This window comes from Aegilops tauschii, chromosome 2 (assembly GCF_002575655.3).
Source record: "Aegilops tauschii subsp. strangulata cultivar AL8/78 chromosome 2, Aet v6.0, whole genome shotgun sequence".
Lineage (NCBI taxonomy): Eukaryota > Viridiplantae > Streptophyta > Magnoliopsida > Poales > Poaceae > Aegilops > Aegilops tauschii.
In genome coordinates, this window is record NC_053036.3 from 383,883,948 (window position 1) to 383,954,459 (window position 70,512).

Here is a 70,512-nt window from a genome sequence, read left to right on the forward strand (position 1 = left end):
TCAACAATTTTTAATCACGTAAAGCCTAAAAAGGGAGTATTGGCGGGTCAAAATCGTGATGATAAGCTGCCCAAGGATTAAAGAAGGCAGGTTTATTATGCAGAATTGATTGCTACAAAAGAAGAAAATTAATAGCATGCACGATTAAGCTGGCTAGCACTTGTAGGGTTACAAGGTATCCTTTGAGCCGCCCATACAACAGTGGTCAAGTAGGCAATTACAGATCTGGAATTGAATGAAATTTCACTAAGTGCTAGGCAAACAAGTTTCACAGATTCTGCCTATAATTTAAGATCTACAGCAGTTCAAAAAACAGGTGGAAATTATTAAACCTAAAACACTGAGGACGAACTACTATGTTGGGGAGTGAATCTCAACAGAAGGGAATAAATCTGTGGTTGATAGCAGATACGAAAGTAATCAAAGTGTGACTTCAGCATCGCATCTGGGCTCGACTAAGTAACATGATAGATGAACTACGAATGAGCTTGATGAACTTCGATGAACACCGAAGAACTAGGTGAACCCTAATGCAGATTGGAATTAAAGGGAGATGGGTACCTAGTGATGCTAATAGTCGAGATCAGGTTGATGCAGCGGCCAGGTTGATGCAGTCGGCGGGGGCGGCGGAGCTCCGGTGGGGTCGGTCGTCGCGAGGAGGAAGAAGAGGCAGAGGCAAGGGTAAAAATGAAAAGGAAGGCCCCTGTCCCTATTTATAAGGAGATGATAAGATGGCATGTGCGGAAATCGAGGAGGTAAAATGATTATGTTAACCGTGCGGGCGCCTCGACTTTCGGGAAGTCCATTAAGATAGAGATCCGTTGAGATACCCTGGGTCTTGTGCAGAATTAACGCACATGAGGTCATGGCGGGTTACAATGGTTCTGTTTATGTGACGTCATGGTGGGTTATAGCGGTCTGCTAAAGATTCGGCACTGATGCATATTTTTTAGACAGTGAAGATTGATATGAACAAGTTCAAATCAACCTGGGGCCTAATGTTGGGGATATATCTCCGAGGTGTGACCCGCCCAGGAGGGGCCGGGTTACACCGTTGGAGGTTTAACATGAAGAAGGTTCAAAGAGGCCCAAGGAGAAGCACGAAGACGGTGGCTCTTGGAGGCAGGCCTAGTGAAGGCCCAAGACCTGGGTCTGTGAAGTGCCGTATGAAGACTTGCTCTGTAAGACTTAATTAATTAGAAACTGAGCCGGTCACGTTGTGTGAGTCGGCCGGGACTCTGTAAGCCTCCGGGTCTCGGCCTATGTATATAAAGGTGACCCGGCGGTGGGTTAACTCAAGAAACAAGTAATCGAGAACTAGGTCAAGCGTATTCGCTCCCTGGTAATCGAGACTCAAGCAATACTACTAAAAGCAGGAGTAGGCTTTTACCTCAGTGAGAGGGGCCGAACCTGGGTAAACCCTTTGTGTCTCTCGTTCCCATTCAACCCCTTCAAGCTAACTACGTTGCAATGGCTCCACACCTAAGTCTTTTTGCTAGGACATCTGTCGTGACAAATCCACGACAGTAAGGTTCAGTAGGGTAACATGGATCATATCATTGGGAATAATAAGGTGTAGTCATTAAACGTCCAAAGCTCTTGTCTGATTTCATTACTTAATTATCGAGACAACCCCGCGCGATAGGTAGGGCTTGCGGTAGGACAACTTATTCTTGATGCAGGACTCGTGCTGGTCAAGATGTTATTTGGACACATTCCCCACTTCGATCCGTAACAAGCACATCTCGATGGGTGACTTCCAGCGCATAAATTAATATCCTATTTGATCCGCGTGCAAATACGAGGTTGTAAACATTAAGACCTCATACCCGTACCTTTTTTATTATAAGTGTTTGACTCACTATTTGCTTGCTCCGGCCAAAAGCTGAATTTGACACTTTGGCAAAAGCTTGCTAGAGACCATCGCTTCAAGGTAATCTTCCTCTCGTGTGTTCGATAACTCAGGGTCACCTCTTGGGAAATAGGTGCGGGATACACTTTTCTGTTCCATTACCAGATCAATAAAAGGAGGTATCAGCGAGCCACCTCACACCTGCGCACCCTATGCCGGAGCCGCCAAATGAGATGTGGGACATGGAAACCACGACCGTTTGCACGACTCGGCTTGGTAATCTTCCTTCCTATACCTCAGACAATGAACCACGTTCGTGCAGAAGGCCGACATGTGATCCGACAATAAACAGTTGTAGCACAAACCTTGCAATTCGTGGAGGAGTCTGGGTTTGGGACGGGGTGTCGAGAGAGGATGGAATGGTCGGCGTTGCCTCCATGACTCCTGCGATTGAGGGGTCCTCTTGCTCAAGGATCCGGTGGGGGCACGATGATGGATTGTAGGGCCGACGATAGGGGAGGCACCACCAGCGACAACGGTGAGGAGCTCATGTCTGAACCTGAGATCTGGACGCAGTCCCTGAAGAAACTATCGTTCAATAGGGACACCGGAGAGGGGGGTGGACGCTGTCATCGAAGTGGTGGGCAGCAAACACTAGCTCTCTGCAAGGCGTTATGCCCTCTCTACCAGAAACAAGTTTTTTCTAGTTCTCACTATCTATATTCGAAAATGCTAGACTTACATAAGAATTAATTTCTACGTATTGAAGTTACGTGCTGGCTTGTCCTGTTTTTACTTGTCTAATTAACCGGGCCTCCTAATTAACCACTCATTCCCCCAAATTCAACAAGGTGTCCCGGTGGTCATACATAATATTTTCATAGCTTGCCCGTAGGTGTAGCATTGCTCATCTATATTTTATGCACTTCAATGTCTAGATGATTGTAGTACGTGTTTTAGCTACGAAGTGTGTAAATTGTAGCTATGTATTTGAACTCTGTGTGTAGCTTTGTGCTTGAATTTCCAAATTGTTGACGAAATTAATGATTAATGATAAAACTGTTTGAAGTAGCTATGTGAAGAATAAAATTTATAAAAATAATCCATCGGAAAGTTTTTTTTTATAAAAAACACCATGTATTAATTAACTTAAAATGTTCGTACAATCATTCATAACAAACTTTGCCACGCAGGGCGGAACGGAATGAAAAAGAAAACCATCAGATCTATTATCAAAACTAAACTTTGCAATCTGATGAGCCACTATATTAGCCCTCCTGTTGGTCTTAGAAATCTGTAAACTCACCAACAACTTTGAGAAATCTACAGCTTCCTTCTTTAGATGAACAAGGGATGATCTGTCCGTATAATCTTTTCCAAAAACGGAGGCCACAAAGGAACAGCCAGTTTCCAAATGACGGGCATGTCTAGTGTCATACCAATATATAGGCCGGACAGGGACGCTCTAAGTTCCGCTTCCGTGACGCTATAGCAAGCACCAATATAATCCCAGGAGGATAGGATCACTTGTCCACAGTGATTTCTAACAACCACCCCCACGCTCGCAGCTTCAATGGCCTCTACAAAACTTGCGTCGACATTAATCTTGCAGACGTCTGGGGTAGGTGGCCTCCAAAGAGTAACCTTCCTCTCAATGTTATTGGTTGGCTGAAGATCCAGCTCCACTTGCTTCCCTTTACTGCATATCTCCACCTGCATTTTAGCATGACAAGACGAGAAAGATGCCCAATAATTTTCGACAAAACTCATCGAGGCTGGGATGGATTCCATTCCCTTACCAAAGATTAAATCATTCCTCAAGTGCCAAGCTCTCCAGAACTCATCGGAAAGTTCTTTGAAATGCGCATCCAATAACATATTTTTTGTGACCTATAACTTACATTTTGTTGATAAAATTAGTGATATGAAGTGACCGTATTATATGAAAAATAGAGGGAGTAAAATAGACAAATACCAGACAAACGGATACACTCCTTAGGTGCCATCCTCAATCGCCCATTTAGCCGAGGACCTCGAAGATGCCCTAGTCCAAGTTCCACTCATTTTCACAACCGTAGTCAAATGTGCTTTTTTTCGGGTAAACACTTGTATTACTCAATCACCGGTCATATTACAATCAACTTTGCAAAGGTCTACTGCCTCTGGCGGTCCTGAGCCCAACTAAACCACAATTCTTTTCTCGGTTCTAGCAAAGTTTGTCAAAGAATCACTAACAACATTTTGGCTGCACTTAACATGAGCTATACAAGTTTTGCAGAGGGAAAGCAAGTGTTTGATCTCTGCTACTGAAAAAGCAAAGCACTAATCTATCCACATCTTCATTCTTGAAAATGTTCACCACAGAGACAGAGTCTACCTCTAGCAAAATAGAAAGAATTGATCGTTGAATCGCTAAGGATAAACCCTCCATACATGCACAGAACTCATCCTCCATTGCATCTCTGCAAGAAAAAAGTTCCTTGCACGATGAATAACTTGTGTTGCATGTGTTGTCACGAAGAACCATTCCAGCTCCAACACCATCATCCGGCGACCAAGATCCATCAGAGGAGGAGGAGCCCAGTTGTGAGTCTGATCAAATGTGTTTCTCGGCCACGTCCACTTGCTAATCATGCTCAATCCGGCCGTCTTCCACTAACCTTCTATTTTGTTGGTACAACTTTAAGTAGACTTGGTTATCATATTATTATTTTTTGTAGCCTCGGTTATCATATTGGTTACATTATTGGGGTTGGGACACAATTACTTTTTTTTCTTTGTTTTCTGTTATATTTTCCCCTTTGACCTTTGTTCAGGGTTTTTACCATATTCATGTGGCCATCTTGGCCACTTAGTAATGCCATTTCATTCCCTTGAGCCTTCTTATGGGGTTTTACCCTATTCTTGTGGCTAAGTTAAATTCATCGAAAACAAAAAACACACAAACAATCATATAATATTCCAACCTGAGCTCCCCGATGTTTCGCATCCCAGACACTGTTCTGACATGAACACCTCGTTCGTTGGCCGTGCCTCTCCTGCTTCTATATGCCGGTCGAGCTCCGCCAAGAGAGGAACAAGCCGTAAAATTGTCATCGATTCCATGACGTCGAGATTCATTGCATGACATGTTTTTTGGAAAACAAATAGCAGACCATCGGAGAAAAGTTTCATTATACTCCCTCTGTAACTAAATATAGGGCATTTTTTATGCCCTATACAAAATAAAAAAGCGGCTGACATTTTGATACAAAGGTACTTTCTCTATCCCACAATTTAAGATGTTTTTTGACTCCAGTGTAGTGTGAAAAAACGTCTTACATTATGAGATGAAGGATGTAGTAATTTTTTTAAAGTTAACACCGTATAAACGAAAATGTTTACATACACATACCTACATAATCACACGCACATACGCTATGAAAAAAAGGAGCGTTCCGCGAACAGCCCAAAAGGGCAGCACAAGTTGCCAACTGCCATTTTCACCGATGAAGTCAATCCTCAAAAAAAGACTCGTGAGCATCCGTCCAACCCGAGCAGAGCGGATGTCTGTCCCGCGTCCCATTGACAATTCAATCCCCACGCACCGTCCTCACCTCAACAGCTCTCGCCTCGCCATGCCTCTCCCCGTCCTGCTCGCCCTGCTCTGCGCCCTACACGCTCCCGCGAGCTCCGCGTCCACGGAGACGTACTCCCTCTCGCCAGGCCAGTTGCTCGCCGGCGGCGACAAGCTCGTCTCCAGCGGCGGCAAGTTCGCGCTCGGCTTCATCCAGATCCCAGGCAGCGACAGCAAACCCTCCGGCTCCGGCGGCAACAGCACTCAGTTACGCATATGGTTCAACCGTGTTCCCAAGCTGACCTCGGTGTGGGTAGCCAACAGGGGAGGCAGCCCGGTGACAGGCGCCGCCTCCCCGGAGCTCACGATCTCCGGCGACGGCAACCTCGTCATCGTGGACCACGGCAAAGTCGCCTGGTCCACCCAAGCCGCCGCCACAGCCAGCAACAACAGGACGGTCCTCCTTCTCCTGGACACCGGGAACCTCGTCCTGCGCAGCGCCTCCGACGTGCTGTGGCAGAGCTTCGACCACCCCACGGACACTCTGCTCCCCGGCGCCACCATCGGGCTGGACAAGGTCACCGGCCGGAGCCGCCGCCTCGTCTCCAGCAAGAACCGGATCGACCAGGCTCTGGGCCTCTACTCCATGGAGCTGGGCCGCAGCGGCGTCGTCCAGATGCTGTGGGACTCGTCCGTGCCGTACTGGTCCAGCGGGGAGTGGAACGGCGGGTACTTCAGCTCGGTGCCGGGGATGACCGCCCGCCACCTGTTTGGCTTCACGTTCGTCAACGACGACCGGGAGGTGTCCTTCGCCTACCACCTGCTCGACGAAACGATCACCATGTACAGCTTCCTGGACGTGTCCGGGCAGAGGAAGGTGTTGGCCTGGCACGAGGCTACGCAGAACTGGGCGACGGTCTACACCCACCCCACCGCGCAGTGCGAGGTACACGCCGCCTGCGGGCCATTTACGGTCTGCGACGACAACGCGCCGACGCGGTGCAGCTGCATGAAGGGATTCTCCGTGGGTTCGCCTGAGGATTGGGACCTTGATGATCGGAGCACGAGCGGATGCAGGAGGAACACTCAGCTGAATTGTGCTAGCATTAGCAGCGGCACCATGGTTGGCATGGCTGACATGTTCTACGCCATGCCGTCCGTCAGATTGCCCTATAATCCCCACAGCGCCGTTGGACATGTCGCCAGCGCAGTCGAATGCGAGCAGGTCTGTCTGAGCAACTGCTCTTGCAGTGCATATACCTTTGGAAGTGGTGGCTGTTCTATGTGGCATGGTGGATTGCTGAATGTAAAACAACACCACCAGATTGATGGTGCTTCCAGCGGTGATGGCGAAATTCTTCACATCCGCCTCGCGGCAAAAGAGTTCCGGACTCGGAAAAACAACAATGTAGTTATCATTTTAGGTGCCATTGGTGCAGGCCTCAACGCTCTGGGTATCTTGGTACTCATCGTAGTGCTACGCAGGACCAGGAGGAACAAAAGGTACAGTGAAACATTAGACAAAATCCATGGTGGTAGTGGGCTTGTTTCATTCAGATACAGCGATTTGCGGCGTGCAACTAGAGATTTCTCGGAGAAGATTGGGGCAGGTGGTTTTGGTTCTGTGTTCAAGGGGTCACTAAATGATTCGACCACTATAGCCGTGAAAAGGCTTCACGGTTGTTATCAACAAGAGAAGCAATTCAGGGCTGAGGTGAGTTCAATTGGAATCCTCCACCATACAAATTTAGTCAAAATAGTTGGTTTTTGTTGTGAGGGCGACAAGAAGCTTCTTGTCTATGAACACATGCCAAATAGTTCCCTTGATGCCCATCTGTTCAGGAGCAGTGCCAAAACTCTGAATTGGAGAACCAGATACCAAATAGCTCTTGGAGTTGCGAGGGGGCTGGCATACTTGCACGAGAGCTGCCTGGACTACATCATACACTGTGATATAAAGCCGCAAAACATACTTCTGGACGCATTGTTTGTTCCTAAGATTGCTGACTTTGGGATGGCAAAGCTTCTGACAAGGGATTTTAGCCGGGTCATGACCACAACCAGGGGCACAATTGGGTACCTTGCCCCTGAATGGATCAGTGGAGTGGCTATCACACCCAAAGTCGATGTGTATGGATATGGGATGGTGCTACTGGAGATCATATCGGGGAGGATGAACGCGAACGGAGAATGCGGCAGCAGTGGTGATGGCATTGTTTATTTCCCCATCCAGGTGGCACGCAAGCTTCTCGAGGGAAATGTCACGAGCTTCGTGGATGATAGGTTAAACGGTGATGTCATCATCGACGAGGTTGAAAGGGCTTGCAAGGTTGCCTGTTGGTGCATTCAGGACAGGGAGTTTGAACGGCCAACGATGGGCAAGGTAGTCCAGATTCTTGAGGGTCTTGTTGAAGTCGACACCCCTCCGATGCCTAAGCTACTTGAAGCTATCGCCGGAAGATCAAATTCAGCATGCACCTGACCTGGTAACCATTTTCTTCTTCTTTAAACTGAACTCGCCTAACCCATTTATTTACTCTAGCACCTAACCTGCTATAGACATGGTTTGAAATGATACAGCAGGCAAGTATATTGATTTGAGAACCTTTTGTTATAAGGGAATTTGAGAATTTTCATAGCAATTAGCAATGAATGCTTGCGATGCTATTCTCACAACTATCTCACACATGGCAGAGTGGAACTTGTCTGTTGAGCTTGCACTTCTGTTGCTACTACAGTCTAATGGAGCATTTCTCAAGCACCCGCTGGTTCGATCATCTAGCTCCCAGTCCTCTGGTGATCTCACGGTGAAGCCCTTCATACAATTTCAAGATGGCAGCATGTTATAATTGCAATTGTGAGCTTTCTATCCACATATATGCCCATGTATCATCACAATTGCTGCCAAAAACCACCATTTTCATAAAGGTTTGCTGAAAACACCGATTTTCAGTAACCACGTTGCAGAAAGCACTAACCGATCAATTGACCGCGTTTTAACAGTGAACCCTGATGTCCCGGCCCCACCAGTCAGGGCCACATGGCAAGTGGGAGACGGCGACCGCGAACGGCCGTTAACGGTGGCTTGCATTCACCTGGTCTAACATATATGTCCATGTACCAGTCTCGAAGAAGCCAAGCGCGTACCTGTCGTTCCGGGAGACGAGCTTGTTGCCGCTGCCAAGTGGTTGGCGAGCTGAGATGGTGTCTGTCGTAGCAGAGCTTGTCACACCGATGTGTAGGTGGAAGATTGCGGTGAAAACAAAGATGAGGAGAAGGCGAGCTTGCAGTTGCAGAGAGAGACTGCAGATGTAGCAGGAACGTAGGTGGTTCTTGCCAGAAAAGCATTGTGAAGTTAAGTAGCTATTCAAGTACAACCATCAAATTAACTAGTGGAGGGAAAAGATGTTCCATTGGCGATCTAGGATCGGGTGTTAGGCTTAACTTAGTGATGAGCTGCACGACCAATGGGCATGGCAGCGACGTCATCTCGTCTTCCTAGAATATAATACTACTGCTCATGAACCTAAAATATTTTTGTTTGCCAGTTTCCTGAACCTAAAATAAGTTGACAATGGGCAACACCAATACAGCAGAGACAGGAACACCAATACAAGTGACTAAATTTTGTACTAAAGCTAGTACAAAGTTGAGTCTTAATTTGGGATGGAGGGAGTACTTGCCTGAATTTAACAAACTGAAAATGGGCTAGTTTTGAGACTAACCAAGGGAGGCTATTGATTGTCTTTTGAGTGGACGTGTTACTGCCACTAGTGGATGAAAACCAGTGGCAAATTAACAGATGTTTTCTGATGTTCTTACTGCCCTCTCAGTGCAAATTGTTTGTTACTGTTTGGTGATGTAAATAGTCCAATTTCGAAGGGTCAAACTTTCAGGGGTGTTAGATGAGAATACGGCAACATGTCCGAGTAGGATAGAATGACAGGATCGTGATAGACTGTCGGTTTCCATGTATAGTTCAAACCGACCTAGCTAAGCTAACTTGTATTGCAAGTCTGTACGTGTATATATGTTGATCAATGAAATCAATCGAGGCGTGCAATTGCAGCCCGATACTGTTATCTTACATGGTATCAGCTTGACCCTCGATCCTTAGCCTCCCTCCTCTTCCAACCTCGTATTCTCCAAACCCTAGCCTTGAACCTCCATCACCATGACTCCCAAAGAGATCGCCGCCAAGGAAAAAGAGCTGAACGAGCGTGCCAACGCTCTTGACGCCCGCGAGACCCAGCTCAATCAACAAGCCACCGACACCGGCAAAGCAAACGCAACCTCAGCACCTAGCCCTTCCACCTACGCCACCTCCATCAAAATCCATGTTCCCATTACCCTAGACCTCGCTGCCTCCAACTACACCAACTGGCGCGAGCTGTTCCTTGTCGCCCTTGGCCGCTATGGCCTCACCTCCCATGTCGTCAGCAAGGACGGTGCTACACCCTCCGACACCTCGCCCACCTCTGATTGGGGCCGCGATGATTATACGGTCCTCTCCTGGATCTATGGCTCCATCTCCGCCGATCTTCTCGGCATCGTCATGCGCCCTGGATCTTCGGCGCGCACCATCTGGGACGCCATCGAGAACCTCTTCCGCGACAACAAGAAACATCGGGCGATCCAGCTCGAGGCGGAGTTCCGTAATACCCCGCAAGGCGACATGACGATCAGCGACTACTGCACCAAACTCAAGGCTCTCGCGGATGCGCTTGTGGACGTTGGCCAACCGATCAGCGATGAAACACTCGTCCTCACCCTCCTCCGCGGCCTCAACGACAACTTTGCACATCTCCGCTCTTTTCTTCCATTTCAGGTTCCCTTCCCCACGTTCCTGCAGACGCGCTCAGCACTAATCCTGGAGGAGAATCAGAAGAAGACCGACGCCAAAAACACCGCGTCCACGGCGCTCTGGGCAAGCGGCAACAGCGTTCTCTACGAACGCGCTCCTCCTTCCGGCTCCGGGGGCGCGACTGGCGAGCACGCTCCCTCCTCTGGCTACGGGGGGCGGACGTGGCCAGGTCTCTAGCAACACAAGCTTCACCAATTACAACAACCGCGGCGGCCGCCGCGGCGGTCGCGGTAGTGGACGCGGCGGACGTGGACGCGGTCGCAGCGACAACCCGTGGCAGTTCAACCCCTGGACCGGTGCTCCTACGCGCGCCAACCTGCTTCAGCAGCAGCACTCTGTCGTCCCATGGCAGCAGCCTCAGACGCCATGGCAGCCTCGCCCATGGCAAGCTCCTACACAAGGTCTACTTGGTTCCCGCCCACCAACACCAATGGCTCCGCAGGCGTACCCTGCTTATGGCACCAACAACCAAAACCTCTCCATGCGGCCGTCAACGTCCTCAAGCTCGGCGATCGACCCAGCTCTCCTAGCGGCCCTCAACAATATGCAGCTCCCTGGCTCACACGAGTGATACATGCGAAATCATTCAGGTGAGCTTACGCACCCGGGTACTGCTATCCTGGACGTCCATATTCATTGGGATGTGTGCTACACGGAACGAAAAATATTAGGGGCCACATTATCTGGCAGTGTTTTATAGACATAAGGGACCGCGATCGCCTACTTGGGCTAGGGGGGAACTGTACCAGATGGCCCATCCGCTCGCACAAAAGGACAGACACATGTGGGCTTCGAAAGCAAGCATCTCCAGAAAGAGAGACAGAGGAGTCATCCGCGGTCGCCGCGTGACATTTTCTCCTCCGTCTTCCTGTGGAGCTAGCTCGGCGGCGGGGGAAGAAACGAGAGAAGGAACGAGATCTGAGAGGCAGCTTCGCTTGCCGGGGAGGGAGGAGGGGGGATCATTCGCCAGTCCGGGTGTTCTAAATTTCTGTCTACTATTATCAGTGATCTGAAGTCTGAACTGGCTAGTGGCCGAGTCTGAAGTTGAGCCTCCTGAGCCAGACGGAGTGCAGGATCATGTGGAACATGTCGAGCCTCTCCGGCGGCTGCCGCAGAGAGAAGATTGATGATTTGTCATTATTTATACGCTGTCCTGAAGCATTGCAATAAATCTCCAATAGGTTTGACACTGCAACCGAACCCTCTACACTAGCCTTAAAAAGCAACATGCTGTCATCTGCAAACAAAAGGTGGTTTATGGATGGGGCTGTTGGGGCCACCTTAATACCTGCAAGTGATGACTGTGATCTGGATTTCAGGAGGCATGAAATGCCCTCTACTGCAATCAAGAATAAGTAGGGGGAGATTGGGTCTCCCTGTCGGATTCCTCTGGTAGGTCTGAAAGACTCGAGCTTCTCACCATTAAAAAGAACAGAAAAGGATACTGAAGAAACCATACCCATTACTGTGGTGATCCACTGCTGAGAAAAGCCCAATTTGCTCATAATGGCCTTCAGATATGACCACTCCAATCTATCATATGCCTTCATCATGTTCAGCTTGAGAGCACAAAAGCTATTAGTCTTGGATTTGGACTTCTTCATGAAATGTAGGCACTCGTATGCACATATGATGTTATCAGTGATTAATCTTTCCGGTACAAAAGCAGACTGATTTTCAGAAATTATGTCAGGCAGAACTACTTTTAGTCTGTTGGCTATCACTTTGGATGCAATCTTATAGATTACGTTGCATAGACTAATGGGTCGAAACTGAGAGAGTAAGGTAGGATTTAGAACCTTTGGGATCAGAACCAAAACTGTGTCATTTATACTCTCCGGGCTTTGCTCTCCTCGGACTATGCTCAGCACCACCCTCGTCACGTCGCCACCACAAATACCCCAATGGTGCTGAAAAAAAACATATGTAGAGCGATGGCCAGCCACCACCAATCGTGCAACCCCATGCGGAGCATTTGACCGGCCCAGTGCTGGAGTGGTTTGCCAGTGTGTTTTTTAGTTTCTTTTCTTCTTCCTTTTTATTTTTTATTTTTAGCGAAATAAAAAATATGAAAAATGTTCATCAATTTTAATATATTTTTACAAAAATTTAAAATATTTGGTATTTTTTCAATAATTTTTAAACTGTTTCAAGATTAAAAAAAGTTTATGAATTCAAAATTTTATCCCAAATTTTTAAAAATGCTGCAGAGTTTCAAAATCTTTTGGTGAATTACAAAATGGTAATTAATTTCAAAAAAGATTCCAAATTTCAAAAAATATTCAAATGATTGTGAGATTTAAAAATGTTACCTAATTTGAATTATTTTCACTATTTTAAAATATGTCCAAGATTGTTTATAAATAATATGAATTCAAAAAAATGTTCATGAATTTGAAAAATGTTGCCATTTTAAAAAATTCGTGATTTTTTTATCTGTTTCTAAATGTACTTGTATTTAAAAATAAAATAAAACACAAAACACAGTTAAAACAAGTAAAAAGAAAACACGGTAAAACCAGAAAAAAGATGTAGGCCCTAGTACCTTCACAAAACAGATGGTAACAAATAATACAAAAGCCCAAAATTAGGCCAGCCCGTTAACATGCAGGGTGCCCGTTTGGTTGCTATCTGGCGCGGATTAGGACCCGCCACCATGAAACAGGCATGTGCATGGGCCGAGGATCTCAAAGGAGGATAAAGAGCCCCAGCTGATGATGCTTTGATCACCTGTTTTACATCCAGGCTTGCCGAAAGATCGAGTTTAGCATGCACCTAACAAGTCTGTTCTTTATCTAAAATAATATTTTTCCCTCCATTTTCTCCCCAAAATAAATTTTAGAAAAAATAGTTTCCTTCTATTTTTCTTTTTAAAACCATGTGAATCATGCAACATGTTTGATTCGAGAACTTCGAAATTTGTCATTGCCATGACCGGCCTTGTCGTGTTTCTTATTTCTTAGGCCATGTTTGTTTCAACTTTGATTGTATTCGAATCATATGTGGATTCGCTTCACTGGCAAACCTGATTCTATGGCCTGCGGAATCAGTTTTACCACTGAAGTACACTTTGATGTGCTTTAGGCAATTGCACTGAAATGGCTCAAATCCAGATTCAGCTTCACTGGCAAAGCTAGTTCAAACTAGTTGTTTGTTTTAACTTCACTGACAAAGCAGAATCTAGTCCCTGAATCTCAAACGAAATTGTTGTTTGTTTCAGATTCCATATTCAACTTCACTAGCAAAGCAAATCTGTCCCTGAAGCTCAAACGAAATAGTGATCGCAATCGTAGCTGAGCGTGCGTCAATTGTCAGCTCATTATTTAATTGGAGATGAAAAGCTTTGTTCACCCACAATACACAACTCTTGCTAATCAAAACTCACCCAAGAGCAATTCGACGCTTGAACTAACAAATGAATATGTACCAAAAGGATAGAACCAAAATTCTTTTTTTTATTTTTTTATTTCTCTATTTACTTACATTTTTCCTTATTATTTTTCATCTTTTCCTTGTGTTACTCTACCACATGAATATTATTTGATGAGCAAAAAAGACTAGCTAGGCATTATTGGGTTGAGCAGCCTTTACCTCATCAAACAACACTTTGAGCTTTCTTCGGGATTTGGCACAAAGGCTTGTTTTGAGAAACATTAACAACTAAAAAAATGTGAACACCTTTTTAAAAATACATGAACATTTTTTACATATAATAATATAAAAAATATATTCATGAACATGTTGTCTTGGTATATGCAAACATTTTTTAAACATGAGCATCTCTTTGAGAAGTAATGAGAAAAATTGTTTCAAATACAAAAGTAATTTCTAAATTACATGAACATTTATTTTCATATGCGTGCACATTTTTTATTGCAACGAATGAACACTTCATTTCCACATACATGACCATTTTAAAGAAAAATACATTCAAAAAATAAAATCACATTAACATGTTTTATTTCCCTGGATATTGTATTTTTGCAACAAGTGAACATTTTTTCACTTACTATTTTTAAACTGGATATATAAAACTAGTGAATACATATAAAACTGTCCTTAGAGATGTGGACAGCCATCCAAGAATTGTGTATGAGGTGCGCAACCTGCAGGCTATATCAAGCGTCAAAATAAATGATGACTTCGAGGAATAGTTGGTAAGCTTTGCTCACCAGCTAGCCAGTCAAACCTAACGCAAGAGCAGTTGGACACTTGGAGTGCTCACAAATGTATCTGCACCAAAAGTATACAGCCAAAATTGCTTAATTTACGTCCATTGTGGCAATCAGCAGGCCGGCAAGTATTGTTGTTTGTTTGTCTGACAAAGACAAGAATGGATATTTTTTGGTTGTAGACATACCTCACCTCACATGCATTCTGGCATTCTACAAACATGGCTAAATTAAGACTGTTTCAGGTTGGTCAAGAGTATAGCACCCAGACCACATCGTTGCCGTGATGTGGATGTTGTGCACTTCATCGCTAAATTAGACCTGAAGAAGATCTTCAATCACAGCATACTGACATTTTTTGCTCCGCTATCAAGGAAAATAGCTGCGACATGTATCCATCCCACGCCTTAGATCTGGTGAAGAAAGACTAGACGTGAGGCAGGCGGAGTGTCAAACTTTTCGACGAAACTGCCAATCCAATAGTTGTGCAGTTCCTCACTAAATTAAGCCTGAATCTCACATCTTCACAGGGACGTTTTTCACCCCATTGGTTTGGCGGTTGTGCTTGACTACTAGTTCACCACGCTTAATTATTTCTTGCCATGGCGGCCGAGCGGAGCACCCACCCTACTACACAACAGTTGCGGTCTCTCCAACTGCAAGCTACCCCTCTCCCTCTCCCTTGGTTCACCATGCCTCTCCTCCTCTTTGTGTTCACTGTCTTCACCTTACACGCCGCCGCCCCTGCAAATTCTGCCACGACGGACACCATCTCCGCCGCCCAACCACTCGCCGGCGGCGAGAAGCTCGTCTCCGGGAATGGCAGGTACGCTCTTGGCTTCTTCGAGACCGGCAGCGACTCCAACTGGTACATGGGCATATGGTTCAACACAGTCCCCAAGCTTACTCCAGCGTGGGTCGCAAATAGGGACGACCCGATCAAGAACATCACCTCGCTGGAGCTCACGATCTCCGGGGATGGCAACCTTGTCATCCTGAACCGGTCCAGCAGCTCCATAATATGGTCTTCTCAAGCAAGAGCCACAGCCACCGACACCATTGCTGTCCTCCTGAACACTGGGAATCTCGTCCTGCAGAACAGCTCTTCAAACCCATCAGATGTTTTCTGGCAGAGCTTTGACTACCCCACGGACACATTTTTGCCCGGGGCGAAGCTTGGGTATGACAAGGTCACCGGCCTCAATCGCCGCCTTGTTTCTTGGAAGAACTTGATCGACCCAGCCACTGGAGCATACCATGAGGAGTTAGACCCCAGCGGCCTCGACCAGTTCCTCCTGACACCGCTCAACTCTTCCACACCGTATTGGTACAGCGGTGTCTGGAACGGCCAATACTTCGCCTTGATGCCAGAGATGTCAAACGGCTATTTTATGAATTTTACATTTGTCGACAACGATCAAGAGAAGTACTTCATGTATACCTTGCATGATGAAACCACGGTCATCCGTAATTATGTGGATGTCTCAGGTCAGGCAAAGACCAATATGTGGCAAGAAAGCTCACAGAATTGGGTGCCGATGTTTGCCCAGCCCAAAGCTCAGTGTGATGTCTATGCAGTCTGTGGACCTTCCACCATTTGCGATGACAACACGCTGCCATCTTGTAACTGTATGAAGGGCTTCGCCGTGAGATCGCCCAAGGATTGGAAACTATATGATCTAACCAGTGGGTGCTTGAGAAATACTCCATTAGACTGCAGCAACAGAAGCACAATTTCGACAGATAGGTTCTACCCCATGCCATGTGTTAGATTGCCCCAAAATGATGATCATAGCAAGCCAGCTGCTGCTAGTTCTGGTGAGTGTGCACAGATCTGCCTGGGTGACTGTTCTTGCACTGCATACTCCTTTGTGAAGGGCGAATGCTCTGCTTGGCACGGCGAATTACTTGACTGGAGACAGCATCAGTGCAGTGACAGTTCAAGCACAAATGGAGAAACTCTTTACCTTCGCCTTGCTGCCAAAGAATTTCCCAGTCAGCAGGCTAGCAGAAGAGGAAAAACCAATGTTATACTCGTCATCAGTGCAACTGTTGCTTCGTTAGGCTTGTTAGCAGCACTGGTGCTACTAATCATTATTTGGAGGAACAGAACAAAGTTATCTGGTGGCACACTGAAAATTGCTAAAGGTGTCAATGGTATCATCGCGTTCCGGTATGCTGATTTGCAACGCGCAACTAAAAGTTTCTCTGAGAAGCTCGGAGGAGGCAGCTTTGGTAGTGTGTTCAAGGGGTCTCTGGGTGACTCGACAACCATAGCGGTGAAAAGGCTTGACCATGCTAACCAAGGAGAGAAGCAATTCAGGGCGGAGGTGAGCTCCATCGGGATCATTCACCATATCAATTTAGTCAGGTTAATTGGCTTTTGCTGCGAGGGTGGTAGGAGATTGCTTGTCTATGAGCACATGCCAAATCGTTCTCTCGATCTCCATTTATTCCAGAGCAATGCCACAATGCCATGGCATGCCAGGTACCAAATCGCCCTCGGAGTTGCTAGAGGATTGGCCTACTTGCACGACAGCTGCCAAGACTGCATCATACACTGTGACATCAAACCAGAAAACATCCTCCTTGACGCTTCGTTCGCTCCGAAGATCGCCGACTTTGGGATGGCCAAGCTTCTGGGAAGGGATTTCAGCCGGGTGCTGACCACGGTGAGAGGGACTGCGGGGTACCTCGCGCCTGAATGGATCAGCGGCGTTGCGGTCACAACAAAAATCGATGTTTACAGCTATGGGATGGTGCTGCTGGAGATCATATCTGGGAGGAGAAATTCTTGGGCACCATGTTCTTGCGGCGGTGACCATGGTGTTTATTTCCCTGTTAACGTTGCCCAGAAGCTTCTCGAAGGCAGTGACATCGGGAGCTTGGTGGATCACATGTTACATGGCGATGTCAATCTGGATGAGGCTGCAACGGCTTGCAAGGTCGCGTGCTGGTGCATCCAAGATGATGAGTTTGATCGGCCGACGATGGGAGAAGTAGTTCAGATTCTCGAGGGGCTGTCTGAGATCAGTGTGCCCCCGATGCCCAGGGTGCTTCAAGCTATGAGCGGCAGGGGAAGTTCGCATTCGACATGCTCCTAATAAATATGTTAACTTTTAAGGGAGTATTTCTATTCTGGAATCCATGGAATTACTTGTAATTTACATGTGTCAGAAATGAAGTTGCTATTTGTTAAAAATATATTTATATACTTGAAAGATAGACCGTTTGTGTGAGTAGTACAAGTGTATCGATTTGATCGATAAAACAACTATATGTGGCATTGGGAGAGAATACATAGTGTTCCCGTAGCTTGGATGCTGCACGAGCTTAGGGAAACTTTAATCCATTCTCAAAAGTTAGTGTCTAAAGGCACATCTTCAAAACTTAAGTTCCAAAAGTTCCTGGGTATTGGGAAGGTGCCATCTAACCATCCCCAAAGCCCTAGTGATACCAATCTTCAGGTAAAGGGTCGGCGTTTCGGAGGGATGAAGATCCTAGATCAGATTTTGAGTACAAAGGAGATTCTCTTCAACACATCTTTGTTGATGAAAGTGCTCTAACAAACAAACAGAGACAAAGATCCCTCCAAAAACTTGTCACCCTGTACATAAGGCGTCCATTTTGTTTTTCTTCTATATATGAAAAGGCAATGCTCCTGCCGGTTTCTCGAGAGAAAAACACAGAGACAAGATCTTCAGGTTCGGGGCGAGGTGATTTGCCAACATCTTAGAGATGGTCTTCGCCACGCTATGATGCACCCAGCCACCCATGGTTTTCCCCTTGAGTATATTTTTCCCACATTCAAATTTGGTGTCTTATTATTGATCTGCTTTTGCGCCTAAGATAAATCTTGATAAATTCAAGGCCTTAATCCAAAATCGCCATCGGTCAAACCTCAAAGTCAAGCTTCTGATTAGAGAATTCTTGTACATAAACTTCCAGCAATGCACATGTGAGCGTTCACTTCAGAATATTTTCACCACATAAACAGACAACTGATAATTCCCTTAATTTCACTGCAGTGGACTTCACCTAGGCAAGAATTGTTTGACCAAACAAATCGACCCAGGCTTTAGTTTCAAGAGATAGTGGAACACTCCTTGATAAGTACTGCCTCTATTCACAAATATAAGATGTTTTGGATGTTTCAATATTAACTACATATGGACTGAAATGAGTGAAGAACACACTAAAGCATGTCTACATACATCCTATTCAAAAAAAAAAAAAATCGTATACATTTGTGAACGGAGGGAGTAGTACCTAGGAGTAATTAATAGAGTAGTGACGTCCCAGCTCCCACCGGTGAAGGGCTGAAGGCAATCTCTGCCGTCGAGCACAGGTTTGGCCCGTTCTCCACCCCAGGACTACGGCACGATGTGTGAGCTCCAGACATGATCGGACCTTCAGACAACCGCCGACGTATATATATTTCAGTCGTATTCGGGTCCTTTAAAGCCAGTCGTACTCGGGAGTCGGGTCCTTTAAAGCCGTGACGACTAGGCGGCCGGCACTCTACTGTACCCCAACGGCTGCTGTCGTGTGGCTGGCTTCCTTATCATGCTCAGTTTGCTCCCTTCGTACACCATATAGTTGTGCCGCACGCCGAGGCAGCATTTCCACGTCTCAAGAAATAGAGCAGCAACTCTAGTTTCTTCGCACCACCATGCCGAACCCGATCATCGTCGTCGCCTACGGCCTCCTCCTGCTCCTCCCCCTGCGCAATCCCACCTGTCGTGCCGCGACGGACACCATCTCAGCTGGGCAGGTACTCGCCGGCAAGGACACGCTCGTCTCCAGCAACGGCAAGTTCGCACTGGGCTTCTTCCAACCGAACAGTAAGTCCTCGCGCCATGCTTCCAACTGGTACCTGGGCGTATGGTTCAACACAGTCCCAAAGTTCACTCCGGCGTGGGTGGCCAACGGAGATAAGCCTGTCACTTTGCCGGAGCTCGCAATCTCCGGCGACGGAAACCTAGTCATCATAGACCAGAGCACCAAGTCCATCATCTGGTCTACCCAGGCCAACACCACAGCAAACAGCACTAGAGCCATGCTACTGAAAACCGGTAACCTCGTCCTGCAAAGCACCTCAAACTCTTCCCATGTCTTGTGGCAAAGCTTTGACTACCCGACGGATACTCATCTCGCCGGCGCAAAGCTTGGCCGAGACAAGGTCACCGGCCTGAACCGCCGTCTTGTCTCCAGAAAGAACATGATAGACCCTGCTCCTGGGATGTATGTTTATGAGTTGCACGAGAAGAACGGTTCTGCCTGGTTCAGTCTTGCAGCACTCAACTCGTCCATACCATACTGGTCGAGTGGAGAATGGAACGGGCACTACTTTGGTTCTATACCAGAGATGTCAGGCCGCCAGTTGATTGACTTTACGTTCGTCAACAACGAACAAGAGGTGTACTTCACTTATACCTTGCTGGATGACGCGACCATCATGCGTTTTGCGCTGAATAACTCTGGTCAAGTCAAGATACTCTTGTGGGTTGAGCGTGCACAGGATTGGGTACCAGCCCACACCAATCCCAACGACCATTGTGATGTGTATGGCATCTGTGGGCCTTTCACAATCTGCGACGAGGACAAGCTTCCTTACTGCAGCTGTATGGAGGGCTTCTCCATAAGATCGCCTGATGACTGGGAGCTAGAAGATCGAACAGGCGGCTGCATGAGAAATGCCCAATTAGATTGCAGAATCAACGACAACACAAGTATGCAAGACAGGTTCTACTCCCTGCCATGTGTCGGTTTGCCCGACAATGGCCGCAAGATAGGAGATGCTACAAATGTAGCTGGATGTGCACAAGTTTGTCTGCGCAACTGCAATTGCACTGCGTATTCCTATGGTTACAACGGATGTTTTGTTTGGGATGATGAATTAACCAATGTGAAACAGCAACGATGTGGTGATATTGGTAACAATAAGCAAGCTACTCTTTACCTCCGCCTTGCCGACAAAGAGGTGAAAAGGTTGGGAAGGAACAGGCGACGGATAATCATTGGCAGTGCCGTTGGTGCAAGTGTTGCTCTATTTGGTTTGTTGTCACTCTTCTTTCTACTGATGACTAGGAGGATGTGTGCTCACAGGATGAAAAACCTTCAAGGTGATGGTGGCATTATCATGTTCAGGTATGCTGATTTGCAACGTGCAACAAAAAACTTCTCTGAGAAGCTAGGGACAGGTGGTTTTGGTTCTGTATTCAAGGGGGTTCTAAATGACTCGTCTGCAATAGCAGTTAAAAGGCTTGATGGTGCTCGTCAAGGCGAGAAGCAATTCAGAGCTGAAGTGAGATCAATTGGGACCATTCAGCATATCAATTTAGTTAAACTAATTGGTTTCTGTACCGAGGGTGATAGGAGGCTGATTGTCTATGAACACATGCAAAATCGTTCTCTTGATGCCCATTTATTTCATAGTAATGCTACAGGCTTAAAATGGAGCATCAGGTATCAAATTGCTATCGGAGTTGCTAGAGGACTGGCCTACTTGCATGATAGTTGCAGGGATTGTATTATACATTGTGATATTAAGCCAGAGAACATACTCCTCGATGCATCATTTGCTCCAAAGATCGCAGACTTTGGGATGGCAAAGTTTCTTGGAAGGGACTTTAGTCGAGTTCTCACTACAATGAGAGGAACTATAGGATATCTTGCACCTGAATGGCTTAGTGGAACTCTTATTACAGCAAAAGTCGATGTATACAGCTATGGCATGGTTCTGTTGGAAATTGTATCAGGAAAGAGGAACTCAGGTACACAGTGTACAACCGATGACGATGATGTCTATTTCCCTGTGCAAGTCGTAAATAAACTACTGCAGGGGGGTGCGGGAAGTTTGATGGACAGCAATCTGCACGATGATGTCCATTTGGACCAGGTGGAAAGAGCTTTGAAGGTTGCGTGTTGGTGTATTCAAGATCATGAGTTTGATCGACCCACAATGGGTGAAGTAGTTCAATATCTTGAAGGTTTTCTTGAAGTCAACATACCCCCAATGCCAAGACTACTTGAAGCTATTGCAGGGAGTGCACACTCGAAATGTAAGCAATAACGTACTTGCACAAACATACCAATCCAAGCATAGCTTACTATAAATACTACTGTAGAATATAAGCAGCGAGATGTGTCATGATTACATTTGGTATAATACTGATAAAAGCCTATGGTATGTCAATATTCAGTGCTAGCATGCCTGACTTGCATCATCTTTTTTGTGTACGTGTAGCCGATTGGTACCTGGACCAAGCTTCACAAGAGGGGGGACTGAAAGATGATGGAGGCAGTGCGCCACACCATGCAGCTCACCCATGACATGAACATAGGTTGCTGCAGTCATGGAGCAGAGTTTCCCTTCAGTGATTGTCTAAACCATGGCATGAAATACCAGTGGCGCTATTAGCATTTCTGAAACTAAATGAACTGAGATAAGGTACACTGTGTTTTTCAGGATATATTGTTGTACTCTCATCAAAGGTCGATGGCACTCTTTAAGATTGGAGGTGTGCATAGAAGCACAAGTATTTTTTAAATAAATTATTGGTTGGTTGTCCACGTGATCTTGTAAAAAATGGGTGCAAGCACAGATATAGTATAATTTGGCTAGTGATCGTTGTCTATGAGTCACTCGGTAGAATAGAATTCAGCCGTCCGGGCTCATCCCCAATTCAACCAAATGTCAGGTGGAAAAAATTGGGCATGCAGGCAGGATGCGGCGAATAGTGGATAGTTGTGCCGCAGCTAGAAGGCGTATACCTCAAGCTTGGGACCAGATTTGTTGAGTCCAGCATTGGCGCCATCAGGCGTGGTGTGGCTTCCCGGCTTCACACTGGCCTGAAGGCCTCGCGGGAAACAGGAGAAGTTGCGGTGGGTGATCTCGCCGGTCCTCCTGCTCCTGTCACCGCACTCCTTCCGGGCCTTCAATCCCACCCAACGTATTTCGGATTTTCGGGGCAGGGTAGTCCTGATAACGTGGTCCTGGTAACCACCGAGGCTTTGGGGTTTCCGGGTGGCGCGACGGCGGCGGCAGAGGCGTTGCTGGGCAAGATGGCGCGGCCTGGCGATGATTAGTGAGCTCAAGAAGCCGAGCTCGTTCGCGACATCCAACAGGAAGCCAAACTTTGGGCACCTCAATAACATCATCCCTGTAAACTAAACCCATTGTATTGGGGCTGAGCAGCCTCCTCCTGCTCACTGCCAAGCTCAACTTCGCCATCTAGAGTGCGTAGCAGAGGAAGGCCTACTTTTCTCTACTCTCTTTCTATCGATGGAATGATACGCATCAATGCGTATTCGCAAAAAAAAAAAAGTTCAGCCTTCATTCTGTAAGAAAGGACGATGTCTCTCTTGAAAAGGAAAGAGTAGGAGGCTAAACTTAGCATTCCTCTGTTTCCATATGTTTCAGTCTGGCTATTCTGCCGCGCTTTTTTTTTGAAATAATATTCTGCTGCGTCTTTAAGCCGAGTGAGCGGCCTACACTTTTGACCATGGTGTTTGACAGTTTTGTGTTGGTGATAGAAAAATGCCGTTGTGTCATTCGTGCTTGTTTGTCCAACGCTGTATAGTGTTTGTAATAATCAGTTTAAATAACCAAATAAGGAGACGAAGAATGATACGAGTACTTTGTCTCATCATGTGTGTTAAAGGCCGGGTACCAAGCTGTGCTTTGCTCGGGGTGATTCCTCACGAAGTGCTCCAAGATGTCCCTATGAAATGAACATTAGACAGTTTGGAATCAACACGCTATAAAGGAAAGTGAAGGAAAATAAACAGGAGTCACCTATATATAGTGGCGGTGTGCCCGGCATGTCGTCAGCTGGGAAAGTGGCGATGGCACCGGTACAACTGCATCATTTTCATAATTGCAATAGGTTCTTTCAGATGAACTGAGCATTGCTCAAAAGCCCAAGGCCCGGAACATTGCCTTCGTTTTGCAAGTTTTCAGGCCGCAACTTTGTTTTCTTTTCCTGGAGGCAGTCCATTGCAGGCAAGCTTGCAGATACAATAGCTTTGCATGCTGTATTTTCAAAACCTCCATAGAACCCGAAAAGAAGAATGAAGAGCAGAAGAGCATATTCTGGCAAACAGATGAGCAGAACCAGTACAACGGTGCACTACGACACAGAAGAAGAAAATTCAGTTAAAGCAAAAGCAGCAGCAGACCGTGAACAACAACAGAGTATAAGAGCTCTGGATCTGGCAAAGCAGACAAAAAACATGAGCTTAGAACTATCAGTTCTCTGAAATGCATAAACAAAAGAAAGGACAAGTGAACTTTCAGCACAACCATCTTCAGAGCTCCCATGCTGCCATGAGTGACTGACACACAGTACATGAATTAAGATACAACAGCATTTGTCCCAACTACAGCCTCAACATGAGCAACACTGGTTTATCTCGTTACAATCTCCAGCATTTGTCCCAACTACAGCTACAAGTTACCTACCATCAGCCTGCATTATTACATCACATCACTGTCAAGAACAGTGCTACGAGGCCAGCACTACGAGCCCCTGGACACCGTCACCACCAGAGGCCCGCACTCCATTGGCTGGGTCGTCTTGAGGCCCTTCACCACCTCCACCATGCTTGGCCTCTTCCACGGCTCGTCGGCCGATGCCGAGCACGCGCACCATCTGCTCCCGCCACACGCCTGAGACTGGCAGGCAAGGATCAAACAGCTCGTTCCTCGCTCCGCGAGCGATCACCCATCGTACCCAGCCGACAAGGTTCCCACCACCTTCCAAGTCTTCTTGCCCTGTGGGTGGCCGCCCTGTAAGCAGCTCCAGCATGACGACGCCGAAGCTGTACACGTCGCCTTTCGTGCTGGACTTCATTGTCTGGCCATACTCTGGGGGGATGTATCCACATGTACCGGCAATGTCGGTGCTGACGTGAGTCTCACACGCGCTGATTATCCTTGCGAGGCCAAAGTCAGAGACCCTCGGCTCGAAATTCACGTCCAGCAGGATGTTGCGTGATTTCATGTCCCGGTGGATGATATGAGGCACAAATCCTTCATGAAGGAAAGCAAGCCCATGGGCAGAGCCGAGGCAGATCTTGAGACGGTCTGGCCATCCAAGCGCTTCAACTGCATCTGCTCGGTTCCTCAGCCATATCTCAAGGCTCCCATTCTCCATGTACTCGTAGATCAGGAACCGTTCATCGCCACAAACACAGTAACCAAGCAGGGGAACAAGGTTTGGATGCTTCACCTTTCCAATGGTCTCCATCTCAGCTAGGAATTCACGGTCACCCTGGAACTGATGGCCACCATGAAGCCTCTTGATCGCGACTCTCCGACCTTCAGGGAGTGCCGCCCTATAGACAGTGCCAAAGCCACCATCGCCTATGATGTGTTCCTTACTGAAATTCTCTGTGGCTTTCAGTATATCATCAATGGTGACCCGCAACAGTGAATGCTGAAAAGTTGCGAGATTGATACTCAGAGGTTCCCGTGACTTCCTTCCTAGGAGCCCATCACTTGAGGTTGGCTCAACGGTTGCCTTGGCCTTACCAGCGGGCGCAATAACCAATGAACTGTTCCTGGATAGTTTGTGTCTCAGATAAAACACGAGAAGTACTAACACAATGATGACAGCAAGTGAAAGGATACAAATGATCCCTAATCTTCAAACTCGATGAGATGGATGAGCCACCCTGCGACCAGTGCCATTAGTGGAACAAACACCTCCTGCTGCACAATCTAATGAGCTGTACATGTCGATGTGGTTACCAGAGAAGTTGGCAAATGTGAGGCCGAATATATTGCAAATACCACAAGGGATGACACCATAGAAATCATTGCTTGAGAGGTCAAGATAGTTCAAAAAGCTGAGATCAGAGAGTGCTGATGGTAAGCTTCCAGTGAGGCTATTGTTGTGGATATCAAGAGAAGACAGTTGTGTGAAGTTCGAGATAGGCTCATCTAGGGTCCCTGAGAAATGGTTACTGCTTGAATTGAAGAACAACAGTGAGCTTGAGGATTCTCCGTCCATGGGACAAAAGAATAAAATTTTCCCAGAGAGATTGTTGTTACTGACATCCAGGCGGTTCAGATATTTGTTGCACAGCAAAGACTGGGGTAGACTTCCGGTAAGTACATTACCGGACAAGTCTAGCATTGAAATTTTGGGAAGAACTTGGCCTATCTCAACAGGAATGGTGCCATTTAGGTGGTTGTTTGATAGAATAAGGCCTTGAAGTTGTACCAATGGTGCAGACCAAGGAAGCATTGGTCCAACTAATCCATTAGAAGACAGATTAATGCTTGTAAGATTTGTCAGCTCACCAAGCTCTGAGGGAATGGTGCCATTTAGCAAGTTGCCTTGCAGGTTCAACACCATCAGCATAGAACACTTCTTTATTGCTGCCGGAATCTGACCAGTCAACCGGTTGTATGACAGATCAAGAAGGCCGTTATGCTGCACAAACTCCGAGTCAGGGTGAACCTCATTTTCAAACCCCACACAGATCTCAGCAGGAATAGCACCAGAGAGCTGGTTATAAGACAAAATCAAGCTATTGAGCAATGTCAAGTTAGATATGGCCCTCGGGACGTGCCCGGTCAGATTATTAGAGCTCAGGTCCAGTGTAGCAAGGTTTCGGCAGTTGAAGAGTTCTATTGGAATGTTCCCAGATAACCCGTTGCCATGCAGAGACAGAATAGTCAGATTTTGTAGATAGCCAACAGACTGTGGTATGGGTCCTTCCAAATAGTTATTGTCAATCTGCAACCTCTGCAAGCTGGACAACCTACCAATGCTATCTGGGATCTGGCCGGTAATCTGATTATTGCTGAGAGAGATCTGCAAAAGAGTTGATGACTCCCACAACCTGTCAGGCAGCATTCCTGTGAAATTGTTTAGGGACAATTCCAGACTAACTAAAGGCAGCTCAGCCAGGTACCCTGGTATCTCTCCATGAAGATGGTTTCCTAGCAAGTTCAGCTCGGTGAGGTTTGTGCATCCTTTAAATGTTTCCTCGATACTTCCAGTCAGATTGTTATCATGCAGTATGAGTGTTTGCAGGGAGTTGTCTTGACACATCTCAAAAGGGACAGAACCTGAGAGACGGTTAGTTTCTGCAGAGAAACTGAGCAGATGCTGCAATGGCTGCAATGGCAAAGGTCCACTGAACAAGTTTTGACCCAGCGATATAGATCTTGCATTTGCCCAGTTCCTTATCCAATCTGGAATATTGCCTGATAGTTTATTCCCTTCCACAGAAAAAGAGATAACAGTTTCCAGTTCTGCAAGTTCTTCAGGGATGGAGCCAGTGAAGGCATTAAATGACAGATTTATGAGAGTAATCTTCTTGCAGTTACTTAGTTCTTTGGGTATGCTCCCCCTGAGCCCTGCATTCTTCGCAATCAGCTGTGTCAGATTGCCAAGCAGACCGATGGATGTTGGGAGTTCAGCATCGAAGTGGTTCTCAGATATGTCAAATTTCTCCAGGCTTACAAGACCGCTGATTGACCAAGGGATGGTGCCTGTGAGTTTGCATTAGGGAGCAGAAGTACTTGAAGCCGCTTCAGATTACCAATTTCTTCTGGAATGCTCCCAGTGAACGCATTTTGTCCCAAAATCAGCAGTCGAAGGTTTTCCAATTGACCAATCTCCCTGGGTATTGGCCCCACAAAATTGTTTGAGGACAGATCAAGTGACATAAGGTTCACCAATGAGCTTATTCCGGAAAATATCAATCCACTGAGGTTATTCTGGCTTAGATCAAGATGCAACAGCTGAGACAGATTACGAAAAGCTGCTGGAATCGATCCATTTAGGCTGTTCATGTGAAGGTCCAGGAACTCTAGGTTCTGCAGACTGCCCAACTCTGTAGGAATGCCACTGGAGATGGAATTCCCGGATATGGAGAGCTTGGTGAGATGCTGCAACTGAGCAATTGCAGGGCTCAGTTGTCCATGTAATAAGTTGTTGTCAAGCACCATTTCTTTCAGCATCTTCAAGGTATATAATGAGTCAGGCAGGTGCCCAGTCAGCTGGTTGTCGTTCAGTTCTAGGTACTGAAGACGCTGCAAATTCCCCAGGGTGTCTGGAAGCTCACCGGTAAACCCACACCCACTTAAGTTCAGCAGAACAAGCGACTCGAATGCCCCAATGCATGAAGGAAACCGGACGTAGAGTGGCATGGAGGACAAGTCTATGGCCACAACGCTACGCCCCGAACAGGTTATACCTAACCAGCTGCAAGGGGGAGTTTCTGAATCAAACCAGCTGCGGAGGAAACCCTTTTCTTCAGCAATTGAGTGCCTCAGAGTGAATAAACTTTTTATATCACTTGATTCAGACATGACAGAACTGGGGATGAAGATCACAAGAAGAATGAGAAGGCAGATGCTTCGAGATCCCATTGCTATTATGTTCTTTGGACTTGTGTGATGTTCAATCTGCATAAGAGATTAAACATGTCAGCGGCTTTCAAAGAACCACATAACACATGACATGTCAAAAGTTCGTCATGTTCACTATGTCAATGCTAAAAAAAATGAGATATTCTATGTGATCCAGAACAAAAAGAAATTCAACTTTTCCTTTAGCATATGAGGAACCAGCAATCAAAGTGATACTCAGGGTTTTATTTATTTGAGCCAGACTGGATGTTCAAGGCTTCAAAACAAATGGCTTGTTTATTACAGAACTTGTAGATTTTAATCACACTTTGATGTAAATGAGCAATCAAAAGTTGTGCAATGATAGAGCTCAAGCAGGGATTTACACTGACTACCTTCTCAACCATGACGCCCGAAGTACAGCAGACGAAACTCAACTCAATCGAAGTTCATACGCTCCCCTCAGAAATACACCCTGAACTCCTGAAGAAAAAGAAGAATCAGCAGTCAGTTCCATGCAAGTAATTCTCAGGTCAAGGTACAAGAATGAGTAAACAAGCAAGCCCATCCTAGTACAGTCAAAATCATACAGCACAACTGAAGAACCACGAGTGACAAACATTCCCACTTAGCACTGCCCCCTACCATCCAGCCAAGAGAATCGGGGCAATGCCGGTGTCCACAAGAAAGAGCACACTACGATAACAAACCCAGGAAACACAAAGGAGAAAAAACAGCAGCACAAGTGGAAAAAACCCTCCCGAAAGCCCAAGAAGCAGGGGAGTCGAACTGTAGGACACAGGATGCCCATGATCCATGCAGCAACATTGAAGGTCTCAATGAAGGACTTGCTGAAGTTGTATCTAGCCTGGGCAATCATGCCTTCCATTGGTAGGAGTTGAGGGGTGAATCAATAGTCACACAGCACCTGTGCTGAAGTCGCATTTCCAGAACAGGTGGTAGCAGGATTCAACATCTCCTACGTTACATAAAATGTAACTAGAATTTCCATTGATCTGGATGTGTCATTGGCTCATCGCTCGAGCAAGTCCTTAGGATTGAGCCTATCATTCAAAAGGAGCCAAGCAAACGCCTTGAGCTTGGATGAGCAATTTGACTTCCATATCTAGGAAGAGTAAGGGGCTCGAACATACTGGAGGGAGATGTCATAAATCTCTGATGCGGAGAAACACTCGCCCCAAGGGAAGCTCCAGGTGTCACAAGGAAACCCCACATACTTGACCCAGCTAAACATGAAAGTGGCCTCTGGTGAACAGGTCAGCGGCAATTCAATGGCGTCACCTCTCACCCGTGGTTACGCCATAACTTGGTATTTCTAACTGAGGTCATCCAAGACATAGTTGTGGTATTATTCATTATTTACCTCCATTGTTTCTGCAGCTGATTGAACCACTTAAACATGCATGTGGTGCATTTAAACATGCAGTGATGCCACTAAGTCACTGTTCTATACTCTTCGTTCATCTTTCTGCTTTTATAGTAGCAAACATGAGAGGTGAGGGTCAGTCCCTTCCTACCTGGTTCCCATATCAAATCACAAGTGCAAGAGTTTGAGAGGATGAGAACACAATGTTGGATGAGGTGAACAAAATATAAAAAGGTGCACTGGTTAGCCATCTTGTCACAATCATGCATTTTTTTAATCTAGTGTGCAACACATGGTCACCTAACACTTTTCACAAATTCTTTTTTCTGCTAGTGTTGGATTTTGCAAAGATGGCATGCCACTTGATTAGTAAATTAGGGATATCGATCACGGCCATAGAGGCGAGTGCTTGACTTTACCATGACGTTTGGTGTTGCCCAGTGTTTTAAGTACCCAATTCTAACCAAACTTCTTGATGTTTGGCTAGCTCTACAGGCCATTCAGCATGCATCTCTTCCTCATCCCTTTCGGGTTTTTCTTGTCCCTACACTTCCCTGGATGTTCTGCTGCCATGGACACCATTACATCTAGGCAAGCACTTGTCGGCAACGACAGGATCATCTCCAACAACGGCAAGTTTGCTCTCGGCTTCTTCCAGACAGGCAGTAAGTCCTCCCACAACACCCTGAACTGGTACCTAGGCATATGGTACAACAATGTCCCCAAGCTAACTCCAGTATGGATAGCAAATGATCATAACCCAGTTACAGACACCACCACGTCGGAGCTGATAATATCCAGTGATGGCAACCTCGTCATCTTAAACCAAGTCACCATGTCCATCATCTGGTCTACCCACACGAATACCATAAGCAACAATACCATTGCTATGCTATTGAACAGCGGAAACCTCATCCTACAGAACTCCTCGAACTCATCAAATGTGTTGTGGCAGAGCTTTGATTACCCCACAAATACCTTCCTCCCTGGTATAAAACTAGGTTGGAACAAGATCACGGGTCTGAATCGCCGTCTGGTTTCTAGGAAGAACTTGATTGACCTAGCCCCTGGCAGATATGGTGCAGAGTTAGATCCAAGTGGTGCCAATCAGTACATCTTTACACAGCTGAACTCGTCCATACCATATTGATCGAGTGGGGTATGGAACGGCCAATACTTTCCGTCAATACCAGAGATGGCAGGCCCTTTTGTTGTAAATTTTACATTTGTCGACAATGACCAAGAGAAGTACTTCACATATAACTTACTAGACGAGACAATCATTTTCCATCATCTGTTGGATGTCTCAGGTCAAACAAAATCTTTCCTTTGGCTTGAGAGCTCACAAGACTGGGTGATGACCTATGCCCAACCCAGAGTTCAATGTGATGTATTTGCTGTTTGTGGACCATTCACAATTTGTAATGATAATACGCTTCCATTCTGCAACTGTATGAAAGGATTCTCCATAAGATCGACTAGTGACTGGGAGCTAGATGATCAAACAGGCGGCTGTGTGAGAAATACTCCATTAGATTGCAGTATCAACAAAAACACAAGTGAGGAAGACAGGTTCCACCCTATCACATGTGTTGTATTGCCCAATAACGGTCACAGCACAGAAGATGCTACAAGTGCAGATAAATGTGCCGAAGTTTGCCTTGGCAACTGCACTTGTGCTGCATATTCTTATGGTGTCAATGGATGCTTTGTTTGGAATGGTGAGATTATTAATGTGAAACGGCAACAATGTGATGGTACTACAGATACTAACAAAGCCACTCTTTACATTCGCCTAGCCAACAGAGAGGTGCAAAGGTTGGAAAGCAACAGAAGACGGATAATCATCGGCATATCAATTGGTGCGAGTGTTGCTTTCTGCGGTTTATTGTCACTCTTCTTGCTACTGGTGATTAAGAGGAACAAGAGGTTGTCTGCTCATAGAATGGAAAACCTTCAAGGTGGTGAGGGCATTATTGCGTTTAGATACGTTGATTTGCAACGTGCAACAAAAAACTTCTCTGAGAAGCTAGGGGCAGGTGGTTTTGGTTCTGTATTCAAGGGGCTTCTAAATGACTCCACTGCCATAGCAGATAAAAGACTTGATGGTGCTTGCCAAGGAGAGAAGCAGTTCAGAGCTGAAGTGAGGTCAATCGGATTCATTCAGCATATCAATCTAGTTAATCTAATTGGCTTTTGTACTGAGGGCGATAGTAGGTTGCTTGTCTACGAACAGATGCAAAACCGTTCTCTTGATGCTCATTTATTTCACAACAATGCTACAGTTTTGAAATGGAGCGTTAGGCATCAAATAGCTCTTGGAGTTGCTAGAGGACTGGTCTACTTGCATGATAGTTGCCGGGATTGCATCATACATTGTGACATTAAGCCAGAGAACATACTTCTTGATGTGTCATTTGTTCCGAAAATAGCAGATTTCGGGATGGCAAAGTTTCTCGGAAGGGATTTTAGTCGAGTTCTCACTACAATGAGAGGAACAATTGGATATCTAGCACCTGAATGGATTAGCGGAACTGTTATTACAGCAAAAGTCGATGTCTACAGCTATGGCATGGTTTTGTTGAAAATTGTATCAGGAAAGAGGAACTCGGGTAGACAATGTACAACCAGTGATGATTATGTGTATTTCCCTGTGCAAGTTGCAAGCAAACTACTCGAAGGGGATGTGGGGAGTTTGGTGGACAGCAATCTACATGGAGATGTCCATTTGGAACAGGTGGAAAGAGCTTTGAAGGTTGCATGCTGGTGTATTCAAGATGATGAGTTTGATCGACCCACAATGGGTGAAGTAGTTCAATATCTTGAAGGTTTTCTTGAAGTCGACATACCCCCAATGCCAAGACTACTTGAAGCAATTGCAGGGAATCCACACTCGAAATGTAAGCACGACTTCATTTATGCAAACATCTTAATTCAAGCACAATTATTTGTCATGCTGGAAGCCTGGAATCCAAGAAAATAAAAAGAGACATGCTAAGCACTTCAGGTTTTGTCATGAGTACATTTTTTATATTACTGATAAATCCTATGGAACATCAACATTCATTGCTAGCATTTCTGATCGCAGTATCTTTTATATGTTCATTTAGTTGATGGGTACCTGGACCAAGATTCACAAGAGGCAGGCAAACTGCAACATACCTCAGAGCTTCATGAAGACAGGTTGCTGCAATGATGGAGCAGAGCTTCCCTTCAGCGATTGTCTCAACCCTGAAATACCAGTGGCAAGTTAGCATTCCTGAAAATACTTGTTTTTCAGGATATACTGTTGTATTTATGCATAGCAATCATTTGGACTCTCATCAAAGGTCGCTGACACTCTTTAAGATTGAAGGTGTGCATAGAAGCACAAGTATTTTTGACATAAATTATTGGTTGGTTGTCTACGTGATCTTCTAAAAAATGGATGCAAGTACGGATCTAGTACAACTTGACTAGTGATCGTTGTCTGTGTTGTATCCAAATATTATGTTTTTCTTCTTCCATTAGTGGCGGAAGTTCTGCCGTTTAGATGAAGAAAGAGAATTAATTAGTGAGCATGAACCCTGTAAAGACTGCAGAAGGTATGAAATGGTCAAAGGAAAACTGATACTCCCTCCGTCCCAAAATAAGTGTCTCAACCTTATTTTGGACTATTTCGGGACGGAGGGAGTAAAACCAGATTGGCCTATGACAGAACAATAGCAGCAGCTAAATAGGCTAGCGCACAACCTGTGGTAGCAAATTGCTAGCCTTAACTGCAATCAGTTGTTGAGGCATGTTGAATCAACATGGTTATGGGATTCTTAGCAACAAAAGATGAAGATAATTGGCACTTCCTCATTCCAAAGGTGGACTTGTATACTACTGCTTCCGAGTCCCTCGGTGGAATTCAGCCGTCCGGGCTCATCCCCAATTCAACAAAATGTCAGGTGGAAAAAATTGGGGATGCAGGCAGGATGCGGCGAAGAGTGGATAGTTGTGCCGCAGCTAGAAGGCATATACCTCAAGCTTGGGACCAGATTTGTTGAGCCGGGCGATGAAGGTGGGCACTGCCGAGTCCGGCATTGGCGTGGTGTGGCTTCCCGGCTTCACACTGGCCTGAAGGCCTCGCGGGAAACAGGAGAAGTTGCGATGAGTGATCTCGCCGGTCTTCCTGCTCCTGTCAGCGCACTCCTTCCGGGCCTTCAATCCCACCACGACCGTGACCCCTGAGCGGTAGAAATTGTACCTCTAGACCGAGGGGTTTCGGGACGCCACCGCAATGGTGGCGACACTGGCACCCGACGTATTTCGAGGCGGGGTAGTGGTGGTGGCCTCTGATAACGTGGCCGTGGTGACCCCCGAGGCTTTGGGGTTTCAGGGTGGCGCGACGGCGGCGGCAGATGTGTTGCTGGACGGACAAGATGACGCGGCGATGATTGGTGGGTGGAGACGGGAGGCCTGACTGCTTGGGGGTGGGGGGTGGGGAGGAGGTTCAGGAGCGGGAGTGGAGAGTTGGTCGGAGTCTGGGCGAGGGGGAGGAGAGTTCCGACGAGCAGCTCATCGCCGGCGTAGCGAGAGGAGAGAGAGGGGCCGCTTTGTGCTGCTTCTATTTTTTCGGAGAAACTTCATCCGTCGGACCAAAATCAAATCGGACGGTTGGGACGACGCCCTACGTGCGCCCGTACGAAGCGAGTGGTCGCCATGTGATTGATATATTTTTTTAGGGTTACGCCCGTATGATGTGATTGATTATAATTTATTTATTTTGTGCGAAATGGATTGAATTTCTATTTTTTAACACAATGCAATCGCCAAAGGCGTCTTCTGATCGACTGAAACGTCTTCTACCACTGAACGAACATCGTCGAAAAGGCTCGGTTTTTTCAATAAAACATGGATGGGGCCCTTTCTTTTTAGTCAAAAGGAAATTCATCCATCGGATTAAATCAAACCGGACGGCTAGGATGACGCCTGCCCGAACGAAGCGAGCGGTCGCCGAGTGTTTCTTCTTCTTCTTCTTCTTCTTCTTCTTCTTTTTGTTGCAAAGTCATGTGCATCGATTTCGATTCAAAACTTCACACATGATCGATGTAGGGTTTGGCGCGTCACAACGTCAAACCTAGGGTTTGATCCCCCTATCCTCCTATAACCATCCAATAAGTTGTACATTTCGTTTTCACTTCTGCCCTTATGATTTGGCTTTTATTCCATGATATCCTACGAAATCGATTCTAACCTCTCTTTTTTTACGCAACCACGTTCCCAGATCCCACCTCGTTCGTTTCCTCTTCCCGAACAAATTCTCACGCCCGTTCATCTATCCTGCATATGACACACCTCGCCACCGAGCTCACCATGGAGGACGAAGAGGTGGATGGCGACATAGCCCTTGGAGCAGGAACACTCAAATCTTGAGGGGCTGAAGGTTGTTCTAGCTGGCCATGGCATGCTCCTCTAGCAGTCTTCTGAGCTTGTCGTTGCTAACTGGACCCAAACAAAGCTGCAGATTGACCAATTACGCCAATGTACCACCGTAATTATCTCATAACAACCTCGTAGTCGTTACCGTTGTGTTTACCAAGCACGTCAATACATAAATCAACTACACGGACACGTTCAACTGAAATAAGCAAGGAGTGAGTGTATGTGCGTCTGTGTTCAAAAAAAAAGAAGCAAGGGGAACATTTTTTTGGCCAACGAAAGAAAGGTTGTAGGCCAGAAAAGTAGAAATCAAGACATATTTTTTTAGGTTGAGGAAAGAAAGGTTATAGGCAAGAAAGTAAGAAATCAAAAGGTGGACAAGTACGCACTATCATAGAACTTTTACAGCTCCGTCAGATGTAAAACAAACAAGTCGCTCAGCTCTGTGTCAGATATAAAATAAACTACAACAAAATCATCTGTGTACAGGAAAGAATGTGCCTCGAGACTTAACAGCATGTCCATAAAAGGTGTATACATCTAATGTCAATTAAAAGAAAAAAGAAAACTCATGTCCCTGATAAGATGACGCGATAAAAAGGATTCATGTCGATGGGGGAAAACATATATTCATCAGGCTAAACAATTACAACACCAGCAGCCCCTTCCAAAACTTTGCATGGCATGGTCAACACTATGGGAGTTCAAGCAGTCTGCTCGAAATCAGCCCAACAAGTGATATGACTGGAATTCAAGCATCAGATCAGACGATACTCGGCACATCTCCAGACCAGCTGCAAGCTGCCCGTGGCCATCGAGTTCTAATGCAGTCCACTAGTGGCGCATGCTGACAAGCAGTCTGAACTGGTGGAGCAAGAGAAAGAACACTGTCATTCTTGCTGCCGCTGGCCGATGAGCTTACAACATCAGCTAGATATTCATCCTGCGTCCACCTAGGTGGGACGCTCACATTTAACTTGCATATCCTAGGTCTTTGTATTGGAGTTGAGCCTCCTGTGTTTCCACTCCCATTAAGCACTGACTTGGCAATTCCATTGAAGTGGTAGATAGTGAATTGCTTCTTGCCCATAAGGCCAGTTGGATCTTTCATGCCTCCAGCCCTTTTATCCAACTGAAGCAGTGCCTGCCAGAACTCACTCCATACTATAACGCCCGCATTACAGAGATCGTCGAGCTTGTCAGAAGGAAATGTTATGTCGGTGTCCCTCAGAACTTGCTGGAATCCCTCCACCGCAATAAAGCCTCCACCTCCACTCTGGTCTTGCGCATCAAATGCCCTCCTAATTTTGGATTCACGCTCTTCCAGCTCATTCTCCTCTTGGACGTTGGGATTTAGGGCAAAAAGGACAGTGTAGTGACTTTCACTTCCCACCACCCATATAGGCCATTTCGGGCACTTTAGGTACTGACCAACCTTGCACAAATTTAGTGATTCCAGAAGGGTAAGGAACCCAACTTCAACATCACTTGGAATGCCTTTCAGGGACATGCCGCCACCAAGGTCCATCTTCCCATCAAATACATTTGGGACAGCCTCTCCACAAAGCAATAAATTTACAATTTCCTGCAAAAGACCACACTAGGTTGTAATGTAATGTATAGATATTACTGATAATAATGGGCAGTCCTAGTACATAAAACGTTGTTCAATATTTATAGCTTTCAAGTGAGTCCAGCACTGTATTCCAACAGTAAGCACTGAATTGCTATGTCAAGTGTGATATGCTGCGATCCAAAGAAGCCAACAGCCCTGTTCATCATGGAGTGGGCATGCATCCGTAAATACCCTACTTATAAGTTTATATGTTTGTCCTCACTTCACATAAAAGGGTTAAACCTGAAGTGACACTGCTTGCACAAACAAGACTTATGTGCAAGTGTAACTCGAGTTAAACTGACAGTGTGGTACTAAATGGCAGGGTGTCGCAGTAAGCAAGTCGTGCTAAAATACTGGAGTTGATAATGCTATCAGTACCTGAGAAGCATGCCCAAATGGAGCTGTGACCAATGGTTGGCTTGGATCATCCCTATCTGCTTGGATACAATCCTGGTTCAAAATTGATTGAAGTTCAAATACACCACTGAGTTTGCAATTTATTCAACTGTGCAAGCAAAAAAAAAATGCACACCACAAAACATAGACATAGACATACCAGTCCCCGTGAAAGTAAAGAAGAGATAAGAAATAACATGGCACCCAGTCGACTTCGAAACAGAGGAATGTTTGCCAGAAGCATGTTGAATGCATCCTTCCTTGAGGTAAATGTAATTATTCTAAGAACTTTCTGGAAATCAATTGCCGATTCAACAGAAATGCCTTCCAAAGCAGCATCAACTTTCTGCTGCAAGTTCCAAAAGAGAATTGTCGTCATGCTGTATATGGAAGTATAATCAACTTTGAAGCATCTCAAAGCTTACAAGCACCTGATTGTTATCAAGTCCACTTACCTCACGAATGACACCTCCAATGAATGCCACAACAGCTCTTTTCCCAGTTCCACATAAAAATAGAATTTCCACCATAGCATGAACCAATGCTCTAGTAAAAAAAAATCAATAAACAGCCGTTTGAGTATCAAGAATAATAAGAAAGTACAATGCTGCAAACTGTATAATGTTTCATGATACATTTAGAATATCAATTCTAAAATATTAACGTGGGGAAATAATAGGTATGGAAGCATTTAGGTTCTCCACGGAATAAACATTAGAGCATGGCTGTTGTTTCAATAAAGTAATAAAATGGCAAGGATTTTTAATAGTTCACTGAAACACAGCTTTTGGTTTGGTAAATCAAGGGATCTGTCACAAACACATGAATAGAGAACTAACTAAGAAATGCCGTGGGCTTAAATTAAAAAAAAATCTCCCACGTCAGTCTGCTATGTTTTTATTTTCATAATGAAGAACGGTGGTTCAGAAGAATTACTGAATACGTAGATAATTAGCTAAAAGACAACACTGGCATCAGTATGGTTTTTAAGGAGCAAAAGAAACCACCTCGTCTTTCCATCCTCGGTAAGAGAAGAAAAATCATCCCTTGCAGCAAAAGAACTCTGATAAAATCGTCTTTGTCCAAGAGCAAATGATGGATCACTGACCTCTGGGTTACCCAAATTATCAGAGAAAAACAGAAGATATTTAAGGACATATGCCTGCAAAAAGAGAACATGAGAAGTTGCCATCAGAAATGTTGAGCTTGGTGATAGCAGAAACAATTGCACAACAGATAGCTAAATAAATAGTTAGATCTCGTCTGTAAACACATTACTGTGACAAATTAGAAAAAAAAATCATAGGCTTATATACAAGAAAAAGGTATAAGTCAGATAAGCTGCTCAGCTTTGAACAACTTCTCTGCTGATTTAATGTAACAGCAGGATGCCCCAGCGGTCCTACCAGACCTTACTAAGAAAAGTACAGATTTGTGACCACCAACGATAGGGTTTGTTCATCAGGATAAATTAGAGATAAAAAAATCAGGAAACAGGATTTTAAATTGGACCAAGGCGAGCTCATATAAGAAGAAAAAAGGTCGACCGGTAGAGCTACTCAGCTTTAAACGCTTTTTGGCATAACTAGCTCAGTGCCTGTGCATTATTACAAAACCAAAAAATCTGAGTTAGCCACCCAGCATAGAAGATTAATGGGAAGGCGTATGTGTGATTTGATCGCTGCACGAGATCCAGCTAGAAAAAAGAGCGAAATGACAGGGAAGAGTTGCAGGCAGTGATGCCCTGAAGCAACTGAAACAACCATGGGAGGGTTGCAAGGTTGGGAAAGGATAAGCATAGGGAAGAGAAGCGACACATGGGAGGTGATTGAGGAAGAAAGATAGCAGCGGAATGGCATCTTTCATCCCGTTTGAATAAGTAAAATCGTTTGCTCTATATGCTATAGCATGTGAAGAGTTGGTTGGTTGAGTGGTGGAAGGTAAAACCCATAGCAATGTTTTGAGTTTGAGGTTCGTCCTGTATGTGTTACTTTGTGCCTTTTACAAAAATGCTGGTCCCACGTGAGTAAAAGCGTGCTTGTTTACTTATACGAGTAAGTGTGCAATTATTTACTTGTGCCTTCTCCCAGGGCGATTCTCCCACTTGCGAGTATGGAGTTCATTTATTACTTGTGACTTTTGCAAGATTGTTAGTCCCAGGTGTGAGTAGAATGGAGAGTGAGGAGTGAACTCAACCACCAACTCAAATCTTTGTAAGTAGGAAAGAAATTTAAGTAACGGCAGACTGCCCCAACCTATCTCTTACACGTCTGTTCAATTCATCAGGAGTTTGAGATTTGTCATGTATGTGTTAATTTGTGTCTTTTACAAGAACGCTGGTCCCACGTGAGTAAGAGCGTACTTGTTTACTTATACGAGTAAGTGTGCAATTATTTATTTGTGCCATTTCCCAGGGTAATGCTCCCACGTGCGAGTATCGAGTGCATTTATTACTTGTGACTTTTGCAAGATTGTTAGTCCCAGGTGAGAGTAGAATGGAGAATGAGTGAACTCACCACCAACTCAAATCTTTGTAAGTAGGAAAGAAATTTAAGTAACGGCAGAATTCTCCAACCTATCTCTTACACGTCTGTTCAATTTACCAGGGTCACTACACAGGATGCTTAGGCGCGGGGGCAGAGCTTGGTTGGGACCAACCTGGGCCTTGGCCCCTCCTGCGATTTTAGCACTACATGGAACTTTTTGGCTAACTGTGAATTGAAATCATTACTTAATCATACACCAATCAGTGTTGACCCCTCCTCAGTTTAGCTCTGTGTTGAGTTGGCGGTTCATAGTATTGACCAAAGTTCAGGCAGTCCAACTGAAGTGACACCCAGTTAAGGCAAGGAAACATGTAGAATTCTAGACAGCAAAAATGCCCACAATAACACTCAATCAAACACAATTAGCTAAAGCAACAATGATGTACCTGCACTGTAGCTAAGACACCACAAGGGCCACCTTCATGTTGTACCAGTCCCATAGCTGTTTCTGGGTCAGAGCTGAACCTGCATACATTTTAACAATAATTAGAAAAATAGCATTCAATTGTATGACTGCAATGAAAGGTGTGATAGGATCAATGCTATGATATTTCCAAGAAACTGTATGCGTTAATTTCTAATGGTGCAGGCATGCAAATTCCTGTTAACTGTCAAATCTGGAAATTTTCCTACTTCATCGCCAGAATTTGCCAGCAATCAGAGTCATAATTCAAAATAATCACACTTTTAACTTGGACTCGGAGCACCAATATACCAAAGGCATACTTAAAACTTCACGTGTTAAGTCAATTGCGCAAAAACTTATTCAAACTAAAAGGTCCCTTTGATGTGTGAGAGTGAAGACATGCGATCCAAGCTGGATTCAGAGAAACAAAATAAAATTGATCAAGTCAATCCTAGAAAGCTTAGAAGAAGAAAAATGTTCAGAACTGGAGCTCCTGAAGGACCGCGTTTCACCCAAAATGCTTGATGCTCTGTGCTGCATGGTTCTCCCATACTGTTCCCATGCAAAAAATAGCAGTGGCTTAAAATTGTTGCACGTAGGCCCTTTGATCGCTACATAATTATTTTTCTCAACCACCAATGCATAATTATGAAGATATTTGCAACTCCAGCAGCAGTTATTTTCACAAACACCCCTAACGAAGTTACCTTTGATGACAAGACATCAAACATGGTATTAGCTAGCCATGGCAAATGCCCATTATTTGTAATGGCCAACATGCCATAAGTTCTTATCCAGGGTGGGTTCCATTTCCTGGCAGTACCGGCCAGTTACTGCCAGGAATGGGACAGTGCCAAGGTAATATAAATCGGATGGTTTATTTTGAATTTAAATTCCTTTATTAAAAGTATGCAGTATCTTCTAGCTGATATGATCACATCCAGAATGGATACGGCAAGAAGCTACAATTGGTACAACAAAGAAGCGTGAATTAACATAACTACTTAAAAATTGAGGTTGATGAAACCTTTTGTTTTGTTTATTTCAAATTCTGAAATCCAAAACCATCAGAATTTGACGAAACCCCACTGGTAACCGGTCAAAACTGGATGCCAGAACCTGGCAGGAAGCAGGAAGCAGGAAGAGCACAGGAAAGTGAACCATTTTTCGAGAAAACGCGATGTCTGGTTGTATTTAAAAGGTAGGACAGACCCAGTGTATAGAAGCTCCCACACAAGGTGGGGTCTGGGGAGGGATTATAGGAACCTAGTCTTACCCCTGCGAAGTGCAATGCAGAAAGGCTGGTTCGAACCCAGGGACCTCTTGTATTTAAAAGGTAGGAAGAAAGCAAATCACACTCAGGCGGGCAGAGGCAAGGAAAAAGGCAGAAAAACAAGGTCCTCGGGGAATCAGTGAAACATCCCAACCCTCTGGCCAGCAAGCAGCAAGCGCTGCGGTGCCGGCTCTAACCCAATATTTCTCGCGTCCAACTTCAATATGCTTCCATCAGATCTGTACTCCTCTCAAAGAGAAAATTTACTAGTACTGGAAGCTCATGTATCATGTATGGCATGAATATTAAATTATAGAGCACGACCAATGTCATCTTTAATTGCTAGTTTCTGCGATTGAAACTGCCATGATATATAGAACGTTTCTCATAATTGGGTTGGAAAATGGAGAGGTACTACCAATGTTTAACTTAACAACAAGAAACAAAAAGGAAATGCAAGTCAGAGAACACATCTCCATGCACATCTATTCTGCCACGAGAAAAGAAAAAAATTATGGAACTTACATTTTGCCATGCATGGAGTATTTATTAACTACCAAATTTGTGTTCTCCATATATGCTATGGCAATGTTTCATATGTATACTACTACCTCGTCCGGGTTTAAAGGGCCGGAGGGCCACAACACACAGTCCAGATTTATAGGCCGGGTATTTATTGCCCTGTGTTAATTCACGGATTAACAAGCATTTGTTCTGGGATACGTGGGGACGGATTCAAGAGCTGGCATGAGAGCGCGCTGGTTGGCTGGCCGTGCGGCTGCACGCGAGACTTGTGGCGTGCAGGCTTGCTGATTGGCGAATTTGGAGAAAGGCTAACGATTAACGCATTAATTGGAGCAAAGTATGGCCCGTTGCTTTGTGTACCGCTGCGCTGCCTTGGTCCTGGAGAATTGGTCGGCCGGCCCTTTAAACCCGGACGGAGGTAGTATAAATGAGTACAGTTAAGGATGCCCAGATGCCAATCTAAGTAACCTCAAGGACAACCTCTTGTTCTCTTAGTCTCCTACCATGATTCGATCCTCAAAGATACACATAACCATGTATGATCACTTTGAATCATGACTATCATTCGCTGGCAGAAACAACTAAAATACACAATATATGTCCACATCAGTCTGTCTTCACAGAACACTGAACCATTGATTGACACCCAATCCTCGAGTATTCAGGGACAGTGGGACACTAAACCCTAATCTCATAAACACATGTCTAACACTAATTTCTAGGTGCTCATCACCATGCCCATCAGAACAGAAACTTAACATAACCTACTTAGACAATGAAAGCAACGAAGTCACCAAAGGCCATTATCTTACAGATATGGGAGGTGAAATCAGAGCGGATATGGACATATGTCGCTCATTTCGTACCCTAAACCACATTTTTTTCGTGGGACTCAGAGTTGGACATGTGTCGTGCCCGATATGAGTACAAATGCAAATATTACCGGGTACTAATGTTAATCAAATAAGAACTGTATAAAACATAAACCATTTATATGGCAATATAAAGATCAATCAACCATACAATTTCCAAAATGCAACTACATGAATAATTCAACAAGGCAAATTAACTCGTAAATATATGGTTTCCACTTGTTGTACGATGACATTGGATGACATGTACCGTGCAAGACAATGTGAAATTAACCTACCAAAGGCACCTTTCCAAGAAAAATATGTACAAGTACAGCATCAGGAAGGTCGATAGCCACACAAGCAATGGGTCAGGCCTTCAAAAGGGCCGGATATGAGCGGTGGGCTAAGATCTATAGGCTGAGCAAGTTAGCTTGTCCCGTATATCATAGATTATATTATCCGAATAGTTCCGTTACAAAACCGGATATCACTCATCCTATATCACATCCCATATCCTATTCTGGAATCAATGCCGGATTTCTATTTCGGTGAATGGGTAAGTGCTCCAGAAATCAAAGTATCCCTCTATTTTTCACCCATATACACATATTAATGAGACTGAAGTACCAAACAAAAGCTCACCTGATACCCTGATTGCTCCACTGCGCCAGCACTGCCTTTGAAACCCCACTCCCAAACACCATGAGCCAGAGCTTCTCAGCGAGCTCCGGATGCAACTCCTCCCCTTTCTCCTCCTCTCCCACATCAACCTCCAACTCCACTTCCGCCTCCTTCACATCCTCCATAGGTACCACGGTTGATTCCGACTCCACCTTCACGTCCTCCGGGGCGGAAGGTTGCTCCGCCACCACGGCCGTCGGCTGGGACGGCGGCGGCACCACGACGGCGGCGGGCGGGGCGACGGCGGCGGGCGGGGCGACGGTGACGGGCGGGGCGACGGTGACGGGCGGGGCGACGGCGGCAGGCGGGGCGACGGAGCGGAGGCGCTTCTCGGCGGCGGCGGCCATGAGCTCGCGCTGCTTGCGGCGTGCCTCCGCCTCAGGCGACTCCCCGGCGGGCGATGGGGGCTTGCTGCGCTTGGGCTCGGGCTGCGCCGGCGGCGAGCCGTGGAGGCTCATGCGGAGCGCCATCTGGAGCTCCTCCTCCTCGTCCCGATCCCCCATTGAAAGCCGCTCCGCCGAACCCTGGCCGGATCGATCCGGCTCGAAACCCAAACCCTAGGGCAGGGTTTGGCCCCTCGCCCCCGGTCGTAGGCTTCGAGCTAGGGACGAAGTGGAGCGGGCGGTAGTTGTTGGAATTCGGGCCTGGGGCATCGGGATCCGGGATGGCGGCGGGTCAGGAGGCCGACATGGTCGGTGTATTTGTAGGAGCGCCGTCGCGACGGCGATGCGACGGGGGGTGGTGGGGTGTGTCAGAAACGGAAGTGTTCTCCCGGTGGCTGTTCGGTGCGCTGCACACTTGCGGCTCGGGCGCGTGGTTTGGCTGAACAACCGATGACTTGTGGGGCCAAGATAGATCGTGGCCCAGCTGTCATGGACTGGCGGCAGATGATTCCTGGTGACTGGTTGGACGGTACGGTAGCTTTGGCTTCCCCTGCTTTGGAGTTTGGACAGTGCGGCATGAGATCCGCCTTCATCATTGGTCTACCCTCAAGTCGAATGCGTTTTCGGCCCTTCGATGGAAGAATTTTCGTGATAATCTCACGGAATTCTATGTATACCATAACATTTAATTGTTGTTCTTTTTATTTTGGAATAGACACATTCTTGCTTCTTACGACCATAAAACTATGTTTCCGAGTTCCATTTCAGGTTTTCATTCTTGCATCGCCGGAAATACTGAAATAAATTCAGAAATAAATGTGAGCACCAGAACTTAACCCTGGTGGGCTCGGGATACCACTGTCCCTCTAACCATTCAATCACAAGTTGGTTCACCGATGTTCATATTTTTAGAATCAATATATTTTCAACAAATTATTAGTGGGTCGCTTGTAGTAATACGATTTGTACTATAATAGTTCTAGCACTTCATAGTGTAAAGTACGAGTTGAGATGCAAAAATGTGCTAAGACGAGAGAAATTTTGTTGAAGCAAACTTGAGGCTGCAGCCCCGCACCCACTCCATCCCAATCTTGACAAATTTAGTGAAGAAAATTCTTTTATATGAGTTTTACATTAAAAGTTAGAGCTTTTGCACACCCCCCCCCCCCCCCCCCCACACCACAGAGAGAACCAATCTTTGTCTAGCTCTCCTAGTATTATTATGTGACGTTGGCTCAAACTTATAGAGATTAGTATACGTGACCGGTATCACAAAAATGTTGATATTCTAAGTAACATGCTTGCATGAATAGTACTCAATTTGTTTCATGTTATTCCTATTATCTTTTTCCCTTGCCATGTGTCTCTCTACCTTATTGTTCTTTGCTTTGGGCATTCTCGATCGACTCAAAAAACACATGCTCATGGTCACTGGAGAATTCTCACCCACATGACACAAGGAGACACCGATCCACACCTTTAAGGCTCCGGGGGTGCCTCGAGCCAACTTTCTTCGATGTAGTTTGTAGTACAGTGAGTTGTCATGTCTCGCCGCCACACGCTTCTGTCGGAAAAATAAAGCGTTTTGAGCTATACTTCTAATGGACGAGTTGGTGAATAGTCTCCGTGGTTTATTTTCGTTGGTTTTTTTTGTGTCTCCTCCCACCACCCCCTCCCACCCTGGTGAATAGTCTCCGCGGTTTATTTTCGCTGGTTTTTTCGTCTCTCCTCCCACCACCCCCTCCCACCCTGGTCCATCGGTTTATTTTTCTCTCCACTTACAACCAGAACTTTCCTAACGTATAACAAATCACGGATCTAACTCTTTTAAATTATGCAAATCAATCGATTCCTTTTATTGGTTCAATTTGTCTTAGGAAACAAATAACAGATTTTCAGGAAACAAATAATACATTTTAATCTAATTTTTCTAACTTATCTAAATCAATCGATTTCTCTTATTAGTGAAATGTGTTTTAGGAAACAAATAACAGACACGTCACAACTTTCCTCCCAATAAATAGTTTCTTAACATTTGCAAACTTTCCTAATCAGACACGTCACAAACGGGCAGGTACTGATATCACGTTACCAAACAATAAAACCTCATTTGCATAGAAATTAGTTCAAAAATCCTAACTTTCCTAATTTTTTCCTTTCCTTGATAACAACCAATATTTCCTATGTTTTCCACCTATTGAAGGAAATCACCCCTCCATCGATATTAGCATTTTTTGGAATGAGATCTCCGGGCTATGATTTTTTTTTTGCGATTCTTTCCAATGGTGACCTCTCCTTCCACTCCGGCTCCTTCTCGCATAAACACCTCCACCACAGCCAAGTGACACCGCCCCAGACCTCCTGCCTCTCCACACCTTCTCCGCCACCTCCTTCTCGTACTCCATTAACAATCCCTCCGCCACATTTGTCCACGGTGGTGTCGAGGGCATGGCACAGCAGCGTACCAGCGGTAGAGCAGCGCATAGCAGCAGGAAGCAGCACGCAGCAGGCGAGGCAAGCAGCCGACGGTGGAGGGCAGAGATGCGGCCGGCGTGGCTGAGGGGGCGGCCGGCAGAAGATGGCCACGACTGGAGGCGGCGCGAGGCAGGGGCGCGACAGCGGGGCGAGCGAAGGGATAGACGGCAGCAGACGGGGCGAGCGCAGCCAGCGAGAGTGTGGCACGCGGCCAGGGTGTGTGTCGCGCGGGGGCACAGTGGTGCGGTGGCGGCGGCGAGCGCGACGGCAGCGGCGGGCGCGACCGACGCGGTGTAGCACGGGCGTGGGCATGGAGAGGGAGTGGCCCCGCGGGCACGGAAGAAGAGCGGCAGGCTCGGGCATGGGCGTGCATAGGAGCGGGCATGTGCCACGGGGTCAATCCGAGGAGCTCGGTGGCTACCCCTACAATGGCCATGGCGGACGGCGGTTCTCGGCCACGGCAAAATACCTAACGAGAGCAAACGAGAGGGGAAACAGGGGAAAGGCAAGAGGAGATCATGGCGGTGTCAATGGCGCCCTAGGGGAAGACATGGGAGCTCGGGGCGGCGCGGATCGAACGACAATGTCGCGGTGGCCCAAGGTTGAGGAAGACGGCAGCGACGTCGATGCCGGGGTGCTGGACTTGATCTCGTTGGCGCAGACGAAGTAGCGAAGGCGTTCGGAGCTCCTCGACAAGCTCCTAGCCCGCAGGGAGGGCGGTGGCCGTGTGGACGGGGTCGGTCATGGTGGTCGTTGTAACGCCCGGATAATTACGGTACAGTAACCGTCTACTAGCGAGGGCACGTCACCGCTGTTACTGTTGCTAAACTCACTCTATTTCAAAATGATTCAAATTTGAATTAAAAATCAAGTGAAACAAATAAAATTTTCAAGCAGTAAAACTAAAATGTTCGAATAATTCTATAATTTCCCTTGATCATTGCCGTGTTGAAACCAACTTCATTGGACTCAAAAATAAATTCCTAGTAAAATAATAAGTGTTCCTACAACAATTATTTTGGCTTTATCAAAATAAACAATTATTTATTTTACTCCAACTGCCTCCAAACTTCGTGTGTTAGCTCCTAAATATACAAAGTTTTTATGTGCCAAGTGTTAGATTGAACAAAATTTAATTGCTATTTATATAAAATGCAAAGTAGAGTAGAAAACTAAAACAAAAATAAGAAAAATAAAAGGACCTAAGCTACTGTGCAAGTGGGCTCTAGTTCCTACAGTATGGCCTGGCCCAATTCGGCCAGCCTCTCGACCTCCTCCTGGAACAGGAGAAGGCCGAAGAGCCATGGCCGCCGAGTGCTTGACTACGCGCACTGCTGCGCCGCGGAGGGGTTAAGAGCAGCCCCTGCCCCCTTTTCCTCTCCCCCGAAACCCTAGCATCCCCCCAGATCCCCTTCCTCTCGCTCTTCCTCTACGCCCGAGACATCGTCGCCGCGCCATCGTCGATCTCGCGGCCACCGACTGCTTCATCATCTCCATCACCGGATCGAGCCCGGGGAGCCACACCAACGACGCCCCCGTCTTCTTCTTCGCCCACGGCCACCGCGGCCATCGCCGTCGATCTCCACCGCCGATGCCTCCCAACCCTCCTCGAGCTCGCCCCACGCTCAATGTGAGCCCCCTCCGTCGACCCCTCTGTTTTTCCCTTTTTAGTCGTCGTAGTCCGCCGACCCCGCTCCCGCGTGAGCTCACCACGACCCCCCTGCACACCCCGCGCCCGCCCGTCCGCCCAACCCCATGGCCGCCGTCGCCTGGGCGCTCCCCTGCACCCCCGCGCGAGGCCTCCCTGCCTGCCTTTGCCTCGCCCGCGCCCACCTCCGCTCGCGTCCGCCATGGCCGCCGCTCCCTGCTACACGCCATCCCCGCTCGCCCCTGTCCGTCGCAGGCGCAGCCCGCCTGCCGACGCTGCTGTCGGCCGCTGCTGCTTCGTATTGCTGTCGCTAGTGCCTCCTGTTGCTTGCTTTTACTATGTTGATGCTTTGCTTGCTGCCGCCGCCGCTCGTTGTCGTTGCTACCTGCTGCTACTGCCTCAATGCCCCTGCCGCTGCTGATGCTCGTTGACTGCTGCTGCTCTTGCTTCCTACTGCTGATTATTGCTGCTGTACCCGCTAGTTGCCGCCGCTGCTGCTCCATGCTTATGCCGCTGCTCGGTTGTTGGTCCTACTACAGCCTGCTATCTCCGACTGCGGCTGCTACGCCATGGCCAAGGCCATGGCCGTGGTGTGTGTGAGTGTGCTGTGTGAGTGCACGTGTGTGTGAGTGTGTGTGGTGCTGGCCCAAACTAATTTAGGTCTATTTAGCTAGATTAGTTCTAGGATTAATTCTGCTGTTTAGATAGTATCAGTTTAGTGCTAGATTAGCCTAATAGCTTATGACATGTGGCCCTTTGTTTTAAATTAGTTTAGTTAATTCTCTTTTTGGCACATGGGCAAATGGGGCCCCGCTTTGACCCTGTTTACTGGTCAACCATGATGGGTCAACTATTGACTTTGACACAGGCCCCACTGTCATACACATGGCTAGCCCCCTAGTAGGTGTAAAAGGGATTCTGCCTTTTTAGTATAAACGAATTAGATTAATAAAAGAAATGTAGACAATGCTTAAAACTTTGATAATTCATAGAAAGATAATGGTAACTCGGATGAAAATGTTTTCTACATGAAAGTTGCTCAGAACGACGAGACAAATCCGGATACACTCTCTGCTCACCTGTCACATGCCTCTAGCATAGCGGACATGCAACCTTCCCCCTCCGGTTCGTCTGTCCAAAAATGCCAGCTTCGGGGAAACATTCCCGGATGTTACCCCCTTCGCCGGTAGCGTGTAGCACCGTGTTAGAACACGTCTAGCTCTACCTGTTATCCTGTTATGCTCTTGCTTGCTATGTATTTACTGTTTCTCCCCCCTCTTCTCTTCGGTAGACCCCGTGATGGCTGCCGATGCCACTGTGATCGACTACGTCACCGATGACCCCTCCTTGCCAGAGCAACCAGGCAAGCCCCCCCTTTGATCATCTCGATATCGCCCATTCCATTCTCTCATGCTTGCATTAGATTCTGCTACTGTTATTGTTTGCTCCTATTCTGATGCATAGCCTGCTTCTGTAACCTGCTCATTGTTACCTACCTGCTTATCCTAAACTGCTTAGTATAGGTTGGTTAGTGATCCATCAGTGACCCCCACCTTGTCCTTGTTGCCCTGCTTCATCATTGAAGACACGATCAACGGGATCGAAGACCAGGCCCCGGCACCGCACATCACTTTCCCCTTAGTTGCTCGACACTACCGGGTTACTATCGAGTGCCGAGGGTGAGACCTCTAGAGCACTTCTGATGTTAACCCTGTAGTGTAGCTATTCGGTCGTGGTCATTGAGGGGTGATTCCGCCTTAACCACTTCCGATACGACTCTGTCGTGCAACCCCTCAAGTGTGAACCTCGGGGGTGGTTCCTCTTACGTTCACCTTGATGATTACATCGAGTGGAATTCACCGGGGGTGATTCCTCGGGTTTTCCCCTTGATGTTTGGACACACGGATACTTGGACTTTACAACTGTTTCTTGGAAAGGCAGGTCGACCCTGAGGGGTACTCGTGAGTGATGTGGAGTCGGGTTGACCTTGAGGGTGCCCGCGAGATAATTACGAGGCGTGGCCGGGCATTCCTAGCCCTTGCCGCAAGTCCTCGAGACGGGGCACCGAGGTCACATCTTTCGTGAGTCCCTGCTTGTTACCGCGCGTTCCTAATCCACTACGATTTGGATATTTGATCCGAGGGGCCTCTGGCCTGATAACACTCACCATCACGTGGGCATAGTATGGGCGTTATGCGTCGTATACATCAGCCGAAGCTTAATAGACGTCAGCGACTGAGCGGCGCGCGCCGGGTTGGACTGGTAAGCACCTGCCTTTTTAAGGAGGTAGCTAGGTCTGCTCACCGGCCGCGTTCGCAACGTGCAGGAGTTCCCGGGGCGATGGCCCATGACCCCTGGGGGCACAGGTTTAGTCCGGCGTGCTGACCTCTGTATTAAGCCTAGGTCGGGTTGCGGCGTATTGTTTGGCCGAGGCCGGGCATGACCCAGGAAAGTGTGTCCGGCCGGAGTTAATCGAGCATGGTGGGTAAGTTGGTGCACCCCTGCAGGGAAGAAAACATCTATCGATAGCCTGTCCTATGGTAACGGACACTTGGAGTTGTATCCCGATCGATACAACTAGAACTGGATACTTGAGATGAGACATGGATATGAGAAATGGATAGTATGGCTCTGGGATTGCTTTCTCGCAGGGAGTCGAGAAAGGATCTCTGGCCGAGGTTGATAACACTACTACTACTTTACTTTATGCTACTCTACTCCCTCCTGTTGCTGCAAGATGGTGGTTTCCAGAAGATGCTAGTCTTCGATAGGACTAGCTTCTCCCCCTCTTATTCTGGCATTTCTGCAGCCCAGTCCACATATACAACCTTCCTTTGATAATGTTGCATATGTAGTGTAGATCCTTGCTTGCGAGTACTTTGGATGAGTACTCACGGTTGCTTTGCTCCCCCCTTTCCCCCTTTCTTCTTCTTTCCGGTTGATGCAACCAGATGTCGGAGCCCAGGAGCCAGATGCCACCATCGATGCCTACTACTACGTGGAGACCATCGACAACCAGGAGTAGTTAGGAGGCTCCCAGGCAGGAGGCCTTGCCTTTTCGATCGTAGATGCTTTTGTGCTGGCCTTCTTAAGGCATACTTGTCTAACTCATGTCTGTACTCAGATATTGTTGCTTCCGCTGACTCTTGTGTATTCAAGCTTATGTATTCGAGCCCTCGAGGCCCCTGGCTTGTAATATAAAGCTTGTATTATTTTAATTTGTGTCTAGAGTTGTGTTGTGATATCTTTCCGTGAGTCCTTGATCTTGATCGTACACATTTGCGTGTATGATTAGTGTACGATTGAATCAGGGGCGTCACAAGTTGGTATCAGAGCCGACTGCCTGTAGGTAGCCCCCTTTCCAACTCCTTGGCCGAAGTTGAGTCTAGTCGTCCAAAACTGTTTTACTAACTTGGTTGTGTGGCTTCCGGGCCCACGTCGCCATTGGGTGGTATTAGGATCTTTTATTCCTTGTCTATACTCTGGGACTCTGATCTCTCTTCCATTCGGGTTAAACGAGTTTACTAACTCTGACTCTAGGATCTCGTAACCACTTCCTCCTGGAGAGCCCCTTCACTGCAGATGATTGCTTGCTTCGCCAGAAGATTCTGCAGATACTCCTCGATGTTTCCCGTGCCCCTGTGCCCACTGCTTTGCAGTTCCTGACCACCGATAATCCCCGTGAATAACATCCTTGCCGCTTGTACATTCTTCCCCAGTTGTTCCCGTTGTTACAAGATACCCTTAGTACTCTCCGTTGTTTCGAGAATCCTTTGTGCCTTCTGCTTTGCAGCTTCTTTTTGCATTGCGGGTAATTAACTTAACCGGGGTTCGTTCATCCACAGTTGTTCATATGCTTTCCAAAATACCTGAAAATGCTATCTGATCTTTCAAAATCCTCTGCAACCTATTGCTCTTGATTCTCCTTGCCTGCTTGCATTAAGATTAATTCCATATGTCTAGCAATATTCTTTAAAATTCTTTGTGATTGTCATTCTGTTCCTATGGATTCAGCGTGTGTGCGAATACTCGCAATCATCAATTAATCCTTGGAAATTTTCTTTCCGGCTCAAACATCCTTCCAGATATGAGCTGGTTCTTTCCCAATCCAGATTTGATCGGGTGCACCTCTAAGTCTATTCTACTTACTCATCTTTTGATCAGAGCCTCTGCTTATGATCCTTCGTCTTGAAACCATGACTCCTTTGTACTCAAGCATCAAATTATTCAGATGTTTCTATAATCGAATGCCTTTGCATTCTTTCCTTCTTCTGATTGAGTACTGATACTCACATCAGATCCATTGAGGACCGCTGAATCCTTTGTTGGATTATTATCAGGCAGTGTCCTTCATATTCAAAATTTTGTGCGCTCTTCCCCTGATACCTATTGCCTTTGGTAAATTGTATTCTCTGCTGTGTCAACCATGCTTTGCTTCCGAGCTTGAGTTAATTACCTCTGAAGTTTTTGCAAATGTTCCTAAGATGTCGCGACGGGTTGAACTAATGCTTTCCCTAATTTGTGTGAACCTGGACATTTCTATGGGTCATACTCTACTGGTGTTACGCCGGATAAAAAAAATTCTACACTACAACTTCGTCAAAAGCGAGAAGTAAATGAGAGGTTATGCATTGAAGAAGTGGGAGTCGACCTTGAACTTTGTGTTCATGCCCATAGACACGATGTAGATCTTATCATGGAAGCTTCTCTTATAATCAAATGTTCCCTTGGTATAAGCTCATCTTGCATCTGTAAATTGATTCTTTGCAATCGTGGTTCCGACCATATTTTCTCCTTGATTCCATTTCCCGGACAAGTTAAACTACTTGTCTTCTGCAGATCATTTCATCTGTCCAACCTCTTTTCTGATTTACCCTCGAGTGTTACCCCTTGGTATCTCGGGAATATCGCAGGAACTACATAACTTCTTATGAGTTCTTCATCGAACTACTATTGATCACCAATTCCAATATCCCCGGGTTTTGAGTGGTTGGTCGCTCGAGAACACCGGTAAGTGAATCGATTCCGCACTCCGATTCGATAACTCTAAGTAATTTTCATTGCTTACGAGTTTAATAATCCTTCCAGTTATTCCTAGCCTGATCGGCTATATCCCTGTCGTGCTAAACTTTAACTGTGCTACTTGGTCCTTCTTTTCCGAGCACAATTTCCGACGATGAGCTAAGCTTACATCGATCTTCCTCATCAGATCTTTTCGCCTTGAACAACAAGCTTGATTTCGAGTTTGTGTTGTACCCATGGTTCCAAAACCTTTTCGCTTCATCATTCCTTTGCCTTGATGTCATCGCCGATCGATTACATCTTCATGAAATCTCTAGACAAATTTGTCGTGATCATCACCAACATTCTGAGCTATTCCAGGATATCAATCTAATTCATGATGAGAAATACCATCCTTGCCCCCTCGATGAATTGTTCCTGAGCTCGCCGGCCACAAAATCATATTTTTCTTGCTGGAATTGTATGACTTATTTTATAAGTTGTTCCGATGGATCCTTTGTGTATCCAAAGTCTAACCTTTCCTTGATGACCATGTCAACACTATCCTGAAGCATGTGTGTGGTACTCTGATCATCAACAAGAACATTGGGAGCGCAATGCTAACTGTTCTTGATCAATTATCCAAACACTGTTGTACGGGTAAACCTCATATATTCCTCCCCCTTTGTCTAAATGGTTTAATACTTGGAGCCCTATCATGTTCTGCCTTTCTTTGGGAAAGTTATACTCTAATGCTTGGGTATAAACACCTTTCCTTTCCATTGGTCTGATTATCATAATAATCACATTTTCCTTTCCATTGTTTTGTTTCACCTTTCTTGTAATCTAACTTGTCTAAGCGGAAATAAATCCCTGCTTAAGTAAGCACCTCGGTGCCCAACTCGGTCAGTAAGACCCTGTTAATATTGTTGATGACATTCCGGTAACCACCGATGGACGAGAACTTTGCCTTTTGGTCCGCCTCGTTTCAACGAGCAGGAAAATGATTCTCTTCGTCCCTCGTCCTTGGTACCAACGTTGTTGCCAACATAACTGACAGGCTATCCTCTGACATGCCTTGCTATCAGCGCCGTTCCTACTTTTAACCCACATGGTGGGCCCATAACCCACAGTACCACAGGATCGAAACCTGACTCTCCTGTACACCCCTGTTTCTAAAGTTATTCCTCACGCTTGGCTTCGTATGTAGATCACGAGCCACCTTCCTAGAGATGATCTATTCTGGTTTCAGCCCCTATACTTATTTCCATTGCTTTGAACCCCTTTCACACTCTGCTTCAGGCAACGAACAATTTCCTATCCGCTTGAAACTTCTTATTGCACCTTCTTATTATCCTCTCGATGACTTTCCTGAATTTCAACTCGAGCGATGCCTCTATGCCTCGTTCACCGAGATAGATCCCAGGTACCGAACATGTGTTGAGCTCCGTCCTGCCCAAGTTCCCCCCCCCCTTATTTTTTTCCGTAGTACGATGGAGATCCTGGAGGAAAAATGACAACATCATCATGATGCATTGACGTAGAGAAAAGAAGACATCAACGAGAGGGATCAACTTCTTCGAGAAGAGCAACCAAGGACGAGAAGATCCGTTAGAATTTCGTAACCAGAACCTTCCCCCTTACTCCACCTCTTAAATCTCGGGACGAGATTTCTTGTAGTGGAGGAGAATTGTAACGCCCAGATAATTACGGTACAGTAACCCTCTACTAGTGAGGCCACGTCACCACTGTTACTGTTGCTAAAGTCACTCTATTTCAAAATGATTCAAATTCGAATTAAAAATCAAGTGAAACAAATAAAAATTTTAAACAGTAAAACTAAAATGTTTGAATAATTCTATAATTTCCCCTGATCATTGTCGTGTTGAAACCAACTTCATTGGACTCAAAAATAAATTCCTAGTAAAATAATAAGTGTTCCTACAACAATTATTTTGGCTTTATCAAAATAAACAATTATTTATTTTACTCCAACTGCCTCCAAACTTCGTGTGTTAGCTCCTAAATATACAAAGTTTTTACGTGCCAAGTGTTAGATTGAACAAAATTTAATTGCTATTTATTTAGAATGCAAAGTAGAGTAGAAAACTAAAACAAAAATAATAAAAATAAAAGGACCTAAGCTACTGTGCAAGTGGGCTCTAGTTCCTACAGTATGGCCTGGCCCAATTCGGCCAGCCTTTCGACCTCCTCCCGGAACAGGAGAAGGCCGAGGCGCCATGGCCGCCGAGCGCTTGACTATGCGCACTGCTGCGCCGCGGAGGGGTTAAGAGCAGCCCCTGCCCCCTTTTCCTCTCCCCCGAAACCCTAGCATCCTCCCAGATCCCCTTCCTCTCGCTCTTCCTCTACGCCCGAGACCTCCTCGCCGCGCCATCGTCGATCATGCGGCCACCGACTGCTTCATCATCTCCATCACCGAATCGAGCCCGGGGAGCCACACCGACGACGCCCCCGTCTTCTTCTTTGCCCACGGCCACCGCGGCCATCGCCGTCGATCTCCACCGCCGACGCCTCTCAACCCTCCTCGAGCTCGCCCCACGCTCACTGTGAGCCCCCTCCGTCGACCCCCCTGTTTTTTCCCTTTTTAGTCGTCGTAGTCCGCCGTGCCCGAGCCTCCGGCCACACCCCGACTCCACTCCCGCGTGAGCTCACCACGACCCCCTGCACACCCCGCGCGCGCCCGTCCGCCCAACCCCATGGCCGCCGTCGCCTAGGCGCTCCCCTGCACCCCCGCGCGAGGCCTCCCTGCCTGCCTTTGCCTCGCCCGCGCCCACCTCCACTCGCGTCCGCCATGGCCGCCGCTCCCTGCTACACGCCATCCCTGCTCGCCCCTGTCCGTCGCGGGCGCAGCCCGCCTGCCGACGCTGCTGTCGGCCGTTGCTGCTTCGTATTGCTGTCGCTACTGCCTCCTGTTGCTTGCTTTTACTATGCTGATGCTTTGCTTGCTGCCGCCGTCGCTCGTTGTCGTTGCTACCTGCTGCTACTGCCTCAACGCCCCTGCCGCTGCTGATGCTCGTTGACTGCTGCTGCTCTTGCTTCCTACTGCTGCTTATTACTGATGTACCCGCTAGTTGCCGTCGCCGCTGCTCCGTGCTTATGCCACTGCTCGGTTGCTGGTCCTACTGCAGCCTGCTACCTCCGGCTGCGGCTGCTACGCCATGGCCAAGGCCATGGCCGTGGTGTGTGTGAGTGTGCTGTGTGAGTGCACGTGTGTGTGAGTGTGTGTGGTGCTGGCCCAAACTAGTTTAGGTCTATTTAGCTAGATCAGTTCTAGGATTAATTCTGCTGTTTAGATAGTATCAGTTTAGTGCTAGATTAGCCTAATAGCTTATGACATGTGGCCCTTTGTTTTAAATTAGTTTAGTTAATTCTCTTTTTTGCACATGGGCAAATGGGGCCCCGCTTTGACCCTGTTGACTGGTCAACCCTGATGGGTCAACTATTGACTTTGACCCAGGCCCCACTGTCATACACATGGCTAGCCCCCTAGTAGGTGTAAAAGGGATTCTGCCTTTTTAGTATAAACGAATTAGATTAATAAAATAAATGTAGATAATGCTTAAAACTTTGATAATTCATAGAAAGATAATGGTAACTCGGATGAAAATGCTTTCTACATGAAAGTTGCTCAGAACGACGAGGCGAATCCGGATACACTCTCCGCTCACCTGTCACATGCCTCTAGCATAGCGGACATGCAACCTACCCCCTCCGGTTCGTCTATCCGAAAATGCCAACTTCGGGGAAACATTCCCGGATGTTACCCCCTTCGCCGGTAGCGTGTAGCACCGCGTTAGAACACGTCTAGCTATACCTGTTATCCTGTTATGCTCTTGCTTGCTATGTATTTACTGTTTCTCCCCCTCTTCTCTTCGATAGACCCCGTGATGGCTGCCGATGCCACTCTGATCGACTACGTCACCGACAACCCCTCCTTGCCAGAGCAACCAGGCAAGCCCCCCCTTTGATCATCTCGATATTGCCCATTCCATTCTCTCATGCTTGCATTAGATTCTGCTACTGTTATTGTTTGCTCCTATTCTGATGCATAGCCTGCTTTTGTAACCTGCTCATTGTTACCTACCTGCTTATCCTAAACTGCTTAGTATAGGTTGGTTAGTGATCCATCAGTGACCCCCACCTTGTCCTTGTTGCCCCTGCTTCATCATTGAAGACCCGATCAACGAGATCGAAGACCAGGCCCCGGCACCGCACATCACTTTCCCCTTAGTTGCTCGACACTACTGGGTTACTATCGAGTGCCGAGGGTGAGACCTATACAGCACTTCAGATGTTAACCCTGTAGTGTAGCTATTCGGTCGTGGTCATCGGGGGTGATTCCGCCTTAACCACTTCCGATACGACTCTGTCGTGCAACCCCTCAAGTGTGAACCTCGGGGGTGGTTCCTCTTACGTTCACCTTGATGATTACATCGAGTAGAATTCACCGAGGGTGATTCCTCGGGTTTTCCCCTTGATGTTTGGACACATGGATACTTGGACTTTACAACTATTTCTTGGAAAGGCGGGTCGACCCTGAGGGGTACCTGTCGGTGTCAAAACCGGCGGATCTCGGGTAGGGGGTCCAGAACTGTGCATCTAAGGCGGATGGTAACAGGAGGCGGGGGACACAATGTTTACCCAGGTTCGGGCCCTCTCGATGGAGGTAATACCCTACTTCCTGCTTGATTGATCTTGATGATATGAGTATTACAAGAGTTGATCTACCACGAGATCGTAGAGGCTAAACCCTAGAAGCTAGCCTATGGTATGATTGTTGTTGTCCTTCGGACTAAAACCCTCCGGTTTATATAGACACTGGAGGGGGCTAGGGTTACACAGAGTCGGTTACAAGGGAGGAGATCTACATATCCATATTGCCAAGCTTGCCTTCCACACCAAGGAGAGTCCCATCCGGACACGGGTCGAAGTCTTGAGTCTTGTATCTTCATAGTCCAACAGTCCGGCCAAAGGAAATAGTCCGGCTGTCCGAGGACCCCCTAATCCAGGACTCCCTCAGTAGCCCCTGAACCAGGCTTCAATGACGATGAGTCCGGCGCGCAGATTGTCTTTGGCATTGCAAGGCGGGTTCCTCCTCCGAATACTCCATAGAAGATTTTGAACACAAGGATAGTGTCTAGCTCTGCAAAACAAGTTCCACATACCACCGTAGAGAGAATAATATTTCCACAAATCCAATCTGCTGACGCATTTTGCAGCATGACATCACACCACGGCCCGGTCATTATTCGAACCGTTTTTCACAACCAGCCACTGCACATATCGCGAGGCGGTTTCCTTGGCATGTCTTGTCGAAGCAGAGATCGTGTCCCCTTATCACGGGATTCTCATCAATACGGGTGTGGGTAACCCAACCGCGCCATCAATTACGGCGCTTGGGGAATAAGCGAGTTTACCAGGTAGGTGGGGAGGCACATAGCCTCTTCCGCCCTTATAAAGGGACAAGGATTCACCCTTTTCACCCACGCCTTCTTCCTCCTTGCTCATCCATTCTTGCGCACTCGAGCTCCAGCGCCCAAGTTCGCGTTTTTCTCCTCAAACCACTCCATGCATGTCCGGAGCGGGAGGCAAGTGGATGGTCTCCTCCGTTAAGGAGGAGAACATCACAAAGCTGCGGGGAGCCGGATATCTGGCCGCGGATATCGCGCACCGGCTGCCAGATGCGGGGCAGATCATCCCTACTCCAGCACCCATGAGAGGGTGGTTTTCCTTACCCACTTCGTCCGCGGACTGGGATTTCCCCTCCACCCGTTTGTCTGCGGGCTCATGTTCTACTACGGGCTGGACTTTCACGATCTGGCCCCCAATTTCATCCTCAACATCTCGGCGTTTATCGTCGTGTGTGAGGCCTTCCTCCGCATCAAGCCCCACTTCGGCCTGTGGCTGAAGACCTTCAATGTTAAACCGAAGGTGGTGGTCGGCCAGCAAGCGGAGTGCGGAGGTGCCATGGTGGGCAAAATGCCCAACGTCACCTGGCTCGAAGGCTCCTATGTGGAGACCATAAAGGGGTGGCAATCGGGATGGTTCTACATCACCGAGCCGCGCGACACCAACTGGGTGGCGGCCCCCAAATTTTGATCCGAAATCCCCATGCGGCTCACCTCCTGGAAAGAGAAGGGCCTGTCCTGGGGTTCCCCGGTAGAGCTGACCGGACTCCAGACATGCATCAAAAACATGATGAGCAAGAAAATCAAGCTCGTCAACGTGGTCCAAGTCATGCTCTTCCGCCGGATCCTCCCATGTCAAAGACAGGCATTCAATTTGTGGGAGTTCGACCCGGTCGAGCACCAGACGCTGCGAGAGCTCTTCGACACGACGCACAAGGACGTCTGGAAGGTGCTGTTCAAGGGCGCTGAGGTACCTCCTCCCCTTACCGAGGACCGCGGACTCATCTTAAAGCGCCCTGCTAATCCGGTAAGTCTTTTATATCTTATAAGATGTTCATTTCCCCAGTATAACCACGCACGGGATCTAAGCCTCCACGCAATTTAACAGGACTGGGTAGCGACAGCGGAGCGGATCGATTGTCCGGCTCCCCTGCCCGAAGATCCAGCAGATGCTCTCCTAATGGAGATGCTAGTTCCGACACCTTATGAGGTGCCAGAGAAGAAGGCCAAGAAGAAGGCCACGGGGACCAGGAAGGGTCTCCGGCGTAAGGTTATATCGGACTCATCATCCGAAAGCATCAAGGCGCACTCCTCCCACGAAAACGAGGAGGAGGAAGAGGAAAGTTCTCCCCCCCCCCAGCCGGGGGAGAAAAGAAAAGGAAGGCCGCCCCGTCCGGGGCGGCCGAAGGGTCCAAGAAGGGAAGAACCCTCCTTCCAAACAACTCCACCACTGCCGCCTTCAGCAAAGAGGAGTGGTTGCCCAGGGACAAGCCCCTGGCGAAGTCGTAAGTATCCGGATACCATAATAGTTTTGGTATGTTTCATTTTATTGCTCCTTATCATGCCGAACATGATCATGCAGTCCCTCCAAGGCCCATATTGACGTATCCTCTTCGGATGGGTCTTTGGATCCATTGGCGATGAACAGCGATTCACTCCCTGTTGGGGAACGTAGCAGAAATTCAAAATTTTCTACGCATCACCAAGATCAATCTATGGAGTAATCTAGCAACGAGGGGAAGGGGAGTGCGTCTACATACCCTTGTAGATCGTGATGCGGAAGCGTTGCAAGAACGCGGATGAAGGAGTCATACTCGTACCGATTCAGATTGCGGTTGATTCCGATCTAAGCGCCGAACCACGGCGCCTCCGCGTTCAACACACGTGCAGCCCGGTGACGTCTCCCATGCCTTGATCCAGCAAGGAGAGAGGGAGAGGTTGGGGAAGACTCCGTCCAGCAGCAGCAGGACGGCGTGGTGGTGGTGGAGGAGCGCGGTACTCCAGCAGGGCTTCGCCAAGCACTACGAGAGACGAGGAGGGAGAGAGGTAGGGCTGCGCCAAGAGGGAGAGCAAAACATATGTTGGGCAGCCCCCATACCTCAAGTATATATAGGGGAAGAGGAGGGGCTGCGCCCCCACCTAGGGTTCCCTCCCTAGGGGTGGCGGCAGCCCCCAGATCCCATCTGGGTGGCGGCCAAGGGGGAGAGAGGGGGGCGCACCTAGGGTGGGCCTTAGGGCCCATCTGCTCCTAGGGTTTGCCCCCTCTCCTCTTGAGGGCGCCTTGGGCCTTGGTGGGAGGCGCCCCAGCCCACCTAGGGGCTGGTCCCTTCCCACTATTGGCCCACGTATGCCTCTGGGGCTGGTGGCCCCTCCCGGTGGACCCCCGGAACCCTCCGGTGGTCCCGGTACGTTACCGGTGACGCCCGAAACTCTTCCGGTGGCCAAAACGGGACTTCCCATATATAAATCTTTACCTCCGGACCATTCCGGAACTCCTCGTGACGTCCGGGATCTCATCCGGGACTCCGAACAACATTCGGTAACCACGTATATCTATTCCCTATAACCCTAGCGTCATCGAACCTTAAGTGTGTAGACCCTACGGGTTCGGGAACCATGCAGACATGACCGAGACGTTCTCCGGCCAATAACCAACAGCGGGATCTGGATACCCATGTTGGCTCCCACATGTTCCACGATGATCTCATCGGATGAACCACGATGTCGGGGATTCAATCAATCCCGTATACAATTCCCTTTGTCTACCGGTATAGTACTTCCCCGAGATTCGATCGTCGGTATCCTGATACCTTGTTCAATCTCGTTGCCGGCAAATCTCTTTACTCGTTCCGTAACACATCATCCCGTGATCAACTCCTTGGTCACATTGTGCACATTATGATGATGTCCTACCGAGTGGGCCCAGAGACACCTCTCCGTTTACACGGAGTGACAAATCCCAGTCTCGATTCGTGCCAACCCAACAGACACTTTCGGGGATACCTGTAGTGCACCTTTATGGCCACCCAGTTACGTTGTGATGTTTGGTACACCCAAAGCATTCCTACGGTATCCGGGAGTTGCACAATCTCATGGTCTAAGGAAATGATACTTGACATTAGAAAAGCTCTTAGCAAACGAACTACACGATCTTGTGCTAGGCTTAGGATTGGGTCTTGTCCATCACATCATTCTCCTAATTATGTGATCCCGTTATCAACGACATCCAATGTCCATGGTTAGGAAACCGTAACCATCTATTGATCAACGAACTAGTCAACTAGAGGCTTACTAGGGACATGGTGTTGTCTATGTATCCACACATGTATCTGAGTTTCCTATTATTACAATTTTAGCATGGATAATAAACGATTATCATGAACAAGGAAATATAATAATAACCAATTTATTATTGCCTCTAGGGCATATTTCTAACAGTCTCCCACTTGCACTAGAGTCAATAATCTAGTTCACATCGCCATGTGATTAATACCCAAGAGTTTACTAGAGTCAATAATCTAGTTCACATCACCATGTGATTGTAATGAATCCAACACCCATGGGGTTTGTTCATATCTCGCTTGTGAGAGAGGTTATTAGTCAACGGGTCTGAACCTTTTAGATCCGTGTGTGCTTTACGAATATCTATGTCATCTTGTAGATGCAGCTACCACGCGCTACTTGGAGCTATTCCAAATAACTGCTCTACTATACGAATCCGGTTTACTACTCAGAGTCATTCGGATTAGTGTCAAAGTTTGCATCGACGTAACCCTTTACGACGAACTCCTTTTCCACCTCCATAATCGAGAAAATTCCTTAGTCCACTAGACACTAAGGATAAGTTCGACCGCTGTCATGTGATCCATTCCCGGATCACTATTGTATCCCTTGACTAACTCATGGCAAGGCACACTTCATGTGCGGTACACAGCATAGCATACTGTAGAGCCTACGTCTGAAGCATAGGGGACGACCTTCGTCCTTTCTCTCTCTTCTGCTGTGGTCAAGTCTTGAGTCTTACTCAATACTCACACCTTGTAACACAGCCAAGAACTCCTTCTTTGCTGGTCTATTTTGAACTCCTTCAAAATCTTGTCACGGTATGTATTCATTTGAAAGTACTATTAAGCGTTTTTGATCTATCCTTATAGATCTTGATGCTCAATGTTCAAGTAGCTTAATCCAGGTTTTCCATTGAAAAACACTTTTCAAATAACCCTGTATGCTTTCCAGAAATTCTACATCATCTCTGATCAACAATATGTCAACAACATATACTCATCAGAAATTCTATAGTGCTCCCACTCACTTCTTTGGAAATACAGGTTTCTCATAAACTTTGTATAAACCCAAAATCTTTGATCATCTCATCAAAGCGTACATTCCAACTCCGAGATGCTTACTCCAGTCCTTAGAAGGATTGCTGGAGCATTGCATACTTGTTAGCATCTTTCAGGATTGACAAAACCTTCTGGTTGTATCACATACAACCTTTCCTCTAGAAAATCATCGAGGAAACAGTGTTTTGACATCCTATCTGCAAGATTTCATAAATAATGCAGTAACTGCTAATACAATTCCAACAGACTCTTAGCATCGCTACGAGTGAGAAAAATCTCATTGTAGTCAACTCCTTGAACTTGTCGGAAAACATCTTAACGACAAGTCGAGCTTTCTTAATGGTGACACTTACCATTATTGTCTGTCTTCCTTTTAAAATCCATCTGCACCCAACAGCCTTACGACCATCAAGTATTTCTTCCAAAGTCTATACTTTGCTTTTATACATGGATCCTCTCTCGGATTTCATGGCCTCGAGCCATTCGTCGGAATCCGGGCCCACCATCGCTTCTCCATAGCTCGTAGGTTCATTGTTGTCTAGCAACATGACTTCCAAGATAGGATTACGTACCACTCTGAAGTAGTACGCATCCTTATCGACCTACGAGATTTGGTAGTGACTTGATCCGAAGTTTCATGATCACTATCATAAGCTTCCACTTCAATTGGTGTAGGTGCCACAGGAACAACTTCCTGTCCCTGCTACACACTAGTTGAAGTCATGGTTCAATAACCTCATCAAGTCTCCACCATCCTCCCACTCAATTCTTTTGAGAGAAACGTTTTCTCGAGAAAGGACCTGTTTACTTCCAGATCTGAAACAGGAGGTATACCCAACTGTTTTGGGTATTCTATGAAGGTGCATTTATCCGCTTTGGGTTCGAGCTTATCAGCCTGAAACTTTTTCACATAAGCATCGCAGCCCCAAACTTTTAAGAAACGACAACTTAGGTTTCTCTAAACGGTGTCGTCTCAACGGAATTGCGTGGTGCCCTATTTAAAGTGAATGCGGTTGTCTCTAATGCCTAACCCATAAACGATAGTGGTAATTCGATAAGAGACATCATGGTATGCACCATATCCAATAGGGTGCAGTTATGATGTTCGGACACACCATCACATTGTGGTGTTCCAGGCGGTATTAATTGTGAAACACTTTCCACAATGTCTTAATTGTGTGCCAAACTCGTAACTCAGATATCTCTATGATCATATCATAGACATTTTATCCTCTTGTCACGACAATCTTCAACTTCACTCTGAAATTACTTGAACCTTTCAATAATCCAGACTTGTGTTTCATCAAGTAAATATTCTCAGCATTTACTCAAATCATCTGTGAAGTAAGAACATATCGATATCCACGGCGTGCCTCAGCACTCATTGGACTGCACACATCAAATGTATTACTTCCAACAAGTTGCTCTCTTGTTCCATCTTACTGAAAACGAGGCCTTTCAGTCATCTTGCCCATGTGGTATGATTTGCATGTCTCAAGTGATTCAAAATCAAGTGAGTCCAAACGATCCATCTGCATGGAGTTTCTTCATGCATATATACCAATAGACATGGTTCGCATGTCTCAATCTTTTCAAAAATGAGTGAGTCCAAAGATCCATCTACATGGAGCTTCTTCATGCGTTCTATACCAATATGACTCAAATGGCAGTGCCACAAGTGTGTGGTACTATCATTACTATTTTATATCTTTTGGCACGAACATGTGTATCACTGCGATCGAGATTCATTTTAGGTGCAAGACCATTGAAGGTATTATTCAAATAAACAGAGTAACCATTATTCTCCTTAAATGAATAACCGTATTGCGATAAACATAATCCAATCATGTCTATGCTCAACGTAAACACCAAATAACAATTATTTAGGTTTAACACCAATCTCGATGGTAGAGGGAGCATGCGATGCTTGATCACATCAACCTTGGAAACACTTCCAACACATATCGTCATCTCACCTTTAGCTAGTCTCCGTTTATTCCGCAGCTTTTATTTCGAGTTACTAACACTTAGCAACCGAACCGGTATCTAATACCCTGGTGCTGCTAGGAGTACTAGTAAAGTACACATTCATATAATGTATATCCAATATACTTCTGTCGACCTTGCCTGCCTTCTCATCTACCAAGTATCTAGGGTAGTTCTGCTTCAGTGACCGTTCCCCTCATTACAGAAGCACTTAGTCTCGGGTTTGGGTTCAACCTTGGGATTCTTCACTAGAGCAGCAAATGATTTGTCATTTCATGAAGTATCCCTTTTTGCCCTTGCCCTTCTTGAAACTAGTGGTTTTACTAACCATCAACAATTGATGCTCCTATTTGATTTCTACTTTTACAGTGTCAAACATCGCGAATAGCTCAAGGATCATCATATCTATCCCTAATATGTTATAGTTCATCACGAAGCTCTAATAGCTTGGTGGCAGTGACTATGGAGAACCATCACTATCTTATCTGGAAGATTAATTCCCACTCGATTCAAGCGATTGTGGTACTCAGACAATCTGAGCACATGCTCAACGATTGAGCTTTTCTCCCTTAGTCTGCAGGCTAAAGAAACTTGTCAGAGGTCTCATACCTCTTGACGTGGGCACTAGTCTGAAATCCCAATTTCAGTCTTCGGAACATCTCATATGTTTTGTGACGTTTCAAAAACGTCTTTGGTGCCATAATTCTAAACCGTCAGCATTACGCACTGAACTATCACGTAGTCATCAAAACGTGTATGTCAGATGTTTCGCAACATCTATAGACGACGCTGAGGTTCAGCACACCGAGCGGTGCATTAAGGACACAAGCCTTCTGTGCAGCAATGAGGACAATCCTCAGTTTACGGACCCAGTCCGCATAATTGCTACTATCAACTTTCAACTAAATTTTCTCTAGGAACATATCTTAAACAGTAGAACTAAAGCGTAAGCCATGACATAATTTGCAAAGGCCTTTTGACTATGTTCATGATAATTAAGTTCATCTGATTATTTAATGAACTCCCACTCAGATAGACATCCCTCTAGTCATCTAAGTGATACATGATCCGAGTCAAACTAGGCCGTGTCCGATCATCACGTGATACGGACTAGTCATCATCGGTGAACATCTCCATGTTGATCGTATCTACTATACAACTCATGTTCGACCTTTCGGTCTCTTGTGTTCCGAGGCCATGTCTGTACATGCTAGGCTCGTCAAGTCAACCTAAGTGTTTCGCATGTGTTCCGAGGCCATGTCTGTACATGCTAGGCTCGTCAAAACCCGTTGTATTTGAACTTTTGAATCTATCACACCCGATCATCACGTGGTGCTTCGAAACAACGAACCTTCGCAACGGTGCACAGTTAGGGGGAACACGTCTCTTGAAATTTTAGTGAGGGATCATCTTATTTATGCTACCGTCGTTCTAAGCAAATAAGATGTAAACATGACAAACATCACATGCAAATCATAAAGTGACGTGATATGGCCAATATCATCTTGCGCCTTTGATCTCCATCTTTGAGGCGCGGCATGATCACCTTCGTCACCGGCATGACACCATGATCTCCATCATCATGATCTCCATCATCGTGTCTTCATGAAGTTTTCTCGCCAACTATTACTTCTACTACTATGGCTAACGGTTAGCAATAAAGTAAAGTAATTACATGGCGTTTTCTTTTACACGCAGGTCATACAATAAATTAAGACAACTCCTATGGCTCCTGCCGGTTGTCATACTCATCGACATGCAAGTCGTGATTCCTATTACAAGAACATGATCAATCTCATACATCACATATATCATTCATCACATCCTTTTGGCCATATCACATCACATAGCATACCCTGCAAAAACAAGTTAGACGTCCTCTAATTGTTGTTGCATGTTTTACGTGGCTGCTATGGGATTCTAGCAAGAACGTTTCTTACCTATGCAAAAGCCACAACGTGATATGCCAATTTCTATTTACCCTTCATAAGGACCCTTTTCATCGAATCCGATCCGACTAAAGTGGGAGAGACAGACACCCGCTAGCCACCTTATGCAACTAGTGCATGTCAGTCGGTGGAACCTGTCTCACGTAAGTGTACGTGTAAGGTCGGTCCGGGCCGCTTCATCCCACGATGCCGCCGAATCAAGATAAGACTAGTAACGGCAAGTAAATTTACAACATCGACGCCCACAACTACTTTGTGTTCTATTCGTGCATAGAAACTGCGCATAGACCTAGCTCATGATGCCATTGTTGGGGAACGTAGCAGAAATTCAAAATTTTCTACGCATCACCAAGATCAATCTATGGAGTAATCTAGCAACGAGGGGAAGGGGAGTGCGTCTACATACCCTTGTAGATCGTGATGCGGAAGTGTTGCAAGAACACGGATGAAGGAGTCGTACTCGTAGCGATTCAGATTGCGGTTGATTCCGATCTAAGCGCCGAACCACGGCGCCTCCGCGTTCAACACACGTGCAGCCCGGTGACGTCTCCCATGCCTTGATCCAGCAAGGAGAGAGGGAGAGGTTGGGGAAGACTCCGTCCAGCAGCAGCACGACGGCGTGGTGGTGGTGGAGGAGCGCGGTACTCTAGCAGGGCTTCGCCAAGCACTACGAGAGACGAGGAGGGAGAGAGGTAGGGCTGCGCCAAGAGGGAGAGCAAATCATATGTTGGGCAGTCCCCATACCTCAAGTATATATAGGGGAGGAGGAGGGGCTGCGCCCCCACCTAGGGTTCCCTCCCTAGGGGTGGCGGCAGCCCCCAGATCCCATCTGGGTGGCGGCCAAGGGGGAGAGAGGGGGGCGCACCTAGGGTGGGCCTTAGGGCCCATCTACTCCTAGGGTTTGCCCCCTCTCCTCTTGAGGGCGCCTTGGGCCTTGGTGGGAGGCGCCCCAGCCCACCTAGGGGCTGGTCCCTTCCCACTATTGGCCCACGTATGCCTCTGGGGCTGGTGGCCCCTCCCGGTGGACCCCCGGAACCCTCCGGTGGTCCCGGTACGTTACCGGTGACGCCCGAAACTCTTCCGGTGGCCAAAACGGGACTTCCCATATATAGATCTTTACCTCCGGACCATTCCGGAACTCCTCGTGACGTCCGGGATCTCATCCGGGACTCCGAACAACATTCGGTAACCACGTATATCTATTCCCTATAACCCTAGCGTCATCGAACCTTAAGTGTGTAGACCCTACGGGTTCGGGAACCATGCAGACATGACCGAGACGTTCTCCGGCCAATAACCAACAGCGAGATCTGGATACCCATGTTGGCTCCCACATGTTCCACGATGATCTCATCGGATGAACCACGATGTCAGGGATTCAATCAATCCCGTATACAATTCCCTTTGTCTACCGGTATAGTACTTGCCCGAGATTCGATCGTCGGTATCCCGATACCTTGTTCAATCTCGTTGCCGACAAGTCTCTTTACTCGTTCCGTAACACATCATCCCGTGATCAACTCCTTGGTCACATTGTGCACATTATGATGATGTCCTACCGAGTGGGCCCAGAGATACCTCTCCGTTTACACGGAGTGACAAATCCCAGTCTCGATTCGTGCCAACCCAACAGATACTTTCGGGGATACCTGTAGTGCACCTTTATGGCCACCCAGTTACGTTGTGACGTTTGGTACACCCAAAGCATTCCTACGGTATCCGGGAGTTGCACAATCTCATGGTCTAAGGAAATGATACTTGACATTAGAAAAGCTCTTAACAAACGAACTACACGATCTTGTGCTAGGCTTAGGATTGGGTCTTGTCCATCACATCATTCTCCTAATGATGTGATCCCATTATCAACGACATCCAATGTCCATGGTTAGGAAACCGTAACCATCTATTGATCAACGAGCTAGTCAACTAGAGGCTTACTAGGGACATGGTGTTGTCTATGTATCCACACATGTATCTGAGTTTCCTATTATTACAATTTTAGCATGGATAATAAACGATTATCATGAACAAGGAAATATAATAATAACCAATTTATTATTGCCTCTAGGGCATATTTCTAACACTCCCGACCGCCACCTCCCCCCGCCCTACGGACGACGCCGAGGTGTTGTCTCGAAGGGTAGTAGCTCAAGGGGAGATAGTCTTGGAGGCGCCCCAAGGCGACATCCCGGACACTGGGTGCATGGGGAACAAGACTCCCAAGGGCTCCAATGGCGGGGGCAACAAGTTTGGCCCCCAGCTGAATACTGTGCCGGAACCTCCAGTGGTTCCGGACTCCGTCGGGCGACCCCTTGCTAAGGGGGCGAGCCATCTGTGTCGATGACCTCTGTCCATCCAGAGGCATCAGACAACTTGCTGGAAGCACTTCGCGGCGCTTCCATTGATGAAGAGCACCGTACTATCATGAGTGCGATGGTCAAGAAGGTTCAGTCCGCCAAAAGCGGACTGACTGAAGCCCGTGCCAGCCTCCTAACAGGCTTTGAGGTAAGTAATCAAATTATAAGAAAATACTATGTCATAGACAGTAGCCCCTGATGCTCTGTTTGGCGTTCGCGAAGAAAAGCCGAATAGAGGATCAAATAATAATCGCAGGAGTCTAATCATAATATGTCTATGTGCATATGCAGGCTTCACTGCTGGCGCTGCCGCACCTACTGCGGAGGTCGCCGCACTTAAGCGGGACCTTGAGCAGTCCAAGGAAGAGCTCGGCCTTACCAAGAGGCAGCTCGAAGAGAACAAAGGTAAGTGATACCCCGTGTGTATATTGATAAGAAAAAAACAAGGGTGGTTGCTTAGATCATAGGATCCTCATGAATTTTGCTAGGGGCCACGACCGAAGTGGCGGCCCTGAAGAAGGCACTGTCCGTTTCCGAGGACAAGGCGGCCAAGGAGCGCATCGAGCGAGAGAAACAAGAGGCCCGAGTAGGCGAGGTGCAGCAAGAGCTCCAGGCCCTCGTCAAGAAGCATGAGTCCTTGGAGCGTGACTCTAAGACGTAAGGGTCCGAGCTTGCGAAGGCCCTCGAAAGCGCACAACATGCCAAGGCCGAAGCCCAAAAGGCCCTCCAGGAAATTGAGGCGGTTAAGAAGATAGCGGCAGGTAAGGCATTCATTATGCAAAGCAAGCATGTGAAAGAAAATTTCCTTTTACTTACCCGAGTTCGGAGCTCTCCAGGAGCATTTCAGATCTATCCCGCAGTGTATCAGATGCCGCGGAGTTCTATCGGGCCGAGGATGGGAGCTCGACGGAGAAGTTGTTCTGGTCTCAGTATACTGGGACCGAACACCCCATGCCCTTGAGCGACTAGCTGAAGCAACTGGTCGAGCTCCACAAGGCGGCCGAACAGGCCATGAAGGGTCTTATAGTCCGGATGTGGCCTGGCGATCCCCTGCCTGATAGCTACTTCGGCCCGGTGAGGCGGCTTGTGAATGCCTGCCCACGGCTTAAAGTCATAAAGCAGTTCGTCTGCATCGAGGGTGCGCGCAGGGCTTTTGCCCGGGCAAAGGTGCACTGGGCGAAGCTGGACACCGAGAAGCTGGTGAAGGAGGGGCCGCCGGAAGGCAAGGAGCATCGCCACCCCGAAATGTATTATAACTGTGTCCTGAAGGGTTCAAGGATGTAATATTCGAATGAATGTACTCATGTGATCCTGTAATATGAAACGAGTTCATTTGCGCTATGCAACGCTTGTGAATTTAAAATATTACCTTCTGTGCGGCCATTTATAAAATCTGAGAGTTGGCCAGTCATCGGCTTCTGCCCCCATGTAACTAGTACTGAGGTGTTCAGGATAAACTTGAGCACTCTTTATTCCAATTTTGGGTCCTTCGAGGGAGGTGTTCAGCACAACGAACCAGGCAATCGGACTATAAGGCTTTATCACTCTCACTTAGCCATAGAAGTCTACAATTTTAAATTTTGGCGAAGCCCCTAGTATTCGGAAGGCCGAATTTGGGGCGCTATATACGCCTAAGTCGGGCAAGGCCGACTCCTCGCCCGAAGCGGAAAAAGTCTTTAAGGACTTGAGACCTCTCGAACAGCGACCAGCTCTCGCCTTATCACGACAGTCAGTTTTCGGCTTTCTCTACTGAGGTGCTCGTCCGGAAGAACCGGGACACAATCGCAGTAGTTCTCCCAGCGCTACCTTAGCCGATATTGCGGAACGTAAGGTACCAAAACATGGGAGCCGGGCAAACCCAACTATTGACCCAAGACATGATTCGGAGCCGATGCATATAATGCTATAAGTTCGGGTGCCGCATTGTCGAAAGTGTTCGGACTTCTCACGCCGTATTATGGGGTATACAGAAGCCCTTAGCGTACTGGTCGTACCAGAATGTACGGGTGCAATTTGTCGTAAATAAACAGACA

General features: G+C 46.8%; 6 protein-coding genes and 1 pseudogene across 8 annotated transcripts; 5 read left to right on the forward strand and 2 right to left on the reverse strand.

Annotated features, from left to right (window-relative positions):
* Nucleotides 1-5,311: 5,311 nt before the first annotated feature.
* Nucleotides 5,312-8,940, forward strand: LOC109781577 (G-type lectin S-receptor-like serine/threonine-protein kinase At2g19130). 2 transcript variants are annotated; one of them, XR_002237329.4, is made up of 3 exons: nt 5,312-7,894; nt 8,103-8,265; nt 8,412-8,940. XR_002237329.4 is itself a non-coding variant. In XM_020340169.4 (2 exons), the coding sequence occupies exon 1, from the start codon at nt 5,341-5,343 to the stop codon at nt 7,888-7,890; it is 2,550 nt and encodes an 849-aa protein (XP_020195758.3). In that variant the 5' UTR covers nt 5,312-5,340; the 3' UTR covers nt 7,891-7,894; nt 8,103-8,378. The 2 variants fall into 2 exon arrangements, 1 of the variants encoding a protein (XP_020195758.3); XM_020340169.4 differs by lacking the exon at nt 8,412-8,940 and having other exon boundaries at nt 8,103-8,378.
* Nucleotides 8,941-9,582: 642 nt separating this feature from the next.
* On the forward strand, nt 9,583-10,449 carry LOC109781567 (uncharacterized). Its single transcript, XM_020340158.1, has one exon. The coding sequence runs from the start codon at nt 9,583-9,585 to the stop codon at nt 10,447-10,449; it is 867 nt and encodes a 288-aa protein (XP_020195747.1).
* A 3,273-nt stretch (nt 10,450-13,722) lies between these two features.
* On the forward strand, nt 13,723-17,766 carry LOC109781578 (G-type lectin S-receptor-like serine/threonine-protein kinase At2g19130). Its single transcript, XM_020340170.4, has one exon. The coding sequence runs from the start codon at nt 15,047-15,049 to the stop codon at nt 17,546-17,548; it is 2,502 nt and encodes an 833-aa protein (XP_020195759.2). The 5' UTR covers nt 13,723-15,046; the 3' UTR covers nt 17,549-17,766.
* Nucleotides 17,767-18,995: 1,229 nt separating this feature from the next.
* LOC109781579 (G-type lectin S-receptor-like serine/threonine-protein kinase At2g19130) lies at nt 18,996-22,019 on the forward strand. Its single transcript, XM_020340171.4, has 2 exons — nt 18,996-21,508; nt 21,694-22,019. Exons 1-2 carry the CDS (start codon nt 19,117-19,119, stop codon nt 21,777-21,779), a joined length of 2,478 nt encoding a protein of 825 aa, XP_020195760.1. The 5' UTR covers nt 18,996-19,116; the 3' UTR covers nt 21,780-22,019.
* A 1,720-nt stretch (nt 22,020-23,739) lies between these two features.
* Nucleotides 23,740-33,796, reverse strand: LOC109781582 (leucine-rich repeat receptor protein kinase MSP1-like). The gene is made up of 6 exons (XM_073508623.1): nt 33,209-33,796; nt 32,366-32,434; nt 28,212-28,299; nt 27,006-27,873; nt 25,156-26,955; nt 23,740-25,047 (listed from the first exon to the last, which is right to left on the reverse strand). The coding sequence occupies exons 3-6, from the start codon at nt 28,221-28,223 to the stop codon at nt 23,954-23,956; spliced, it is 3,774 nt and encodes a 1,257-aa protein (XP_073364724.1). The 5' UTR covers nt 28,224-28,299; nt 32,366-32,434; nt 33,209-33,796; the 3' UTR covers nt 23,740-23,953.
* On the forward strand, nt 29,624-32,420 carry LOC109781583 (G-type lectin S-receptor-like serine/threonine-protein kinase At2g19130; annotated as a pseudogene).
* A 1,297-nt stretch (nt 33,797-35,093) lies between the features above and the next one.
* On the reverse strand, nt 35,094-43,704 carry LOC109781584 (uncharacterized). 2 transcript variants are annotated; one of them, XM_020340172.4, is made up of 7 exons: nt 42,870-43,704; nt 39,556-39,634; nt 37,631-37,785; nt 37,079-37,169; nt 36,784-36,972; nt 36,606-36,677; nt 35,094-36,194 (listed from the first exon to the last, which is right to left on the reverse strand). In XM_020340172.4, the coding sequence occupies exons 1-7, from the start codon at nt 43,409-43,411 to the stop codon at nt 35,373-35,375; spliced, it is 1,950 nt and encodes a 649-aa protein (XP_020195761.1). In that variant the 5' UTR covers nt 43,412-43,704; the 3' UTR covers nt 35,094-35,372. The 2 variants fall into 2 exon arrangements, with proteins under 2 accessions (XP_020195761.1, XP_020195763.1); XM_020340174.4 differs by having other exon boundaries at nt 36,784-36,969; nt 42,870-43,697.
* Between the last annotated feature and the right edge of the window lie 26,808 nt (nt 43,705-70,512).

Coding starts and splice junctions, on each gene's coding strand:
- LOC109781567 (XM_020340158.1), top strand. CDS start 9,583: ATGACTCCCAAAGAGATCGCCGCCAAGGAAAAAGAGCTGAACGAGCGT.
- LOC109781579 (XM_020340171.4), top strand. CDS start 19,117: ATGCCGAACCCGATCATCGTCGTCGCCTACGGCCTCCTCCTGCTCCTC. Junction 21,509..21,693: donor AGGGAGTGCACACTCGAAAT/GTAAGCAATAAC, acceptor GTGTACGTGTAG/CCGATTGGTACCTGGACCAA.
- LOC109781577 (XM_020340169.4), top strand. CDS start 5,341: ATGAAGTCAATCCTCAAAAAAAGACTCGTGAGCATCCGTCCAACCCGA.
- LOC109781584 (XM_020340172.4), bottom strand. CDS start 43,411: ATGGGGGATCGGGACGAGGAGGAGGAGCTCCAGATGGCGCTCCGCATG. Junction 36,973..37,078: donor TTGGAGGTGTCATTCGTGAG/GTAAGTGGACTT, acceptor TGGAACTTGCAG/CAGAAAGTTGATGCTGCTTT. Junction 36,678..36,783: donor CTTTACTTTCACGGGGACTG/GTATGTCTATGT, acceptor ATTTTGAACCAG/GATTGTATCCAAGCAGATAG.
- LOC109781582 (XM_073508623.1), bottom strand. Junction 26,956..27,005: donor GAGCATTCCAGAAGAAATTG/GTAATCTGAAGC, acceptor GCAAACTCACAG/GCACCATCCCTTGGTCAATC. Junction 25,048..25,155: donor ATTAGATTGTGCAGCAGGAG/GTGTTTGTTCCA, acceptor TCATTGTGTTAG/TACTTCTCGTGTTTTATCTG.
- LOC109781578 (XM_020340170.4), top strand. CDS start 15,047: ATGGCGGCCGAGCGGAGCACCCACCCTACTACACAACAGTTGCGGTCT.